This window comes from Schistocerca cancellata, chromosome 12 (assembly GCF_023864275.1).
Source record: "Schistocerca cancellata isolate TAMUIC-IGC-003103 chromosome 12, iqSchCanc2.1, whole genome shotgun sequence".
NCBI classification, from domain to species: Eukaryota; Metazoa; Arthropoda; class Insecta; order Orthoptera; family Acrididae; genus Schistocerca; species Schistocerca cancellata.
The window spans coordinates 163,816,092-163,888,180 of NC_064637.1; the positions used below are offsets into that span (position 1 = coordinate 163,816,092).

General features: G+C 46.6%; 1 protein-coding gene across 2 annotated transcripts; it reads left to right on the plus strand.

Moving 5' to 3' along the window:
- Window positions 1–8,808: 8,808 nt before the first annotated feature.
- Window positions 8,809–45,693, plus strand: LOC126109780 (uncharacterized). 2 transcript variants are annotated; one of them, XM_049914837.1, is made up of 3 exons: window positions 8,809–8,940; window positions 43,135–43,896; window positions 44,443–45,693. In XM_049914837.1, the coding sequence occupies exons 1-3, from the start codon at window positions 8,926–8,928 to the stop codon at window positions 44,995–44,997; spliced, it is 1,332 nt and encodes a 443-aa protein (XP_049770794.1). In that variant the 5' UTR covers window positions 8,809–8,925; the 3' UTR covers window positions 44,998–45,693. The 2 variants fall into 2 exon arrangements, with proteins under 2 accessions (XP_049770794.1, XP_049770793.1); XM_049914836.1 differs by having other exon boundaries at window positions 43,135–43,710; window positions 43,897–45,693.
- Window positions 45,694–72,089: the final 26,396 nt, after the last annotated feature.

Sequence of the window (72,089 nt, forward strand, 5' to 3'; positions counted from 1 at the left end):
TGACGTTACATTTCAGATGTGTTACGACCCGTGGCTCTACCCTTCATTCGATCCCTGCGAAACACTACACTTCAGCAGGATAATGCACGACCGATGTTCGACTGCTGCCCTGATCACCACATTCTCCAGATCTCTCACCACTTGAAAACGTCTGGTCAATGGTGGCCAAGCAACTGGCTCGTCACAATACGCCAGTCACCACTCTTGATGAACTGTGGTATCGTGTTGAAGCTGCATGGGCAGCTGTACCTGTTTGACACAATGCCCAGGCGTATCAAGGCCGTTATTACGGCCAGAGGTGGTTGTTCTGGGTACTGATGTCTCAGGATCTATGCACCCAAATTACGTGAAAATGTAATCACATGTCAGTTCTAGTATAATATATTTGTCCAATGAATACCCTTTTATCATCTGCATTTCTGCTGGTTGTAGCAATTTTAATGGCCAGTAGTGTAGTTAACAAAAAGAGTGGTAACGCTTGTGTCCAGTAACTCAGTCAACGTCGAGAGGGTAGAAAATTTCACTGACTAGGCATAAAACACAAAGAGAGTACTATACGGTTCAGTTTCGGGTCCACACCTGTTACATATGTACGCAAAGGGCCTTCCACGTAACATTCAACAAGCATAATAATTGGTACCTTTTTCAGACAGTAGTAGTGTTATAATAAATCCAATTAGAGGGGAAGTAACGGAAGAGATGGTAAATGATATTCGTTGAAAATGGACTCTTCCTAAATTAAAAAAAAACACACTTTACAACAAATAGTCATACCAACAATCCATGTAGCACATGAGCAGGAGTCAGTAAATAGCGCAGCACGCTCCAAATCTTTGAGTGTACTAAATGATGATAACTTGAATTGGAAGAAACGTGTTACTGAGCATCTCAGTTAAGTTCAGCTACTTGTGCTCTTCGTGTACTTGCTGATCTTTGAAACAAAGTATCAACCTCCTGACATATTTTGCATATTTCCACTCAGTAATGTCGTACGGATTTTTTTTTTTTTAACTTATCACTTAGAAAGAAAGTACTGACTGCATACAGGCGAGCAGCAGGAATAATATGTGGTGTTCACACACAGACGTCATGTAGGTGGCGTCTTCAAGGAGCTAGAATTGTAATTTCAACGTCACAATACATATATGTGCTCATGAAATTTCGTCATAAATAATCCATAACAACACTAAAGAGAAAAATGACCTTTATTATCCATTTTATTTAAGAAATAAATTCGACAAACAGCCCTGCAAATTGAGAAGTTATTTTATTTTCGCTATCAGTTTGGGAACTCATTATGCCATCTTCAGGACCCATATCCCCCACACAAAAATAATCTATATTGCCCTACTGGGGGCCATATGTTTCAAGATGTCGGGAATTCTCAAGAGCTGCAAGTAGTCAAGTCTTCGAAGGAAGCAGCTGAGAATTGACGACATCCAGAAACATACGGCCCCCATATGCCAGAATCGATTATATTGTATGGGGCCTGAAGATGGCACAATGAATTACCGAAACTTGCGGCGAACCTAAAATAAAATACGTTTCCAATTTATATGGCTGTTCGGCGAATTGCTTTCTTAAATACTTGACCAGCCGCTGTCCCACGTCCACAATGGATCAACAGAGACTTTATTATCCATTGTCAGAACGGTCAGTGGCCCATAAAGCCATTCAACATCCAGCAACAAATATTTTTGATCATTTGCCAATAACATAAAATGTCTGACAGCTAGCGAAGCAAGTGATAAATCTAATTTAGCATGATTTCTCTTGGCTTCTACTCTATTGTAAGTAAGTAAGCAGTAAAAAATGTAAAAATAAAAAAAAATAAGTGTAGTTGCATGAGTGGGGCTAAAAATAATTATGCGTTCACTGGTGTTAGCACTAATGACGTATACATATTCCGTAAACTGACTCGTTCCAAATCATTTCGATAAAAGAATTATTCAAATTATTTATTGAACATGTAACTAACTACGATGAGCTACATCTACCTACAATATCCTCCTAATAAACCAAAGTCGACCAGTCGATCTTCCTGCAACCGCACTTACGTGCTCGTTCCATTTCAAGTCGCTTTTCAACATTACGCCTAGATATTTTAATCGTCGTGACAGTGTGTACCTGCACGCCACTAATACTGTTTTCAAACATGTCAGGATTGTTTTTCCCTCTCACCTTCATTACCTTTGCCCACATTTAGAGTAAACCGCAATTCATCACAGCAAAGAGAAATTCTCTCTCAGTCAACGACTACACCTTCCCTTACGCTAAAACTTTTGTCAGCAAACACTCGCAGTCTGCTACTAAGCTTAAGTGTCAGACATTTGACTCTCTACACACGCGCGATATGCTGTTCAATCTCAGCCAGTATCGTGAAGTTCTGCTATGAAAAGTGAACTGCTATATTTAATAACAGTGGCAATTTATCTCCGTATGTCGACTGATGCTCGTAAAATAAGAAAAAAACACAAGTTAAAATTCATTAAACTGGTTTTGGAATGCTTTCCTTGGGAAATGCTTGCTGTATTACGAAATAAATTACATTTTTCATCGAGGCCAAGTGTGTATTTCCGAAAACGTATTCAAGTCGTCAATTTATTACTCTTGCACTTCAGCTACTGCTATTTACATCATGACGATGTGCCTACAAAAGCGTTATCAACAGCAGTGCAGCTGGTTTCCACAACTCTAGTACATTGAATGAATTGGAGATGGATTACATGAAATCGCAACGGTCGCTGATATACTGTAGCCCTAGAAAAAAAAAGTTTTAAAAACGCACATTAGCACCGTAACTCAATATTACTGGAGTCTTTTTACACGTTTAACAAAGCGTCACGCTACTTCATGAATTAAGATCACCCATTATCGATGCCGCAAAAGAGAGTGACTGAACATTACCTGAATACAAACACGGATAACTGCAACCAGTCACTTGTGAAGATATTTTTTTATTGCCAATAATCTAGTTTTCCAGCCGTTTTAGGTTAGTTTTCACTCATTAGGCGTGCAGAAGTTATACTCAGCATCAAGCTACAAAGATAGATGTCTTAAGTCCTGAATGCCGCATCTACCGACGAGTCTAAAAAGTATCGAAAACTAGTTAGTAGGAAATAAATATTCTCGTAGCTGACTCGTCACAGTTGTGTCTATTTACGAGCAGATTTAATCTCAATTCGGTATTTCATGCAGCCTATACCTAAACTAAAACCGTCATGGTGTCCCATAGGGAAAAGTTGCCAAGGTCTGTATCTCAACAAGAGGTACCTACTTCCATGTATCACGCATACCACAGATCAGATCGACTTCTAAGCCTATTTATGTGCAAAGCTATCATCCGTCTTTATATCTCTTTATGACGACTTTGAATTATATTAGTTAAAAGCGTCTCTACTCTGTTACATTTGGCCTAATACAAAAATCCGATTGGAGGTCTGCTCCAGCGGCTCGGTATTATTTGACCCCTACAAAACAGGTCCGAAAATCGCAACAACAAATGTGGTATGCTGTTGTGATCTCACTGGCCACGTTACAACCCCCCCCCCTCCCCCCATAGGGAAATGTGATCACTATGTTAGCCTTCAGAAAAACTGCATACAGTTCTTACATGTTACATTTTCACACAAAAATATTTGGTGTACACCTTACAATATTTAGATTCAAAATGTGTAAGCGGTATAACGATGGCTTAGTGCACATTCGATTTTATTTAGAATGGCCATTGTACCCTACCCGTATACCTGATTGGTAAAGTGTATGGCCCTCTAAGTCCGCCGCCGACTGCCCGTAACCGACAATACCTGCCCTTACACCGATACTGAAGTCTCACCTACATCACTGCTCTAGGATTTGTGTGTATTGTGTTGTTTACTATGCCATCCGCTTGAATTTTGCCTCATCTGTAAATAAAACGCAGGCTGTGAACTGCAGATCTTCAACGGCCCTTATCTTAACAAATAAGCCATTTGTTTTCCACACACATCATTAGAGGCACGTTTCCTCTAGTTTTGATCAATATTACGAGCTGTAGCAATATGCAAAACTTTTTCTAAACAGCCTGTATATGCATGTACGTGTGTACCAGCTGAAAAATGCTCCTATTGAGCATTAAAAAAAAACGAATACACTCCCCCTTATTTAACAGACTCTGACTGAAAACTGTGGTACTTGCTGCCTCATTCTACCTTCCTCAGCGACTTTAAAAAAATTTCCAAAAACTTTTGGTATGCGAACATATTCTTGCTTTTTTCAACATGCAACTCACCTCAAACTGCCACAAGCTCCCCTCACTGTAACTCATTCACATTCACCAGTCCCTCGCAGTAAGTCGCTGACACCTATGCACTCCCAGTCGGCCTTTCTCACTCATTCAGTCCAACATATTATCCTTATCTCTCTCTCTGTTACTGTCTCCTGTGTCACAGCCACAGTGCCCTTCGTTCTCTCCTACTACCACAGTCTCCTGTCACTGCCACTGTCTCCCTCTTGCTCTCTCCTACTGCTACTCTCCATTCCTTCATTCGCTCCTTCGCACTGCTGCTGCTCTCTCTCTCTCTCTCTCTCTCTCTCTCTCTCTCTCTCTCTCTTCCTCGTTCTCATTTGGTCTGTCTCTCCGTATCACAGCCTCTTAACCACTTCAACTTCCTCTTTATCTCCCCCTCCCCCTTGGCACTGTCTCCTTCACTCTTTCCCTAGCACTGTTCTGTCACTACGTTCCACTACCACTGTGTCCCCGTGTTTCTCTCACTCTGCTATTGTCTCCTTCGGTCTTTCTATAACACAACGACTGCCTACTATCTTCCAGTATTTATTACTTTTCCCTCTCTTTACCATTGCCACTGTCTGTTCCTCTCTCACCATAAAAAGGGCGCGAATGTCCTCGCATCTCAGAATTTTTGGGGTAATTTTTTAAGGTAGAATGAGGCAGCTGGTACCCTATTTTTCAGACAGAGTCTTTGAAACAGAAGCATATTCGCCTTTTTGTTACCCAATAGGAGCACTTTTCGGCTGGTTCCCTACTTTTCCCTGCTGTAGCAGGACATGTTATTCACATGAAAGGAACTTAACGGGTCAGAAAAATTTTGACAGTTTATTTATATGAAACTGAAATAAAGCAAAATTAATTTTCAACCTCAGACCGGATGTAACGTGCAAAAAATTTTTGCATGTGTTTCAGTACTACAACATGCGATTCCCAGATGATGACGGAGGCACTTAACTGCATATTTCTTATAAATTACGTTTCCGCCTCACACCTGATTTTAGCTATATAAGTAGCATAACTTTGAACCTCAATATCCCGGGAACGGATAGAGATATAAATAAGATTTTCAAGGTTCTGAGAGCTCTGGATCTTAGGAATACACCGCAAAGATAACAGAAATTTGCTGTGGATACCAATTTCGAAATCCGCGGTTGGATTTTCGTACCCAAAATGTAAGTTTTTTGGGGTGTTTCTCGATAACGGATGACGATTTTTCAAAGTTGGGAAATACATGGAGAATATATCTTTAAAAATTGATCAATTTGCAGCTGTTATTTATTACTTGCATTCCGCCTATACCGTTTTCACGTACAGAAGTAAGGTAACTTCGAAACTGTGCGTTTTGGAAATGAACAAAGGTATCAAGGAAATTTTCAGAATTGTTCGAGATCGGAATCTTAGGACATTTATGGTAAAAGTTTCAGCCATTTTCTGTACATAGCCTCTTGGAATCCTCAGCTGGGTTTTCGTCCGTTGGTGACGGCGAAAATACAATAAAAAACGCATTATTTGGATTTTCCGAGGAACCGCCCGAAAAGTAATGGTGCCCCCGTAGGTCGGATCAGGTCCACCGCAGACCACATTAAATGCAAAGACAACCAACCGATTAGCTCCATTTACCTAAGCAGGGGGGGGGGGGGGGGGGTAATATTTATACCTTCAGGCTGTACTTTAGGATAGTGACATAAAGGCGACCCTTCTGTTGGGTATACAAATGGATCCTAGCTCAAGAGCTATCCGGAACACTTGAACCTACATTTTTATTTTCAATAGAATACGAATTATGAGCACCGGAAAATACCGTTTCCACGTGCAGCGTTCAGGAACATGAGGTACTCATATGTCGAATGCATACCACTGTATGTATGTATACTACCTTTCTAAGGTGACAGGGGTAAAATACAGGGAGCGACAGGCTGTGTACGATTTGTACAGAGACCAGATGGCAGTTGTGAGAGTCAGGGGACACGAAAGGGAAGCACGGTTGTAGCCTCTCCCCGATGTTATTCAATCTGTACACTGGACAAGCAGTAAAGGATATCAAAGAAAAATTTGGAGTAAGAATTAAAATCTAGTGAGAAAAATGAAAAACCTTGAGGTTTGCCGATGAAATTGTAGTTCTGTCAGAGAGAATAAAGGACTAGGAAGAACAGTTGAACGGAATTGACAGTTTCTTGAAAGGTGGATATCATATGAACATCAACGAAAGCAAAACGAGGATAATGGAATGTATTCGAAATAAATCAGGTGATGCTGAGAGAATTAGGTTAGGAAATGAGACACTTGAAGTAGTAGATGAGTTTTGCTATTTGAGCAACAAAATAACTGAGGATGGCCGAGTAGAGATGATATAAAATATAGATTGGCAATGGCAAGGAAAGCGTTTCTGAAGAAGAGAAATTTGTTCAAATGGCTCTGAGCACTATGGGATTTAACATCTGAGGTCATCAGTCCCCTAGAACTTAGAACTACTTAAACCTAACTAACCTAAGGACATCACACACATCCATGCCCGAGGCAGGATTCGAACCTGCGGCCGTAGCGGTCGCGCGGTTCCAAGTGATGCGCCTAGAACCGCTCGGCCACGCCGGCCGGCCAAGAAATTTCTTAACATCGAGTATAGCTTTAAGTGTCAGGAAGACTTTTCTGAAAGTATTTGTATGAAGTATAGCCAGGTATGAATGTGAAACATGGACGATAAACAGTTTAGACAAGAAGAGAATAGAAGCTTTCGAAATGTGGTGCTGCAGAAGAATGCTGAAGATTAGATGGGTAGATAACGTAACTAATGAGGAGGTACTGAATGGAATTGGGGAGAAAATAAATTTGTTGTACAACATGTTCAAAAGAAGGGATAGATTGGTAAGACACGTTGTAAGGCGTCAAGATATCACCAATTTAGTACTAGAAGGAAGAGTGGAGGGTAAAAATCGTAGAGGAAGATTAAGAGATGAATACGCTAAGGAGATTCAGAAGGATGTAGGTTGCAATTGTTACTCGAAGATGATGAGGCTTGCAATGGATGGAGCAGCATAGAGAATTGCACCAAACCTGTCTCTGGACTGAAGACCACCACAACAACAACATGTAAACTAACAAGGGAACCTCCCCATCGCAACCCCCTCAGATTTAGTTATAAGTTGGCACAGTGGATGGGCCTTGAAAAACTGAACGCAGATCAATCGAGAAAACAGGAAGAAGTTGTGTGGAAGTATGAAAAAAATAAGCAAAATACACAAACTGAGTAGTTCATGGGCAAGATAAGAAATATCAAGGAGGATGTGAGGTCAGGAGCGCCGTGGTCCCGCGGTTAGCGTGAGCAGCTACGGAACGAGAGGTCCTTGGTTCAAGTCTTTCCTCGAGTGAAAAGATTACTTTCTTTATTTTTGCAAAGCTGTGATCTGTCCGTTCGTTAATTGACGTCTCTGTTCACTGTAATAAGTTTAGTGTCTGTGTTTGGCGACCGCACCGCAAAACCGTGCAATTAGTAGACGAAAGGACGTGCCTCTCCAATGGGAGCCGAAAACATTTGATCGCAAAGTCATAGGTGAACCGATTCCTCCACAGGAAAACACGTGTGATATATTCTATACGACACTGGTGACGGCATGTGCGTCACATGACAGGAATATGTTATCGACCCACCTAACTTGTACACTTGGCGAATGGGTAAAAAGATTCTTCTGAGGCATCAAGGGATTACGAATTTAGTATTGGAGGGCAGCGTGGAGGGTAAAAATCGTAGAGGGAGACCAAGAGACGAATACCCTAAACAGATTCAGAAGTATGTAGGTTGCAGTAGGTACTGGGAGATGAAGAAGCTTGCACAGGATAGAGTAGCATGGAGAGCTGCATCAAACCAGTCTCAGGACTGAAGACAACAACAACAACATCTTGCCCGATTTAGGTTTTCTTGAGGATGTGATAATCACTCCCAAAAAAGTGATGAAAACAAAAGAATTTGTCACATAAACTGAAAATAAGAAAGTAAACTTTTCACTCGAGGGAAGACTTGAGCCAAGGACCTCTAGATCCGCAGCTGCTCACGCTAACCATGGGACTACGACGCTCCTGAGCTCACACTATCCTATCTTGCGCATGGACTACTCAGTTTGCATATTTTGCTTATTTTTTTCATAGTTCCACAGAACTTCTTCCTGTTTTCTCGATTGATCTGTGTTCAGTTTTTCAAGGCCTATCCACTGTGCCAACTTATAACTAAATCTGAGGGGGGTGCGATGGGGAGGTTCCCTTGCAAGACGGTCCATATGACTTGTTGAATAAGATCAATAGGATACGAAACTAACTAAGACGAAGACGCGATCCGCAGACAGATCTCTCGCCCTGGCGACCTATTGTTGCGGTCTGCGCCGTACAGGTGTTGTGCCGCAACAGGACAACAATGGGCGTAAACACTGCGGGCCTCTGCGAGCGCGCGGTGACGGGCGCGGGGTGCGATCGCGGGACGTCCACCTGCCCTCCCCCCCACCCTTCCCCTCCAGCTGCGGGGCCGCTCGCTCGCGGCGCCACTCGCCAGTGAAAGTGATCCGCGGCGGCGGCGCTGCGCTGTGGCGGGGCCCTCGCCGGTATAAAAGCGCCGCGGCCCTCTGGGACAGCAACACTCGCCAACCACACACACAGCTCAAGGGTCGGAGATGGCGAGGTTGCAGGTGAGTCACGTCACGCAGTCACGCTCGCGTCTAACTAACTCCACGCCGCGTCTACTCGCACTAACATCACGACACTCACTCACTCACTCACTCATCTGTCTCAACACGACGCAGCACGAATGAGTTCTGCAAGTCACAGTAACATCTTAGCATCTTTCGCAGTAATTTCTGCTACAGTTGGCAAAAGTACGAGGAGGGTTGCTTCCATAGTCCACTTATCTTACTAGTCATTTCCCTCCGAAACGGATAAGTTTCGAAAGGAGCTTCAAAATTTCGACACGGGCTCTTTTGGTCAGCGTCGGGGCGTCACAGAATGCTCAACAATCTGCAGTGTTGAGACGCCGAGACAGTAAATTCGTACGGCGTGACTGGCTGGAAAAAGATTTTCTTCTTTTGACGGTCGAACTGTGAGAACAGAACGCCTATATCTGTTCAGCGCAAGTGAGTTTAAGGAGCATGTGTATACAATGATGCCATGTCTGTGTCGTATAGCAACGAGGCAGAGTGTCAATCCGACACACAGCCTACCCCTCTCCGGGAGAACCGAACTGACGCCAGACTTAACGTCCCTGTCAGACGAATGGATAACATTCAACAGTGAATCCCCTGCCATAGCTCCACGAGCCACTGCGGAGAGGTTTGGAGTTTCAGCCAAGATTTGCCGCAAACTCTGAGGACCGAGAACTTGACGCCATCACCTCTCTTCCCCTTGGCGGCCAAATACTAGCTATTTATATAGGTTGTCTGTTCTTTTCGACGTGTCTGCAAAAACAGATACCACATATATAATTAATTAAGGCGATGACAGCCAATGATCTCTTCAGTGCAGGGAATCGGCTATCGAGGCCAATGATCAGTGCGCTACGTGAGTAGTGTGTGGTGTAAGCTGAGAATTCGTGGCTGGCGGCAGGCGTGCTGGAGTCGTCCGTGCAGCTGTAGTGACCACCGTGTCCGGATGGCGCAATGGTCACTGTATCTTCCTAATAACCAGCAGACCTGGGTTCGAAGTCTGGTCCGGCACAAATTTTCAGCTTGCCCCTTTGTGGCCAAATATTAACAATGGCTATTTCTTAGACCAGGATTTGAACTGGTGTACCTCCGAGTCGAAAACGGACGTGCGTCACCTACCTCGCGTGCAGAGACGCCTTAAAGACATTCCGATGGCCTCACTCGCAAAAATCCTAAAATACCCGCTCCAGAACAAGTCAAGCGACGTACCACTTGCTCCAATATTCATCCCGCGTACTGACCAAGATAGTGAAATTAGAGAAATTCTGACCGATACAGAACGATAGCGACAGTCTTCCGTCTCGCGTAACACCGGCAAATGGAAGAAGAACGGGCGGTAGGGGGAATGGTTGTGGTTCATTATGTACCCTCCACCACATACCTTAGGGTGGTCCGCGGAGTGCAGATACTGAGAAATCAATGGAAACTTGAAGTGAACACTTTTAGTCCTGTATTGTAAGAGTGCTTCATTTTCAACGTTTCAGTTAAATGTTTAGGGACCTTTACTGCAATACCGACGCAATGAAAATGCACATACGAGGTACGTACCTGAAATGCACAAGACGGTGTACACAATCAGTACGTCTTTAGCGTAAATAGGCACAAGAAAACAGGCCTACCGCGTTGGGCAGGCACAGTTAAATGAAACTTAATCACTCAGAGGTATGCGACACAAACTGTTCCTCCTGTTTATCGTAGTAATTTCTGCATTAGAGTTCAACGTAGTCTCCAGGAGGTGTGCCATTGCAACACCTTGACATGGCGTTAGAGGTCCCTCATTAATCGAATTAAGCTCTGAAGCTAAAAACAGATTTCGTCTTGGGCTGTCGGTCACCGTAGCTTTTATGTTTCGGATACTTTGTTAGTGATACGCCGTCATCAGGTAAATTGTTACATTTTTCGTCCAAGTCCGACGCGTTTCGCAACTGCAACTTCATTTTCAACAAGTAAACTACATTTTGGACGTTACATGTAACTCAGTCCATCGTCTTCACTTGGTCGCAAAATAATGTTCGTGAAAAATTTGTGCATCTCCACTTACATTGTATATTATTCAACAAATCTATGAGTGAAACGCATTTGTCGTTTCGAGTAATAACACGCAACTCTGCCGCGTCAAGAACACGTCTTTTTTCATATTGTTCTGTTTCCATTCAGATTTATCAGAAAGGATCGGTACCGATGTCATATTGTTCGCTGACGATGCTCAAATCAACAAGGAGTATCATTGTTGAACGATCGTAACAATATGCTGAAACACTTGGGAAAAATGTCCAGTTTGTGTAATAACTGCCAGTTCTTTTTAAATTTCGGTACTTTAAGGGCTGTCGTATAAAGCAGTTTGAAATATCCCATTAAAAGATATGCGGCTGACATGGCTTAAATATCCGCAGCTAATACAAAGAAGCGGTATGGAATGGGACGAACACGAAACATCAACAATTGAGTGGAAGACTGAGATATACTGCGTGGGTTCTGACAAAATGCAGTGCATCTCTGAAATAACTTCGTTAGTTTGACCACTTCTAGAGTACTCTTCCGGTGTTTGCAGTCCATATTAAGTAGGCGTTAGGGCAGACACCTAACGACTTCTGTGGTGCGCTGGCACAGCCCTAACGCGTCGGAAGAGCCACATGAAATTGTAACAGGGATTGTCGTGGAAATTAAAACGGAATCTTAGCGGAAAAATACCTTTGCTCCTCCGAAAATACGATGGAGTAAATTTCGAGAATTGGTTTTCTACGAAAGTTGTGCGACAGTTTATGCTGTCCCTGTCACATCCGTCGCCTAGGGATAACGGGAATAAGACGAGACACAACAGCTCGCGTATAGAGGCATACAAGCAACCAGTGTTCCGTAGTCTGACACGCAGAATGGAATACGGCAGTGAATCAGTACTACTGGCATAAATATCGTCCCGCTGCGCGCTGTGCAGTGCCCTGTCGAGATTTAGTTAGATGTACAAATATGAATTAGACAGCTACCACCTTAACTGACACACTTGTGCCAAGGTCTTGTCTCATTTCACATCAGTACAGCCTACTTTATCACGACGACTAATACTCGCACGTGCGCCCGTACTTGCAACACCGTGCTGCGTTGAAGTGTTTGTCAAACAGGGCACGTTTCGTGACTCTGTTGCGTTCATTACGCAAAACACTTGACATCGCGAATTTAGGCAGGGTGCCTATATTTTCTGCTGCATTATACAAATGTCTTTGAGGAGTTTGGTTACACGGGAATATCTGCCGCTTCTAGTGAACAAATACTAATATTACGTCAAATGCACTTGCCTCTCCCATTGCGCTTTCTTCCACACAGGTGTATAGGCTGCAAAGGTAGCAGTACAGATCTCATACCCGACGTACCAAATTATTTTTATCCAATGGTAAGAAGAAATTTTTACAAAAAAGATCTGTCGTAACGGATACGGCTGAACTGGAGAAGTAACACCGGAGTTCTCAAATGTTTTTCTGTCGGGATATATTATGTACGCGATAGGAAAAACAGAGCATAAAGTTAAATGCTCACTTCTGACTGTCATCGGTTTCTCAAGTTTTTGCTTTAGTCATCACGAGCGCGCGCGCGCGCACGCGCACACACACACACACACACACACACACACACACACACACACACACGTATGCACTCCTGATGTGACACAATCTATACCTTCTTTTAGTCATGTTGTCTCGCAAAACTTTTCCATCCCAATTCAGTACCTCTTTGTTAGTTGCTCAAGCTGCCAAGGAAATCTTCAGCATTCTTTTCTAACGCCACATACCAAACTCTTTCACCACACATATCCATTATAGGAGCGTAATAATTACTAGAGCAATACTTCAAATGTGATTACAATGAGAGGCGAAAATCGCCTGAAGCCTTACACGGCGACCATCGTATACTGCATGGCATGGTGGAGGGTAGCCTGTACTACAACGTGTCGTTTCCTTTCCTGTTCCATCGCAGATAGAGCGAGCGAAAAACTACTATCTATACGCGTCGATAGGAGCCCTAACTTTTCCTACCTTATCTTCGCGGTCCTTACGCGAAATGAACGTTGGCTGCAATAGGATCGCTCTTCGGTCAGCTTGAAATGCGTGTTCTCTAAATTTTCTCAGTAGTGTTTCTCCAAAACAATGTCTCCTTCGTTCCACACATTCCCATTAGAGTCTCCGAAACTTCTCCGTAACACTTGGGTATTGACCGAAACTACCAATAACAAATACAGCAGCCCGCCGATGAACTGCGTCGATGTCTTCTTTTAATCCAACCTGGTGCGGATACCAGACACTCGAACAGTACTCAAGAACGGGTCCTATTAGTGTCCTGCAAGCGGCCTCCTTTCCAGGTGGGCCACATTTTCCCCAACTTTCTCCAAACAAACCGCAGTCGATCATTCACCTTCGCTACCACAATCCACACATGCTCCTTCCATTTCACACAGGGTTGCAACTTTATGCCCCGGTATTTGAAAGACAGGAAGGTCCTAATGCTGTATCCGAACATTACGGCTTTTCTCTCGCGCACATGCATTAACTTACGTTTCTCTATATTTAGAGCTAGCTGCTACTAATAACACAAATAAGAAGTATTGTCTAAGCCGTCACGTATCGCGTCGAGCTCGGGAATTTCGGCAGGTTGCCTTTACTTTCTGGTGCATTATTGAAATTTCACTGAAGTGCTACGTGGTGGCAGTTGGGTTACCTTCCCGTACACCACAGCATTATCAGCAAAGAACCCCTGGCTGATGCCCACCCTGCCTGCCTGCCAGATCATTTGTGTATGCAGACAACAACAGCGGTCCTGCCACACTTCGCTGGGGCACTCCTGACGACACCCTTCTCTCTGACGAACACTCGCCCAGGGCAACGTGCTGGGTTCTGTTACTTAAAACGTGTTCGAGCCACTCACACGACTGGGAGCCTATTCCACATGCTCATACCTTCGTTAAAAGTCTGCAGTGGAGTACCGTGTCAAATGCTTTTCGTAAAGCTACAAAAATGGCATCTGCCTGTCTTCGTTCATCTGTAAGTCGCAGGACATCACGTGAGAAATAGGCAAGCTGGAACCACCCCCTACGCTGTGACTAAGCCATGTCTCCGCAATATCCTTTCTTCCAGGAGTGCTAGTTCTGCAAGGTTCGCAGAAGAGCTTCTGTGAAGTTTGGAAGGTAGGAGACGAGATACTGGCAGAACTGAAGCTGTGAGGACGGGCCTTGAGTCTTGCTTGGGTAGCTCAGTTGGTAGAGCACTTGCCCGCGAAAGGCCAAGGTCCCGAGTTCGAGTCTCGGTCCGGCACACAGTTTTAATCTCCCAGGAAGTTTCATAGGCAATCTGAGTTTCACACGAGAGACACTTTCCAAACCAGTGCTGATTTGTGGACATAAGCTTTTCGGGCCCTGGGAAATTTATTATATTCGAACTCAGAATATACCGGAGATTTTGCAAATTATACTAAATGTAATTTCAAGGTTTTGTTTTAATTTTGGGATCACACACACACGGAACCTGACGTGCTATTGGGCAGCTACGATAAGCTACCGATGAAGTTCTGCAGCGAGGCGTTTGTTTACGTTCAACAGAAAGGTGAAAGCCATAGGTTCGTTGATTGGTTGATTTGGGGGAGGGGGACCAAACAGCGAGGTCATCGGTCCCATCGGATTAGGAAAGGATGGAGGAAAGAACTCGGCCGTGCTCTTTAAAAGGAACCATCCCTGAATTTGCCTCAAGAGATTTAGGGAAATCACGCAAAATCTAAATCACAATGGCCGGACGCGGGTTTGAACCGTTGTCCTCCCGCATGCGAGTCCAGTGTGCTAACCACTGCGCCACCTCGCTCGGTGAGAGCGACAGAACGCGACAACAGACGCGGGGTAATCCGTAGCGCAACGCTGACTTCCGTGTTGGCAGTTACGACGAGCAGGGTACAGTAGTTACAGTGAGTATACTTCGCTAAGCGGACGTCAGCTGCAGGCGCGACAGTTACGCAACGGAAGTGGAGCGGCGATAAAGCGGGGGGGGGGGGGGGGGGGGGGGAGAGCGGACCGACCGACGGGCGCGATTGCCGAACAACACCGAGCCGTCCAGGTGCGCGGCGTCTCCAGCGCACCCTGGGACGTCCAGCAGCCCTGGACATTCCCCTGGAGTGGGAGGAGGGTCATCAATTTACGACGGCAGAGAGATGCGGCGGCGTGTACGGGGACCGGTCGACCTCGCGTGCTGCGCCGAGGCCGGCGCACAGGACACGTGTGGTGTGCCAGGAAGCGGACGACACATGCGGGTCCCCCCCTGGCGTCGTTTCCGCGTAGGAGAAAACCTGGCGGCGACGTGGCGGCCCAGTCGCTGCGCGCGCGAAAGCCCGGGGCCACAGTGGTGCAGGCCGTTCTTTGTAAACAAAATACGTGGATACAGAAGATCCTAATACATATGCGACTCGACTGAAGTCTTCGTAGCAGACAGTGGTCAGCAAATAGCTCTGACTAGGAACACTACCTCAGGGCTCTGTGTTAGGGCCGCTGTTGTTGACGGTGTGCGCACAGGGGGGAGGGGGGGGGGTACTGTACTGTAGGACTGTGAGGATATTGTGACGTAAGTTCTATACGGAGCCGTTACTTCACTTAAATTTTTGCTGCGAGATGAGGAGATACTTGCAGATGATCAGCGCCGGGTACAGCGATTTGTAGCTCACCCTGAACACAAACTCAACGCAGTGCCCGTGAATAGGCGAAAATATCCGATGTCGTTAGCCTGTGCGATCTGCGACCAGTCACTGGAATCGGTGACACACACCTTGAAGGCTGTGCCAGCGGGCGCTTCGTACCGTAACACACATTGAATTTTTGTCCACCCGGCTGAATAGACAAGCGCGTTATCTCCTCGGGACAAGCACGTAAGGAGACTATTCGTATTTTCTGCCCTGAAAGACGGCTCTTGAAGTTTTCTAAGCAGTTTCCCACGAGAAATGCGTCATCCTCCTTGGCGTGTCAGACAATTAACAATGTTCAACGTTTCTGTTACCGAAGTACGGGTCTTCCAAGCCTTTTTGTGTAATCTTTCTTCTGGGCAAAATGCACTTTCCAAGTGTCCTTGCAATGAAGCATAGTCTTCTATTTCCTGGACTAAGAACTAAGCTTACGTGTTCGTTTGAATTATATATCAATATACTGTTGCTCCGAAACAGTTGTGGGGAATTTTTAAATAACTTCATATCCACTACTGATTGTACATTTATTGCAATATCCACTGTCGCCATTTCCACCTGCTGATCATTTTCAGCCGCTGAAAACAGCATTAGTCACCATTAATGAAAAGTATAAAAATGTTAGCTTTTACGGTTGATAGCAACCTCTGTCAGGTACTCCATAGTTATGGGACGGATGGGATAAAAACCCACGAAACTAAAATCGTGCTCACCACCCACATCGGTTAGTTGGTTGGTTGGTTGGTTGTTTGTGGGGGAGGGGACCAAACAACGTTGTCAGCGGTCCCGACGGATTAGGGAAGGACGGGGAAGGGTGTCGGCCGTGCCCTTTCAAAGGAACCATCCCGGAATTTGCCTGAAGAGATTTATGAAAATCACGGAAAACCTAAATCAGGACGGGTGGACGCGGGTTTGAACCGCCGTCCTCCAGAATGCGAGTCCAGTGTGCCGACAACTGCGCCACCGCCCACGTCAGTAGCGAACACCGCACTCGTCGGTGTTAGTACGTCATCTTCGAGGGACGTCACGCTTTGGCTTTTAGTGAAACGCAGAACATTCCATGTTATTGTTCCAACGGACAGTTGCTAGTCTTCGCAACTGAGAAATTTTGGTCTGTGAGACACGTGTAGCGGTTTGGCTACGGACACGGTTGCAGACGAATCGGCTTCTCGTATTTCGTTGCTAATACCTCAACATTGCAGAAGCACGTTTATCCGTTCCTCATAGGACGAGAGGTGCAGTCATAAAAACAACATTCCCACAAGACTGAATTCTTTGCTTTCGATTGGAAAAGGGGTCACCAACAAAGAAAAGTTTCAAGACTAGTATGCGGCTGTCTGTCTCTGGAATGTGACGCGTCCGAACTACAAAAATTAAAAAACGGCCACACTCGAACTCTTGGCCAGTGTATGGTAAAGGCTCAGAATACGCTGTAGTACCTTCGTCATAATGGCCGCAACAGTCATAAATTTGTCGAATGGAGGCACTATTTCTTCCACTATCAATGTGGCTTATTTGGCGTTTTCAATTCGCCTCGAGGTTGCAAATGCACGCAGCGCACACCAAAAGTAGAGTGTGTCCACTGGAATGGGTTGCGTGCATTTGTATACTCGGAACTGATTAAAAACGGCAGTAAAGCGACATTTAACAGCTGTCCACTGCACTGGATAACTGGACCACAGGGTTAATATTTACTAAGACCTCTCCTTGCTCTCAGTTTACAGTTGCAACTAGTTTTGGCTCATACAGCTGTTCTGAAGCGTTTACCTACTACGTCAAGCAGCACGCCGTATCGAATGTGGAACTCGTTCTTTACTGTGCGCTTGTTGACATCGTAGACTTCAAACCGGCTATACGAGACCAAACTTGTTGCGTGTATGGCGTCAGCGAGTCGAGTCCTCCATAAATACACGTTCGGCTAACGCACGCAGGCTCTGGTTACTACATCCACTCCGGCCCGTCGCGTATCGATTTTACCCAAACTCGGACGAGTTAAGACCGGCATTGGAACAAAGTCCGAGAAACTCATTGGGTAAATCAGCACTGGTGTAATGTGAGCAGGAAGTCTTACTGAAACTTTACTAAAGTATAGGCAATGCATCGGCTCACCTATTCAGATGCCATTGTTCGACGTCAGTAGTATAATTGGCTGCTGCAATCTGTGCACGGTGGAGAGGTTGGTCCTGAAACTACCTCGCAATATCATGAAAGTATAGCATAGTTACTATCATCAAAAACCTCTTGTAATACGTTCATAGACGTATTGGCTGTGTATCTCACAACAGCGTGTCTTTTCCCTACCTGTCAGTGCGATCGAAAAACACTGCAGTATACTGTTCACATAGCTGTCAGTAGTTATGGTTTTATGGAAAAAGATCGGTCCGACATTTCGTCTTGCAGCAACTGCACGCCACACTGCTGTTTCCACACCATGCAGACACTGCTGTAGTAAGTGTTGCGGATTTCCTACGACCTGTCGTACCCGGATGAATGCAGGCGCGCTCCAGCAGAGGGGGAAAAAAAAACAGACTTCAATGTCAGTCCCGGCATCGTGCACAGAGTACAATAGCCAGCTGCAGTACTGACGTCAGGCGACGGTGTCTGAACTGGTCAGACGGTGCAGTGCCGCTTACTTCTTAAGGCTGCAGTTTCAATTTGTGGACAGCTATGTGCGCAGATGTTACTGACAACTGTCTCAGGTGGTAAATGAGCCAACGATTTTTTTGAGACTGCTTTCCAAGGCCGATCCTAACTCTTCGAATAAAACGAAATCGCCACCTCTCGCAGTCTGAGGAACGGGCCTCTCCGCGAGACACCGGACACATCGCTTGCATCTTCCGTTACAGGATGTCCAATGAAACACCTTTCAGCCGTCTCGTTTCCAAATTTATTTTGTTTCGCTACCAGTTTCGGCGATTTACTACACCATCTTCAGGCTCCTGACCGATGTGTAGAAAGATTCCACCTCGGTTTCGGTCGAAACAGGGGCCAGCAGTACTGGTATTAGTAGATTTCTGCTTCGCTATAGCGGTCACTTCAACCATGATCTGGTTTGGAAAGTAGACGGCTGGAAAGCGTTTCATTGGATATCGTGTGTAGAACAACCGAGTCCCGCGACCGTCTCTGAGAAGGTGGACATACAGAGATCTTGAGTTATAGTCTGAGTGGAAATCCGTTGCCGTCGAGCTACACGGTGAGGCTTACATAGGGAAATTAGGAAAGTTGGTCTGTAATTACTGAGAATATTTGTTGTGGAGAAAGGCAGCGGTCTGCCTAAAACACTTGAAAAATGGGTTAAAATGAACACTGATTGCAATAAAATACTTGTTTACAATGGTCAACAGTTTTGGTCAGAACTGGTGGAGCAGTTGACGTTCGTTACCATCACGGTATATATGTTCTGAGGATGTCACATTCTGACCGAAACTGGTGACCACCATAAATGAATACTGTATTTTATTGCGGTCAGTGGTGTTTTTAATCCATTTTCCAAGTGTGTTTGTGTGTAGTCAAGTGCCGGTGGAGGTGCCGTGCAAGGCGTCTGCAGAAGGAGCGGCAGTGTGTAGGGCGGAAAGCGAACGCGACAGGTGGGTAGAGCGACCTACTTGTGGGAGGCGGCGCGGCGGAACAGCACGGGACGGGACGGTCCACGTGCGCAGGCGTGACGTTCCAGCCGCCGCAACTGGAGCGACGGGCCTGGAGGCGCGAGCGCGCGACCGCCTGTTAGGCAACAGTGAAAGGCCTGCGGGAGGCGACAAAAAGGACCCCCCCCCCCTGCTGGTCAGAGGCGGCCTTGTACGGACGGCCGAGGCCGCGGCTCCACTGGGCGGATGCTCCGTGGCGCAAGAGGACGGCCGCACAAAAACACTGGACTGCTGGAGAACTGGAGCCGAGCCGAGCCGAGCTCAGCTGCGGCGGGTGAAGGGTCGCTCACCACTCGCTCTCCGTGACAGGCGTTTCCTTCCTCGAGTCTAAGTGGCGAGACTGTTAGTAGCTAAGCGTGTGTATGGAGGAGTAGGAGGAGGAGGAGGAGGAGGAGGAGATTACTGTTTAACGTCCCGTCGACAACGAGGTCATTAGAGACGGAGCACAAGCTCGGGCGAGGGAAGGATGGGGAAGGAAATCGGCCGTGCCCTTTCTAAGGAACCATCCCGGCATTTGCCTGAAGCGATTTAGGGAAATCACGGGAAACGTAAATCAGGATGGCCGGACGCGGGATTGAACCGTCGTCCTCCCGAATGCGAGTCCAGTGTGCTAACCACGGCGCCACGTCGCTCGGTAAACGTGTGTATGGACAGCACCGTTTATGCAAGTGGCTTAACAGAATGCCTTAGAGGACCCGTTCCAGCAAGTTAGACAGCGATCTGTGAAATCGCTTCAGCATTACTGATCACTCGTCACCGGACAAGTATCCTGTTTTGTAAAAGACACTACAAGTCCGTCTTCGTTACGCCGTCTTTTTCTATTTTTGCGGTCGTCTCCTCCTTGCAGTTCGGCAACATAGCTTGTTGTGGGAATCATACGTCCATGAAGATTAAGCAGAAATGGAGGGCTGTTTTCTTTCTACTTTTCAGTCTCTACTTACAGGAGTGTAGTGCAATGTTTATGATCCTGCCCGTTATACAGCTTCGGTTATCATTCAAATTAGAGGCGAACTGGAAGTGGAGCAGAATAAGTCAGATTTGCATATGAAAAGAAAACTGAAAAGTCGAATGTGTCGTATAGCAAAACAGAGCAACAGAAACACTCGTCATCGCTGTGAGTGGAAAAGGCGATCAGGCCTTCGAGAGGAAGATATTATTTAGAAAATTCAAAGCATCTGGCTAGGAATACGGAAGTGGTCGACTTACCAAGTAGAAACAAGCACGTTGTCATCTTTCGTCTCTAGCCAGAGGGCAAACACCTAAAATGTTCAAATGTGTGTGAAATCTTATGGGACTTAACTGCTAAGGTCATCAGTCCCTAAGCTTACACACTACTCAACCTAAATTATCCTAAGGACAAACACACACACCCATGCCCAAGGGAGGACTCAACCCTCCGCCGGGACCAGCCGCACAGTCCATGACTGCAGCGCCTAAGACCGCTCGGCTAATCCCGCGCGGCGAAACACCACAGAACTGGTTTTACTGCTGCACATTCTCCTTCTCTTACGTGAGAGAAGCACGTTACACATTAAGTCCTACGTTTTTCAATAGGAAATTGAGTGTGGAAATAAAATCTTTTGGATCTGCAAGCGCGAGTTCTCGAAGAAGCACTTTTGATGCTCCAAACAAAACTCTTCGTTAACTTCATTTTTGAAAGTATTTTCTCCTTCTCATGTTTTTAATCTCTTCTTCCACATCTCGCAGGATAAGTTCTGACGCAAGACTTATTGTCTGATTCGTCCTCGCCCTGCAGATGATCGGCAACTGACCGCCAGTTAAACCACTTGTGAACGCACGCACCCCGCTATCACGTTTAGTGACCCTACTAAATGATTCGCCCCTCGGCTAAATTCCCGGTGCATACTGAAGTAGCCTTGAGAGTGGCGCTGACGGCTGGCCGGATACCGTGTGTGCAGCCGTCAGATGAGTGGAACAGGTTGAACAGCAGTCAGAGACTTTGCTGATGAAGCTGTTGTGTGCTAGAGAGACGACTGAGTATAGGGAGATTCAGTGTCACGTGGACAGAATGTGTGACTGGTGCGGTGAATGACAGGCTGTTACAGAATACTTGTCTGACCAATTCTTCAGTACTTGGGGTCCACACCAGGTCGGATTAAAGGCAAACATAGAAGCAGTTTTGAGGCGTGATGATGGATTTCCACCGGTCGGTCTAATGAGTAGGAGAATGTGCTTCGATGGGAATCCTCGGAGGTAAGACGTAGTTGTCTCTGCGACAATCTATTCCCGTACTTTAAAGAAGCAGCACTTGCGACAGACTCCCGAACGACTGCACCTCCACCGACGTTCATCTCGCTTAATCATCATAGGAATAAGATAATGGAGGTTAGGGCTCGTGGAGAAGCATAAAGGAAGTAATTTTTTCCTTCTCTCCATTTGTAAGTGGAAGAGGAAAGAGAATAACTATTAATGGCACAAAGTACTCTCCGCCAAGCACTGAACGACGGGCTGAGGAGAGCATATCTAGATGAAAATTACTTCAGGCTAATTTCTAGAGGTATGCCGCCACTCAAAGCGTACACCAACCTCACCTGCCTGAACTATTCCCTGGGTCACAGTACGGTCCAAGTGAAGCTTTAATCTTCCTGCAGATACGATCAGCGAGAGTACGCTACTGACTGTTCTACGCAACTCTCGCGTCACCGCCGTTGAACGTTGTTAAGTGCCGCCCGGAGGAAAGGCTGCTGCTCCACTCTCTGCCGCGTATTGCGTGGCGACGTAATAGCACACAGTGTCGGCAGCCGGACCTTCGGCGTTTCTTTTACGGTAGCGGCGCGGTGAACGGGAGGGATGTGGAGGAGTCACAAAAACTCTTTGCCCTCCACTGTGCGTCGCGCTGGTAATTTCAGGCGCAGCGCCCGCAGGCGGTCGTAAAACGATCCCCTTTCACGGATCTGGGTCACGCCGCGCGAAACCGTCCGCTCAGGACACTGCGTTGCGGAATCGCCTCGCCGTCCACATTCTGCCCTCCGCTCCCAGCTGTTTTTTGGTGATATTCGTAACCGCTCCAGGCACTGGGTCAGCCGAACCGGCGAACTCGCGACATTTCTCCGGGGACGCAGACAAACTGGTTGTCTCCAGCGCGGCGGTGCGACTGGTTCTGGAAACTGAGTGGACACGACAACCTCGGCAAACCGAGTGTCGCAATCGCCCGGCGGGTCTTGTCCCACAATTATTTGAACTCTGAATGGTCACCCAGATTCGGTCGTGCGTGAAGCAGGCGGCAGGCCTCAATTCACTCGTAGGATAAACAGAAAATGCAGTCTACGAACGAGATTGTTTAAAAAAATAAAATAAAAACCTCGTCCCGGGTCTCTTTGTAGAATGTTGCTCCAGCGGGTGGGACCCACACGACAACAGGGGATATTGAGCCTATGCAGAGAAAGGCAGACCGAATGGTCACAGATTTCGATTAAAATAATATTGGGTGTTAGACCGCGCCGTTATAAAACCAGCTAAATTGCCAACGTTTCGAAAGACCTTGCAGCGATCCTCTTCAGGGTAGTCAACCGCCCTGAATAGCACTGCTGCAAAGTCGGTCGAAATGTCGGAAATGTAGTTGCTTTAGTGTTTTATAATGACGCGGTCTGATTACATTATTTTACTTACAATGACCCTGGCAGCGGAAGTACACAAACTTAGATCATAGCTTTGTCTGACCCACGAGCGACCTTCGTGGAAATACAGAAAAGGAAAAAACCTGATAGAGCAGACGCTTGAGGATAGAAGTAAACTATCCCTGGAAAGCATACTTAGAAAGCTTCAAAAACCAGTGAGGAATCTAGCAATTACTACAACCCTGAACGAATCGATCCCAAAGGGAGCACGAAGAAATGAACATACTAATACAGCAAACACGAAGGCATGTAAGACAGTCATTCTTCCGACGTTGCATATCAAAATGGAGGCGAAAGAAGCCCTAGTTAGCGATACAATGGAAGTATCCTCTGTCGCGCATTTGCAGTGGTTCGCAGAGTATGCATTATGTAAAAATAGGTAATACTCTGCCTATGGCTTGATACATTTCTTTACGTCGCAACGAGTCGCATTACATTATTAATTCGCACGTTTCCACTGCTCATTCTCGTATCATTTCGGACTGTTGTCCATCATCTGGTACGTTGATGTGCCTGAGTGGGACAGAAAACACTCGGATACGCCACAAAAGGTAATAATGCCCATCGTGACTTAGCCTACTGTCTCGGTGTGTTTGCCATTGCTGCTCTTGTCTATAGTGGGGTAGCTTAAACTGGTTATGCACATGTGACATACCGACACTGCAGTACTATTTTACACCACTGCCTGTAAATGTCGGCAGTAGAAGTGCGACGCACCACCGCCTGGCGTTTTGTTGACACAGAATTGTCTATACTCAGTTCGCTAGTTTCATAAGCGCATACCGCGTAGCTCAAACTTAGTATACAATTTGGTCTCATGTGGCTACAGCGTCAATATCTATGTTTCTGTTTGAAGTTGTGTGTGTTTCCAACTAAAAATACGTATTTTTAACCATAACACATGATAAAATTGAAAAGGGACTTCGGTTTTTCTTTGTTTCGTCATCTGTTAAACACGTGTACTGCATTCAATTATATCTCAAGTCAAGATTTTGTGCACCGCATTAAAACTGGTGTTGGCAATTGCTTTTCCGGTCTTTCATAGCTGCGTCATTAAGGCCACTGAAACGGTTCGGCGACAGGGAACACAATGGTTTATGATTGCGTCCGGCGGTCGTTTCTCCCCGTTGTCAGCACTGACGGGTATCCGGGGCAGAGCTTGAGAAATGTGGGCGAGCCCAAGTCTGCGTATCTTCTCGCAGATCGGCAAGAGCGGGTGATCTTATGTGGAGACACGCCCGCCTCGTGTGGTGACAGTGCACCTACCCACATGCGGCCGTCATTACGAAACAAAAGCGTCGCCGTCACGCGCCTTGACATTAACAACGTTGCTACCAGGGCGACGCAATCGCCCATAGCTCGCCAGTCTCAGTACCATTACAAGGGAGGCAGATTTCAAGCGAGGAGAAGTTGCTCGGAGTAGCCGAAAGCTCGTACTGGGAGCATACGGAATATGTTCTAAAAACGTGTGACCGGTTGGAAGACCTCCCCGCGACGTGGCCTGAACGGCGGGTGTTGATCAGAGGCAAATGTGTCCTATCACAGCGAAGTGACAGGACCGGTCCTATTCCTCAGATACACAGGGTAGATAGCTATTTGCCGCTGTTTTGTTGATGATGCAGTTGTCTACGAGACAGTGATTGGTTGTAGGGGGTTTAGGATTATTTGGACAGAACGTCTTTCTTTCATTTAATCGGCTTTTGATTGCTACACAACTATCTCATCAAGCATCTCGAATATTGAACGGAAAAACAAAGTGCACACGCGGATCAAGACGAGAGTTGTGGAACCAGTTTCAAGTATAATTCGTAACAGAAGGTTTAAATATGAGGTTGGACGGCAGTATGTGGAGCAAGCATATACGCAACGTTAAACAACGGGGAACTGGGTGGTATAAGTCACGTAGGATTGAAACAGTAGTCAGGATGAAGATTAAAAAAATCCACGCAAACGAGAGGCAAAATTAAGATCTTAAAAGCGGAAACACGCAGGAAGACCGAGACATTAGAGAGCCACTGTGAGGAAATAAAAACGAGATTGCACCTGTACGGAAGAGAAATAATCGGATAGTATTAGGTTACAAGGTTATATGATGGGTCGCGTCATATAAATATTTAGGGAAAATACTAAACGGTACCCACATGTAAAATCCGTATTAGGGAAGGCGAATGGAATACATATATTTGTTGGGAGGATTCTAGTAAAGTTTAGTGCATTTTACCAGGAAGCCGTATAGTGCGAGCTACTGTAGAGTCTTGCTGCAGTGCTTGGAGTCCGTATCAAGTAGGCGTGGCAGCAGATGTCGAATGAGTTAAGGGATGCGCTCCTAGCGACGTAACAGGACGGTATAGTCCATACCAAAAGAGTAGCTCAGAACCTCTGGTAAATGGTAACCTCAGGAGGAAAGGCCGCGATGCCCTCGCATAAACACGTTGGGTAAATTTGAAAAAACGGTATGCGAACATGGCTGTGATTCAGTTCTGCGACCACCACTGTATATCTCGCGTAGGGCTCCTAAGAATAATGTGTAAGCGTTTACACAGCCGCTGTCCCCTCACTGTATAGGTGAACAGAATAACAGAATAAACCCTAGCATTCGTAGTGTCTGTCATACTTTATTTTACTCAAACGGATAAACTGTTCCAGTTTTATGGCCATCATCAAACTTACATGTTAAATGCAGGTGAAGAACAACTGAGCTAGCTAGCTAGCTAGCTACCTAATACTTGTAATCAGTTCAGTGAGGGACTAATCGATCCGTGTGTGTCTGTCTTCATGATGTAACCAGCTTGTTTGTTCTCCATTTACATTTCATTCGTTTATGTTCATGGTTGAGAAATTTTGAAAATACTTTCATTTGTAATTTTCTGTTCTAGATCTGATTATGGCTGTAATGCGAAGCCACTTATCTTTTAGAATGAAATCGTGACATAATTTTCTAATTCTGAAGTTTATTTACCTACCATGGTCACGCCTCCCCCCCCCCAAAAAAAAAACGTCAAAACGACCCAGTTGCACGACTTTAATGGAACAGAAAATTGTAGTGTCTTTTGCCACGTACTGGCCAATGTCCTGTGGAGTGTGTATGTGGACGTACGAGGGCTGTTCGGTAAGTAAGTACTGACAGGTCGCGAAATGGAAGCGACAGGGCAGTATCTGTAGTATGCCTGTCGATCGTGTCGCGTCGCTCTCTTCAGTTCCGAGGGCACAGTGAGGGCATCGAATGCCTATAACAATAATGTCTCCCACCAAGTATGCGTGTCCATGCGAGGTTCCGCCCGTTTTCATGCAACCCCACATAACGTGCCTGTCATGCATTTCCTTCCTCACGACAATTCTCGGCCGCACACTTCAGGGGCAATGGGGACGGTCCTGCAGCGTCTTCGATGAGATCTGTTTCGGTACCCACCATACACTGCCTCTGACGTTCATCTCTGCTCACATGAACCGCTCGCTATGAAGACAGCATTTTGGTACAGACAACGAACTGTCGACCAGTACAAAGAAACGGCGGAAAGCATAGCCGGCTGGCTTCTACGATGAGGGTATTGGAAAGTCGGTACAACGCAACGACAAATGTCTAGTTCGGAGCGGCGACTCCGTACAGTAAGTGTAGTAAACTGCTGCAAATAAAAAATTTTTGATTTTGACTGTAGTTTCCGTTTCGCGACCGATCGGATCTTACTCTCTGACTAGCCGTCGTAGAACGGTGGGCGCGTGCTGAACAAATCACTCATTATCGTGAAGGGTCGAAAAGAATCAAATTGATCAGCGTTACCATTTGTGCCATTTGCATTCAGATCGTTTAGGTACGCCTTCTGATCCATGGTGAGTACGCGTTTAAAACCAACACGTCATGCTCCAAGATGGGATTCGCAGACTGCAATGGCAGACTTGCTACACAGCAGTCGTTGGGCGCATGTAGTGCGGGTCGGCGGACTTTTAGGGGCCCGAAGATCGCGCGCAGATACTTGCGAGCACGGGGCAGGCAGTAGTGTACAGCACAGCGAGCTAGGAGTACAAGGCGCCACATTGAGGGCGCAGAAGGGAACAGACAAGAGGTTGCGCAAGCCGAGGTGCCGCCCGATCCCTTATCGCGGCGGCCGCCCCTCTGACCCTCCGAGTGCGGAGCGAGAGGAAGTGGAGCACAGGAAGAGGGCGTGAAGGGGCGGCGCCGAGCCTCTCACCGGCGCAGCCGTTACCACGGCCCTCCAGGCCACGAGTTGAGTAACACCCCACTGACTGGCCACGACAGAGTTCCGGTACTTATACTTTGTTCAGACAGCGTCACGAGTTTTAGGGTCACAACAGTTCCGCTTTAGACGCGTAGCCACCGCTGGGCGTCTGACCGCATGAATCTTCACCCTGTCCACTGCCGTGTGGATTATGTGTGCAGCTGTTGGCAAGCCTGTCCACTCACAGACATTTCACAGCCGCGACATCATCTTGCGACCTCTTCCACGTCTGCCTTCTGTTTTCCCTTCAGTAAGCTAGACACTGAATTTCGCTTTAGATGAAACAAATAAGTTAACAAATCGCGATTAATTTTTAAACACTATAGAACTTCCTCATGCGCCACTCGTACTGTCCATGGAACCATGAGGCGACTACTGTTGTTCCTCTATTTCAAATGCCTTTACATTATTCGTTGTTTTAACGTCCAACGTTCCCTGCCGTACAGCACCACAGCGCAAACGTAGAATTTTATGAACAGATCTGTGCGATTTAGGTTGCAGTTTACATTATTGAGAACTTGTTGAAATTTCATGAGAGTATCCCGAGCATAATGTACTCGACATCTCCGATCTTCAGAAAGCGATTTGGCAAGGTATTTAAACTTCTTTACTCGTTCGGGTAGCAGATTGTTAAAGCGCAACGTGGCGTTGTTGAATGTAACAAAGGTAACATGTCTCAACAATGATGTAGAACTGACGCCAAGCTCCTGAAGATGAGCTCCGAGAGTTCGAAACGCATCGTGCATTGAAATAAAAAAATCGTGATTAGTGACTCAAGGCATGTTTTCTCATAATTTTTACAGAAGTAACACAGTCACGTCGACAACACTGTCTACAATGGATAAAACTATCTTTCAGCGCCTATTGTTATTACGATCTATTTTGTTGACACCTCTTTCAGTGTCTGCTAGAGCTTCCTCAAAAATCAGTTCCGAGTAAATGTTGAATAGCGAGGGAAAGAAAATGCAGCTTTGCCGGAGTCACCTACGTATCTGATTCTTGCCGTGCACAAGACAGGCCAAACCTTTGGCGCTCAAACCAGTGTCTGGCGAACCAAGAAACGCCAGCTTCGATTGGAACACGTATTCTCAGCGTTTACGAGAACTTTGAATACCAAATTCGAGAAGACAGACCTCTTGTTTCACCCAGCTGACCGGCTAGCGTGGCAGCACTCGAAACTAGGTCGGCAAGAGTTGGTCTCGGATACGCACAAATTTTTCATTTTCTCCTTAATTTTATCGCCATTCGTGTACTGCCAAAATCAGAATACTAGTGACATCTGCGGTGGTTTTCAAGAACGCTTTTCACGATAGAGAGGTGGAAAATGCACTGAATATGTATCCCTGACTTTGCCTGCTCTGCCATCCCACAGTGTCGGCCTATCACCTGTCACGTTTAACACGTTTTGTTTCTCGAAGTGAATGCTGATACGCGTCGTCAGAGGCAGAATGTAAAGTAAGTTTCGCCCGACCTCACTGCTGTGCAGAGTACCCGCGCGCGTGTAAACACGGCGCTGACCTTACGCAACGAGCCGATAGGGGGAGCGCAGAGCGGTAGCCGCCTGTGCACTCAGCCAGTACGCGACGCTAGCGGGCTTTCCTCGTCGCGATTAGCTTCCGGCACTCCGCGTCGCCGCTACGCCTTTCACAACCTCCAACTCCAACGCATGCTCCGAGCACTGACCCGCTGTGGCATGCCCCTCAGTCAAATGGTGGAAGCAATCCAAAACTACATACACACTCCCAGAGACGCTATCAGAGCAGCTACTACCGCATTACGTCAGTCTCCATTTGCGAATAGACGAGTTTTGCTGTTCGGGCAGTACAATAAGAGAAGAAGGGGTGATAAAAAACTTAGGCTGGCAATTTCACAGAAATGTTTCCCGAAAGAGAGAAATGTGTTGACACCGATTGTCGATTCTGGACGTATTCGTTGTGTAGTTCCATATGGAAGTGAAACATATACAATGAACAGTAAAGACAAGAAGAGAATAGCAGCTTTATGAATGCAGTGATACAAGACAACGCAGAAGATTAGACACGTAGATCGAGTAATTAATGGAATTGAATAACAAAGGATATTTATAGCACTACCTGACTAAGTGAAAGTATCGATTGATGTGACTCATCCAGGAAACGTAGGTTACAATGGGTATAAAATTGAGCATTTACACTCAGATGACGAGATATGCACGTGATAGAGTTGCATGGATAATTGTACGAGGCAGCCTTCGTGCTGATGACTGCAATTACTGTGGGGAAAAGACGCGGAAGTGGGCCGCACCGGGGCGCTCATACAGCTGCTAGTTACGCTGTCGTACGGCGTGCTGGCCGGAGTGCTGCGACAAAAAGCCCCGCGACCTTTAGCACACAGTGCAAGGACTTCCCCGGGGCTGGTATTTGCAGCTAACGGTAGCCGCAGTCCTATTGTCCTCCGTCGGCTTAGATAACCTTGCTCTCTGGGTACAAGAGTTCCTTTCTTTACCCGGCGTCGAAGTCTCTCGGTTTCCCCCGCGTCGCAGCGGTAAAACATTTTGCCGGCACCTCGTAAGGGTCAAATAATGACAACACTACTTTCGATCATATGATTTAGAAAATTTACGCCTCTCGAGTTTGCTTCTACGTAGCAAGAACAGACTATACTGTCGCGGAATTTCCTTCCCTCAGGCGAACGAAATAAATAAATAAGTTGTGTCTCAACGTGAGTGCAGTAGTTGCTAACGTCTCGTTCAGCCAACTGTTTGTAAGGTTCGTATGCACAGTGGATCTTCTAACAATGTGCTATTTCAGTTGCTCGGTGTACTATATGGTCGATTGATTTGGACAGCCGTATGGGAGTCCGTGAGAGAAGTTATGTAACTGTCAACTCAGTAGCATCATGTAAAGATGAATGTCATAAATAAACACAGCTGAGTGGAATACAGCAAACATACACAAATATTATTAACACATTACCGCCAACCACAGGAAGATATGTGGCTTTGACGCTCGTCTTGCAGTTACGAAAACTGACACATTTATCCCGCGGATCGCTCCCGTATGCTGTCGTCAATCGTCAAACACACGCGTAAAGGCTGGACTGCGTGGAAGGGCTCGTGTGGGGGGGGGGGGGGGGGGGCAGCACCGTTTTCCAGCCTGGAGCGCGACAGTGACGTAGCGAGATCCCGGGAGAAAACTGCGGCGCTGTGGGCGTGCGCGCGCGGCGTGCAGCGAGCAGATCAGAGCAGGGCTTAATACAGAGGGCGTGGCCGCCGCCCACTGCAGCTTTCCCTGCCGGCTGCAGGGCTGGTTTGGCAGCCAGTTTAGTTGCCCAGCTGCACGTAGGTGGCGGCGGAAACCGCTGCCGGGGGAAAGCGGACGCACCTCTCTCTCTCTCTCTCTCTCTCTCTCTCTCTCTCTCTGACATACGGCGCAGATTACGGAACACGTCCTGCGCTCGTTACAGACACTTTATGGAGCATTGAGCCACTCCTAAAGAGGAATCGGTACGGTGTCCGAAAGCACTAGTCAAGTCAAACAGAGCTTGATCTATTCGTTGCAAAGATCCAGATGGCAGCAGTAAACGGAGCTTGGGTTGACGTAGTGTTTCTTGACATCTTAGAGCGCCTTCCATAAACATTTTATCTTCCTTTGTGCCGGAGTCATTACAGTCGCAAAACACGGTACATAACTTACACTGATGAGCCAGAACATTATGACCACTGCCGGCCGGGGTGGCAATGCGGTTCTGGGCGCTACAGTCTGAAACCGCGCGACCGCTACGGCCGCAGGTTCGAATCCTGCCTGGGGCATGGATGTGTGTGATGTCCTTAGGTTGGTTAGGTTTAAGTAGTTCTAAGTTCTAGGGGACTGATGACCTCATAAGTTAAGTCCCATAGTGCTCAGAGCCATTTGTGCCATTATGACCACTGCTGACCACTGTCCACCGCGACGTTGAATACCGCCTGGTGGCACTGCGGTCACGTGACGTGTTAAAACAAAACACGGATGGAGATTACCCTAACGAAGATATGGGCTGCAAGCGGGAAAATCTAGTGAGATAAGCGACTCTGACAAAGGCCAGATCACTATTATGCAGAGCCTCTGAACGAAGACGTCGGAAACGGCGAAGGTGGTCGAATGTTCACCAGCTACTGTCGTGAGCACCTACAGAAAGAGGTAGGACAGTGAAACTACCAGTAGGTGCTAAATGGCAGGACGTCCTCGACTCTTCACAGAACGTGGGGTTCGGCGCCTTGGCTGCTCTGTAAAGTGGGATAGAAGGTGATCTGCGGCATCTCTGCCGGAAAGAGCCCAATGCTGGCACACGGACCAGTGTTCCGGACCACAGCGTGCATCGCTCAACACGGAGCTCCGCCGTAGACCACAGACACTTGTTCACATGTTGACCCGACGGCATCGTCAATTACGACTGCAGAGGGCGCGGGACCATCGGGATTCTACCGTCCATCAATGGAAACGTGTCGGCTCTTCGAGTGAATCACATTTTTGCTACACCAGGTCGTTGGTCGTCCCCACAAACGCCGTCATCGAGGTGAACGGCGGCTCGAAACGTGCAGCCCGCCACGGACGCAGGCTGGTGTGAGCAGTATAATACTATGGGAGAGGTTCTCCTGCGTTTGCATGGGATCTGTGTAGTAAGCTGACAGCTGCGAACCACCTACATCCTTTCGTGTTCGATGTCTGATGATGATGTTTGGTTTGTGGGGTGCTCAACTGCGTGGTCATCAGCGCCCGTACAATTACCCAATCTTTTGCTCAGTCCAATTTCGCCACTTTCCTGGATGATGATGAAATGATGAGGACAACACAAACACCCAGTCATCTCGAGGCAGGTGAAAATCCCTGACCCCGCCGGGAATCGAACCCGGGACCCCGTGCTCGGGAAGCGAGAACGCTATCGCGAGACCACGAGCGGCGGACTTTCGTGTTCGATGTCTTTCCCGACGGCGATGTCATCTTTCGGCAGTGTAATTGTCCGTGTCTCGGAGCCAGAACCATGCTACAGTGATTGTGATGAACTCGCGTTGATGTCTCGGCGACAAAATTAGCATGATGTGAATCCTATGGAATCCATCTGGGTCGCTATGGATGCCATCACCGCGCACTCAAATCAACGGCCCTGTATTTCCGCGAGTTACATGCCATGTGCGTAGATATCTGATGCCACACACCTCCACAAAGCTATCAACAAACTTTCGGACTCTGATAGGCAGAATTAGTGATGTATTTGCTTCCGAAGACGGACAAACAAGCTATTAAGCAGGTGGTCATAGTGTTTTCGCCCATCAGTATATATTACTCCAATGGTTCAAAAGGCTCTGAGCACTATGGGACTCAACTTCTGAGGTCATTAGTCCCCTTGAACTTAGAACTAGTTAAACCTAACTAGCCTAAGCACACACATCCATGCCCGAGGCGCGATTCGAACCTGCGACCGTAGCGGTGGCGCGGTTCCAGACTGCAGCGCCTAGAACCGCACGGCCACTTCGGCCGGGCTATATATTACTACTCGACCCCTCTATCACTGGACTTGGCCTCTCAAGCCCGTTATCGGAAAGACGCTATGATATTACAGTGAACAAGTACAGTGCTGACCGAGGAAAACACATCCCACTGTGGAATATTTCGAGACACCTGCGTGAATACTATTAAAACGAGATTGGTTCCCCGCATAGTAGGTTGCCAGCTAGATATGTAGATGCATGTAAGACCGCCCGTTATAAGGGTAAATCTACAGCTGGGTGCGCACTTACACTTTTTGAGAATGAAGGTTATATGTGCCTGAAATGAATACCTCAGGTAAAGTACAGAACAACACACAAAGAAAGGTGTTTCCATTAGAACTGTACTGGTTGCACTAAAATAATGACGCATTTAAACAGTTTCGAATACTAAACAGTCATCATCAGAACTGAAAAAAGAGAAATATTAAATGTAATGACAAGGTATTTTGTAACAAATCGGATGGGTATATTTTCACATCTATGTCTTTTTTTAAAATTATTTATTTAACAACATTTGCACTTTAAACCCTTTTCTTAGTTGTGATCTTGACTGTTTAGCAGCCGAAATCGTCAACTTTGGTGTTACACCTGTATTTAGTCCGATCAAGACAGTTTTAATGAGAAGTTGTTTGAATAAGTTAGATCGCGTGATCTAAGTGAGAATTTCAAGTTTCATGAATACACAAAGGCCTGTAGTAACAGAAAATTGGACGCATGAAAGCCACCAAAAGTTGTAGTACGATGTCGGAAGCTTGAAACTGGAAACAGTACGGGATGTTATCTTGCGGGGGACTTGAGAATGTGGATTCCAGTATGTAAATGTACGAATAGGTTTCGACATAAGATAGGCTTTGGTTACTGGAGACCTCAGACCCGTCCCAGCTCGGGCTGACCAAAAGGAGCGGCGCGGCAGTAAGGAGCGAGAGTGCGGGAACCGAGTCGGAGGCGGCCGGCTCGTTAATTACCTAGTGCGAGTCGGCAGATGTCGCGTCAGGGAAAGCGGCTCGGCGCGGCTCGCCTCTGTGTGTGGGGCGCCCGGACCCCAGCCCCCGAGGTGTGTCGCCCTCGCAGAACAACCGGTCCGCCAGGGCGCCCCGCCAGCTTTCGCCCGGCCAGGAAGCGGGACCAGGATGCGGCGCGCCGTGCTTCCTGCGGTGCGCCGCGGCGGGATGCGAACTCGTTCCGTCCTGCCGGGCACCTCTTCAGGAAGCCGCACTTTCACTCTGCAGCCGCCGGTTTGCGGACCGCGGGCAGATCGTGTCGGGAGTCCACCACTGTCCCCTCCCTCCCCTGTCGGGTGAGAAGTAGCTGCAGAGTTCGCAAAGTGAACGCTCTTTTGGCATGGCTGCTGAAAATACCATTGCTTTCGGAGGGGCAGGGATATTCCTCTCCGTAAAAACGAGTAGTAAACCTGACCACGTTCAGCAGCTATCGAATTGTATCGCTGCTGCTTACTTGGAGTGGTATCCTGCCTCTAATTTGTTTTACTTTTTACTCTTTCCATTTTCCACAGCTAGGAGTGGTGTGGGATGTTCGAGATCCGGCCCAATGGAGAGTTGCTCTTCTGTTCAGCCAAGTATCACACGTAAATTTTAATTTTAATAATTAACAGCCTCAGTTGCACTGTTTGCCTAGAATTTACCTAGGTTTCAGTCGGGATAACCCAAGTTTCTTCAGAGTTGAGTTCCAGTACAGGACTCGTGGCTGCCGCATCGCGGTAGCGAAGTGGGGCCGAGGCAGTTCCAGATAACTTTTGTAGTCTGACGATAATTTATGAATTTTTAGTTTTAGCTTGACGATGTCCCCTATGGAAAGACGGTAGTTACTGTTATTCTGAATAACGTTGGGTTATCCCGACTGAAACCTAGGTAAATTCTAGGCAAACCGTGCAACTGAGGCTGTTGATTATTAAAATTAATATTTACACAGTATCAGACGAGCTGACAGCGGCGTAGATGGGGGATCCCAAGTGCGAATAAATATTAGGCTGTTACCGGTTGCGGTATACCGCTTACAACCACTGGAAAACTCCCGAAGAATTCGTGAATTGGAACCGTATCAATTTATTCCTGGGAAAACGTCCTTCGATAAAAATGTTCACTCAGCCAAAAATTAAAATGAATGTGTGTGTGTGTGTGTGTTTTTATTGAACGGAGTGAAGCGTAGCCCGCCTAACAATAATGTTTATTTTACTGAAATGCTCATGCTACATCGATAATGTATATACCTGTTTCCGCTGACTAGTTACTATCGGTAACCCACAAACAATTCTTGGCCGTTGGCTCCAACGCAACAAGCTGTAAGTCAACATCTCATAAGACTCAATCTTTTTCGAGTCATCAGCGCTCTCACTTGTCTGATGCGGCCGATGACGGCTCTTCTGTGAGCCCATCTCTACATCGCACAGTAGCACTTGCAGCCTACGCCGTTATTTATTTGTTGGATGTATTGCAATGCCTCCCGCTGCAGATCTTACCCTCTACAGCTCTCCAGGGAGATGTAGAGACCCTTACTGGAGAACCATAATTGTCTACAAAAGATACACAGCATGTTTACAAAACAACTGTCCCGCGCTCTCACAGGAAATAAGTACTCGTTGAGATGCGGTACGCTGCAGTTATATCAGTAACAAAGTCCTCACGCGCAACATTTGTTGGCAGCAGTAGGATCGTTCTGCAGGCTGCTTCAAATGCCGGTTCTCTAAATTTTCTGTTTTGTTCCTCGAAAATGGAGTCGCATTCCCTCTGAGGATCGCAATTTGAGTCCCCGAAGCAAAGCCCGCTAACACTTGTGTTTTGTTCGAACTTGCCGGTAACAAATCTAGCAGCCCACCTCTGAATTGCTTCGATGTCTTCCTTTATTCCGACCCGGTACAGGTCCCAAACACACGAACGGTCCCTCTAGTTTTCTTTTTCAGCCTCCTTTACAAATGAACCACACTTTCCCAAACTCTTCCAATAAACCGAAGTCGAACATTCGCCGTTCCTACCACACACCTCACATTATCGTTCCATTTAATATCGCTTCGCAACGTTAAACTCCGATATTTAATCAACGTGACTGTGTCAAAGAGGACACTACTAATGCTGTAAGCGGACATTACGGTATTGTTTTTCCTACTCAGACGCTATATTCATAGCTACCTGCCATACACCACAGCAACTACAAAGTTTGTTTAGCTTATCTTGTATCATCCTACACTCACTCAACTTCGACACCTGCCTGTACACCACAGCATCATCTGTAAAGACTGCTGCTGCTGCCCACTTGTCCACCACGTCATTCAGTACATAGAAGATAACAGTGGTCCTGTCATGCATCCCTGAGACACTGCTGACGATACCCTTCGCCCGCTACTGAGTCTGGAGACGCAGGAGAACGTCGCTGTGGGCTGCACTTTCCTCGTCTTCCGGAGCACCGATGTAATAGCCGACCTTTACACGTGGCGTGTCGGGTAGGAGAGGTGGGAGCGAATCTGACCGGACGGCCGCTTTCTCCGCCGTAAATCGTGGCCGCCGTTTCCGTCCGTCTGTCCGTCATGCAGACGGCCGGGTCGGTGCCGGCTTTCCCGCGCGTTGCATTCCGGAGCAAACGCGCTGCCGGCGATTTGCGTGAGTGATGCGCGAGAGCGGGTCGCAGCAACGTGAGGCGCCTCGCGGATGCTGCTGGCGGCGGCGGCGGCGGCGGCGCCTCTGAAGTCCGACGTGACGCGCGCAGCGCCGGGGGGCGCGCCACTCGCCAAGGACCGCAAGGGCGCGGGACACCTGCCAAGTGCGCACGGCAGCCATCTCCCGACGCAGAGTCCGTCCCATCCTAATGTTGCGGTCCTCACGTGACACTGCAGCGCTACACAGCAGGTGTCGCGGGTTCGATTCTCGCACGGGACGTGGCTGCGGCAATTGTGTGTGCTGCCACTGAGTGTACTCACCAGGGTTAGTAGCCTCAAACATGTTTTGATTAAGGCCCCTGGGAGAACCAACCGTGATAGAACAGTTCCACCTGGCATGAGGTTCAAATGGTTCAAATCGCTCTGAGCACTATGGGACTTAACATCTGTCGTCATCAGTCCCCTAGAACTTACAACTACTTAAACCTAACTAACCTAAGGACATCACACACATCCATGCCCGAGGCAGGATTCGAACCTGCGAGCGCAGCCGTCACGCGGTTCCAGACTCAAGCGCCTAGAACCGCTCGCCACACCGGCCGGCCTGGCATGAGGGAGAAGCTTGTAATTACCTCAGTACCAAAAAAAGCAGGACCTGTGTGGCGTGAGCACTGCCAAAATATGGCTTTCGCAAGTCGGAAATTTCAAATACTAACTCGATATTTCTACAGATTGAGGGAACGACAAATAGAAGCCCAACTGGGGGAACATATGTTTGTCTCCTGCACAAAAGTAACAGCACGCAAACGAACCCCCACTTCTACCATTTGTAGATTTGGAGAAAAGTTTGACAATATCCACCGCACTATAGTGCTTGAAGTTTTGAAGGCAGCAAGTGTAAAATACAGTGAGGTTAGTAACAACTTGAACAGAAACTAAAGTCCAATTCTGTGTCGAAGGATATGCCAGGTAAGCTGTGGTTGGGAATGGACTTAGACCTGGACAGAGCCTACCCCGCACGTTATTGAATCTGCACATCCAGCAAGCGGTAATCAAACCAAAGACAGATTTGCAAATTCAGGAGCAAGAAACAAGAATTTTGAATTTTGCCGAACACGCTGAAAGTCTGTCGTAGTGAACAAAGGAGTTAGAGGAGTAGTTGAATGGAATGGATTGTGTGTTGAAAAGAGCTAATGAGATGAATATCAAGAGAGGTACAATAAGATTAATGGAGTGTAACTGAATTTTAAACCAGGCGACGACGGGCAATCAGATTAAGAAATGAGATGCAAAAGGTGGACAAGTAGGTTCGCTATGTGGGCAGCAAAAGAACTGACGAGAGCAGAAGTAAGGAAGACGCAATGTATACCGACAGTAGCAAGTAATGCGACCATGTAAAGGGGAAAAATAATATATGTTAGGAAGTCTTTTGTGAAAGTATTTCTTTGGAGTGCAACGTTATATGCACGTGAAACGGGGACGGTAGGCTGCAGACAAGAAACTAGTGCTCGTTTTGGTAATGAGATGCTGTAGAACAATGCTGAAGGTTACATGCGTATATTGAGTGAGTAGTGAAAGGTTTATTAACGTTACTGCGGAAGTTACATGTTTATGAAACAATATAACAAAAAAGGAGTAGGTTGTAGGCCTTAACGAACACCACTAAGGAAGCGAGGTCACTCAGGTCCGCGTCCCCAGCACGTTAAACCCTAAAGGGAAAACAAGCGAGGCTGTCACAAAAGGAATGCGGCGATGGGATGTGGTGGATGGCGGCGCCCACAGCCATACAGAGCAGCCAGCGAGTGACCCCTGCCGTAAGTCGCCCTGCGCGACGCCTCACTTTCTCCTGCGGACAATCTCACACACACACACACACACACACACACACACACACTCGCGGCTGAAGCTCCTAGACCAGACCGGTCGGCAGCTCTCCGCTCGCCTGGCCGGCTAGACTGGCCACACCTCTTGCATCACACACACACACACACACACACACACACACACAGAAGCGCGCGCCTTCCGGAGCGTGTCTCAGCCGCTGCATTTCCATCCAACACAGCTTTACGAAAATTGCATGTCGCAAACCGATTTTCGCCGACAACGTCACATGTTAAGGTCTGAACGATTTTACTGACCCGTGCTGATGCTGGTTTCCCATGATGTTACTTCTTTTTACTCTCGTACTTTGCTAAGCAGTGGTTCTGTTTCAGATTTAGTCATCACGCTGTCTGATTCTCTTGAGTTAAACAAACGACGTTGATAAGGTCAATGTTTCTTCTACTACTTCCCAGGACAACCGACATTATTAAAATTAAATAGGAACCTGACAACCTAAGCACATTTCAAAGTTTATGTGTCACAGGAAATGTGACAGCTAGAACCCCATTTCCAGGATCAATACTACAGTGTTTACATGACCAAACACAAGCGATAACAGAGAATCTGTTTAAGAAATCCAGATTCGGGAATCCCATGTAAGCGTAGTGGTAAACAGGCGATTCGCACGCGACATCAACACTGCCTACCCTAAAGATACTGGACCATTGAAGTCTGCCTAGCACTTCACAATCACTTTCTACATCTATAATGTCCGCTCCTCAGCTGTTGCCGCTCATCCCATCGTCAACTGCACGGTTTTACATTTCTGCTCGTTTAAACTAAGTTCCCAGCCTTTGAAACCACGTTGCAAACTCTCCTAACTTCGACTTGATTTTTATACAGTTTTGTCTGGAAAATACATCACTACAGACAAATGTATCATCTGGGAAACGCTTGACGTTCCTGATAAGGTAACGAATATAGGAACCGATCGCTTGAAACGCTAATTACAATACTAATAGAAAATCATATTTCCCTCATTTCTGTGCCCATATTTTCCGTAGTTGCTTTATAATTATTGAAGGCATTTTAAACTCGTCTGTGCAGTTACAAGAATGTAGTTGCAAAGATAATATTATACCAGCGACAGCCGCTAATAACACTTTTGACTTTTGGTGCCAGTTTCGAATGTCACCAGTCATCATCAGGAACATGTAGTTTTTTAATGACAGTATCCGCGTGGATACATATATGGTGGTGCAGCCATTCACGACGGTGTTCACACAGGCATCGTAATGAAAAACCTTGTGCATCGAGGTGATTAATAATATTGAAAACTGGTAGCAATAATAGAGAGATGGTACAACACGATTCTCGATAAATATCGTGAGGCAGCAGCTACTGAAAATATTTCGAAAATGTTGATGCGTCCGTGCCTCCCCACCCACGCTGTAATTGGCTTCATTCCGTTATCGGCCGCAGAGTGAACGAGCACCGAACGGAATTAACGACCGCGCCGGACTGCGGAGTTAAGGACCGCTCCGGCGGGGACGCTAATGGCCACTTAGCCGCTGACGTACCGTCGCCGGCCCCCTGCGCTTTGCATCTCGGACACCTCGCTCCATCTTTATGCAAATCCTAACTGGAACCGCGCGTAATCGAAAAGAATAGCCCGCGCCCAAGTTCGTTAACGCCATTAGTCCTCGCAAACGTTGGCCGTCACGCGTGCTTTACAAGCCGTTACACTCACTCATATTCCTCTCGCGTCGTAGGCGGGGCCAATTGCTGCGGCACGCGATCGGTTTTGGCGGCCCGGAGGCAGCCCGGAATTTGATGCGTGAATCAAAGAGCTTCCTCCGTAGGGCGGAAGCTCACTACATCGACTAGGGAGCTTTCCGGAGACTGAGAGAAGCGAATACCGCTTGGCAGTTCTTGAGAAGCAGAAGACTGGGTAACACGGACCAGGCGGATGCCCAGTTCCTCGACCGCCGGGACACGTTCCACGCCGTTTGCAGATTTTTTGGGTTTGCAACAGAATTGTCATTTTCTGTGTACAGTATTTAGTTAGCTTCCCTGGTTGTCTTCACTACACGCCTTACGAATGTAACTCAGTTGCAAACTTAAGAACTTGCAAACAATCAGTTTCGCTTTCTTCCTGTGGTCTTGAGTCCAAGAAATGGTTCTGTGCGACTCTCCACGGTACTCTAGCCTGTGGAAGCCTCTTCGTCCTCAATATCCGTCTACAATTTCTAACTCCCCCACCCCCCCCCCCACATTTCTCTCTCTTACAAAACTTACTCCTTTTTGCTGTCTCAGGCTGTGTCCTAAGAACCGATTAGGGAACTGATGACCCTGTAGTTTGATCCCTTTCTATCCAAACCAACCAACCGATTGCTTCTTTCAGTCGGGTTTCTCCGTAAAGCTCTTTATTCCCAGTTCCATCCAGTACCTCCTAATTAGTCACTCGATCTACTTTTTGTCTGGGAACTAAACTTCCTATCGTTCTACACCATCGTCTAGTGAACGAAATACAAACTTACGGACGACTTTCGTGTCTGAGCTAAGCCTGGACAGGTGTCCACCAGCCAAACAATTGTTACTGTTTACGTTTTGTGTGAGGTTCAACATGAGAGGTGGCGCTCATAACTCCATACCCTGAATCGCCGGCTGCTGAGGAGACGCGCCCTCTGTGCTCTGTTCCGCATCTACACTCCGCAGGCCGCCTTACACTGTGTGGTGGAGGGTACTTCTGACACTGCTATTAGCGAACGATCCGTGGAAAGAACGAGTGTCGGTGAGACTACGCGTGATCTACTGCTCTGATTTTCTCGTCTAAGGTGGTGGGGGACGGCGGTGGGAGAGAGTGACACCTTGTTCGACTCTTCGTGGGAGGTACTCATTCGGAATTCGAGTGGTGAACCTCTCCGTGATGCACCCCCCCCCCCCCCCTCCCGTGTAGCGCCTGCCATTGGAGATTGCTGAGCATGTGCGGAACGCTCTCGTGCTTGCTGAACGAAGCGCTTTTGTCCTGCAGGGTGAAACGGTCACTCACCGCAACGGCGCAAGGACGAACATAAGCATCATAGACGTACAGCTTAGCACAGGCAATCCCACGGGAAAGCAAACTCAGCTCTGTAAGGCCATACGAAGATGTACCAGCCTGCACAACGGGCCGCCTGGCGCCAAAGCATCTCACTATCAGATACTCCGTAGACGTTGGCAGGATCTGGAATCTTGCCCAGTCGAACAATACTTGCCGCCACTTGCCGAGCCAAACTGCCCACCACTCGCGAAGTGACTGGAACGCCGCAGACCATCTGGTCAATGTTGAGGACGCTCCCCCCTGCCAGGTAGTCGCCTCACACTGGCGCCACGTTCATCAGTTGCTCTTGGCAAGGTACCCCTCGATATCACCCGGTGGATGAATCAGCGGACAGTTATAGTTACGGCGGGATGTTCGGCGAATGTCTCAGTGCGAAACAGCAGATAAGCTTCATCCACACGCATCTTAACGTTGTAACATCCTCGACCGTGTCGACGTTTAAAAGCTGCACTTGCAATTATAGTCGTAGCACATCTATAGACCGTTCGTTTGTCTCTTTATAAAAATGTACAGATTTACTCCGAAATTGAAGAAATTTTGCACACTTTACTTTCGAGACAAGAGGAAGATCACTGTCTACATAAGGTTTCGTAATCTGACTTGAAATGTGTACTTAATATATTAAGGGTGAGCAGTTACCAAACATGTCGAAAAGTACTTGACCAATTTAGGCCTACTTCAAAGTTCCTGGCCGATTTACTTCAAATTTCTACAATTAGATGACACAATGAAAAAATAAATGGAAAATTAAATGGCCATAAAACAAAATATATTGTGATAAACTGTGATTCCTATTGCAAGACTAAGTTACAGGGCCAATATCTGTCTTGGAGATAGTACACCCAGACGTCACTACATAGTGCGAAAACTCCAGAGTTTCACAGAAACATGATTGATAACTGGTGTTTATTGATCAGTTGCCGTTGTTACGCTAGCAGCGGTAACAGGCTGGCCGTTAAAAAACCTACTGCTGAACGCAATAAAAACTACCATCAGCACGGGATATGCCGCAGGTGAAGACGTATTCGTTCGTCAAGTTCCGTTGACACCCAGTCATTGAAATAATCCCTTCGACAAGAGACTGCAGTTTCCCATGCGCCTTGCATTCGCTATCAACAAGGCACAGGGCTAACAACTTTGTGCGGCAGATATAAACATGCCAGGCAGTTAGTATGTTGTATGTACGACTTCTGGTAACATGTGCGTCTGTCATCCAGTAGTCACGGGCAACGTTTCCAGCCAAACTTACCTCGTATGAACTTTCTAAGTACTGAAATAAGCCAAATTTCATTCGCAGTTCAGCTCGTAAGTTCATGTACTAAGAATATGGGTGGAAAAGCAGTCTCTGCCCACCGAAAGACAAGGCCACGTGCAACCGTAACTCGTACTAGCTGACGGTAATGTTAGACGTCAGGACATCAGACGCCGCACTACTGCGTTCCACAGGCAGCTAGTGAACAATACAGGAGAAAATACTGAAGCAGTGACAGCAGTTCAGTGTGCCTCGATCCTAGATATGGCACTTCACGTTAACATTCGTCGTCAACAGATGGTGACATGTCTATGGCAGCTTTCTTATCTCTCTTTCTCTCTCTCTCTCTCTCTCTCTCTCTCTCTCTCTCTCTCTCTGTGTCTCTGTCTCTGTCTCTCTCTCTCTCTCTCTCTTTCTGTACCCTTTTCTGAGACATGCTGCTGTGTGCTACGAACAAATGTCACACGTGAGTTAAGATGCCACTTGTTGCTGTGTATGGTTCTTTTGTGCCTCACTAACGTGTTAGCAACATATTCATGTCGGTATTAGTTCTTATAACCTTTCGCGACTTCCCTGTCCTTTTCTGTTTCCTTCCTAATTCCCGAAAACAGCGCGGTAGCCTTGCTGCCTCGCGTCGCTGCTCTTCTTTAACTGACGTGCCGCCCTGGCTGTTGCAGGTGCTATACGTCCTCGCGGTGTCACTAGCGGTGCTGGTGGCAGCCGCAGAGGAGAAGAAGGCGGCGTCGTCGGCGTCGTCGGAGGAGCGGAAGGACGCCAAGGCGCAGCCGGTGAAGCGCGGCCTCCTGGGGCTGGGCTACGGCCTCGGCGGCTACGGCTCGCAGGTGGCCGACGCCCTCGTCCTGGGCGGACAGTCGCTGCCCGCCTTTGGGGGCGGCCTCGGCGGTGGCTTCGGGGGCGGCGCCATCGGCGGCGGTCTGATCGGAGGCGGCTACGGCGGCGGCTACGGAGGCGGCTACGGCGGCGGCGGCGGCGGCGGCGGCGGCTACGCCCGCTACGGCGAGCACGTCAAGACCGTGGTCAAGGTGCCGGTGCCCGTCGACCGGCCGTACCCGGTCCACGTGAAAGTCCCCGTGCCGCAGCCCTACCCGGTGGAGAAGCGCGTCGAAGTGCCCGTGCCGCACCCGGTGCCCGTGCACGTCAAGGTGCCCTACCCGGTGGAGAAGCGCGTCGAGGTCCGAGTGCCCTACCCGGTGCAGGTTCCCGTCGACAGGCCCTACCCCGTCCACGTCAAAGTCGCAGTGCCGCAGCCCTACCCCGTCGAGGTCAAGGTCCCCGTCCCCCAGCCGTACCCCGTGGAGAAGCGCGTAGAGGTGCCAGTTCCAGTTGAAGTCAAGGTTCCCGTACACGTTCCGGTCGACAGACCTTACCCTGTCCACGTGAAAGTCCCCGTACCTCAGCCCTACCCCGTCCACGTCAAGGTCCCAGTGCCGCAGCCGTACCCAGTGGAGAAGAGAGTCGAAGTCCCGGTGCCGCAGCCCTACCCTGTAGAAGTCAAGGTGCCCGTCGACCGTCCTTACCCAGTTCACGTTCCGGTGGAGAAGCGTGTCGAGGTGCCCGTTCCCGTTCACATCAAGGTCCCTGTCCCACAGCCCTACCCAGTCGAAGTCAAGGTACCTGTAGACAGACCCTACCCAGTTCACGTCAAGGTACCAGTACCTCAGCCCTACCCCGTCGAGAAGCCGGTACCCGTCCCAGTACCTCAACCCTACCCTGTCCACGTCAAAGTACCGGTTCCTCAGCCGTACCCGGTGGAGAAGCGTGTCGAAGTACCTGTCGACAGGCCGTACCCCGTCCACGTGAAGGTTCCCGTGCCTCAGCCGTACCCTGTCGAAGTGAAGGTGCCGGTACCGCAGCCCTACCCAGTGGAGAAGCGCGTGGAGGTTCCCGTACCGCACCCCGTCCCCGTGCAAGTCCCCGTCGACAGGCCGGTCCCCGTGCCTCAGCCCTACCCGGTCCACGTCAAGGTTCCGGTCGACAGGCCCTACCCGGTGCCTCAGCCCTACCCAGTTCACGTCAAGGTTCCCGTCGACAGGCCCTACCCGGTGCCCGTGAAGGTGCCCGTCCCACAACCGTACCCGGTGGAGAAGCGCGTCGAAGTTCCGGTTAAGGTGCCGGTGCCTCAGCCGTACCCAGTGGAGGTCAAAGTACCTGTCGACAGGCCTTATCCCGTAGAAGTCAAGGTGCCGTACCCAGTGGAGAAGCGCGTTGAGGTCCCAGTTCAAGTGCCGGTCCCACAGCCGTACCCAGTCGAAAAGAGGGTCGAAGTTCCGGTGAAGGTGCCCGTGCCTCAGCCGTACCCAGTCGAAGTGAAGGTCCCCGTGCAGGTGCCCGTGCCCCAGCCCTACCCCGTCCACGTCAAAGTCCCCGTGGACCGTCCCGTCGCCGTGCCCCACCCCTACCCCGTGAAGGTGCCCGTCGACCGCCCCTACCCCGTCAAAGTGCCCTTCCCCGTGCCAGTACACCAGCCTCACCCTAGCTACGGATACGGATACGGGGTGAACGCCGGCTGGAAGAAGTAAACATCGGCAGCTAGGCGCAGCTAACCGGGGCAGATATCTGGACATAAACAGTGCGACACTGGAGCGCCACCTTCGCACGGAGGGACGTCCGAAGACCACCGGGGACAAAGGCGGACACGCCGACCGGAAGAGCTGCCACTCCGCTGTCTGCAGTCCTGGAAGACGACGGTAGAACGCAGCGTTCGCCTAGAAAAGAAGCACGGAAGAGCTCCACAGCCAGAGACACACCACGCTCTGGCTGACGCTTCTAGTGTTCCCCACCACACCCTCGAGCGTTGCTGTCTGACATGGAAGCCCCTGGACAACACAGGTTCTTCCGAGTCTTCCAGGAGGCGGCAGAGCGGTGCCGGCCGCTCGGGACCCCGTCCCTTCCCGTCCTCCAGTGTGGACGGGCGCAGCTTCAGCGTCGCGCAGTGGTCTTCTTCGCCCTGAAGACTGCGGCGCTCCGGCGCGCCGAAACGTTGTACAGCACATCTCATCCCTCACGTCCTCCTCGTCGCCGACGACACCCCTCATGGATGCGCCTTCTTCTCCTTTTTTTACTTCTGTTTTCGGTTTATTTGTAAGTATGTATAGCCATTGCATCGTAACAGCCATCACTTCCATATGTGTGTGTTTTATACGTGTCTTTCGCGTCATGTCTCATTTTTCCTTTTTTATACTGAAATATAGTAAAGTCATTTTTGTAAAAGTAAACTCTGGTGTTAAATTCATTCTACCAATTGCTACACTCCCTAACATTCCTTTATGATCCTGTCCAAGAGCATAGAAGTGCATAGCACATGTATTCAACAGAGTACGCAGAATCATTTGCTGTTTATCAAATACCTCTTAAAAAATATGGTACTGTGATAAAGCTGGAGCTGATGTTGTTACCATGCACAGTTAATCCAACATAAATGTCAGGGGAGCTAAGCATTGTGGTATGCCACCACCACCACCCCCACCACCACCACCACCATCACCACAATCATAAACTTCAACGAAGGTACCATGAAACCATAAATTCTCTTTGTGTCATACTCATCTGCCATCTTGGCGAAGCATTTTGCTGTGGGTATAGGTATGAAATTTTGCATGGGCCATAGGTCAGTTCAAGGTTATAGCGGCAGAAAATCTAAATATTAAATCCATTTCTACTTTGTCTTGCTTCTTGCTAGACCTACTACTGCAAACATCAATACCACAGCTTGGTCTCACGGAAAACTATTGTCGGAACAAAAACGCCTTAGTTCAAAAACAATCAAGATATGGTGGCCTTCACTTTGCGAGCCCCTCATTGCTATTCGCTTGGGCTACAGTGGATCATCAACATATAAAAAGGAGTCTGATGTGGAAACCTTAGGTGCTCTAACCTGTGTATGCTTAAACACACTGCGGAATTCGAAATACAAATTGTGCTTTGCGAGTCATGAGTCTCCAGCAGTAACATTAACATTGGGAAAAAAAAAGAGGATCTCGTGAATATAACTTCCAACACGTATTGGGCGCTCTAATGACAATGATCATATATTTCATAAACTCAGGTTTTTTTTACGATACTTAAAATGTCAGAGAAAAGCTAGCAGGAACCGCGCTCGTAAAACAGAACGCCATTTCCTAATCAGCACCGAAATCGGTAGGCTATGCTGGACTCTACAAGCATCTCGTAAATTGTAATACCTGAGCGTCAGATATCAACTATACCCTGATGCATAAAGAGACGAACTGCGCCGGTCAAAAGTGCAACAGCTGTGTCAACCTTACACTATTATGAACATACACGACTAGAAATATACAGAGAATAGAATGGGAATACAACAGATAATAATGTTTGGCATAAGCTTAAGATTCCTGGCCATCTGAAAGCTGTAGGTACTTGAAAATGGTTACAACAGTAATAACTAGATGTTCATTAGCTATCTGACTTATATGTCCTGTCAGCTAAGCACATCCATTCTGCAGCATCAAAAAGGACAGTAGCTAACTGAAGAGCGAAACTGCCGTCTTAGGTTTATCCCAAATTTTTCCTCTGAATATTAACTGCTGCAGGATTTGTAGCATAGTACTGGTTGACATCATAATGCACATATTCAGTGGAGCTACTGGAAAATTGGAAAATGGTTCCATATTTTGGACAATCGACAGTTCGTAATGTCCCTCCTCTCTGCCTTTTTTTTTTTGGGGGGGGGGGGGGGGGACTGCAAACTGTGGGCTTTATGTCTTAAGCTAATTTTTACTGCTGGACGAAGACAGGGTATGCAGTGGACCAGATTCTTACTTGATTTCGTAACTGCTCTTGCACTGTCTTGGCGTAGTACGACGAGCCTGCAGCTTGCACCTCATTCCCTGCGTTTAGCTGTGAAAGAGTGAGCAACAAACTGTCCCGACGACCCGCCCTCACAGCCTTACTTCCGCCAGTACCTCATCTACCGCCATCCAGACTTCAGAGAAGTTCCCCTGTATGCCTTGCGGGAGTAGGACTCCTGGAAGAACAGATACTGCGGAGAAGAGACTCGGCCACAACCTGAGGGAATGTCTCCAGAACAAAGCTTTCACAATGCGCAAGAGTGTAAGCTGGTCTGAAATTTCGTGGTAGGTCACATTCCTGTTTTCCTATTACGGATTTTTATTTTCTGAGCTACCATGTGGTACAGGAAAGTTTTCCACAATTGCGTTTCTGCTAGGTGAGCTCTTTGTCAGTCATGAGATCTAGACATTGCCCTACGTCTACCACCACAGTAGCTCCTGAGTGTTTGATTTGTATTTATTTTAATCCTTTTTACGGTGAACAAATGTCGACCGTGTTGATTAGCGGATGTGCTTCCCGTATTGCACAAATACAAACAGAACAACCTGATAATAATTTACGAGGGTTGCCCAGAAAGTAATGCACCGCATTTTCCTTCTCAGGCGAAAACAATTCTAGGAATGCGAAACGTTACGCATGTATTATATGAAGTCTGCTGAGTGAGCGCGCCAAGTTTCCGTCACTTCCGACAGACAGCGTAGCTGCAGGACATTTTCAAAACGGCGTTTGTAGGTGATGTACGTTACAAGCAATGTGCCGTCATTGAATTTCTCGCTGCAGGGGAATAAACTGTGGGGAATATTCAGAAACGCTTGTGCAAAGTCTCTGGAGGGTCTGCTGTCGACAGCAGTTCACTTGTCGCTGGGCACGGAGGGTGAGGTCATCAGAAGGCGGTTCTTTCATTTGGTGCCACTAAAAGATGTCACTCGTGGAAGACATTTTGAGGATGATGAGGAGGTGATTCACGCAGTAAATCGCTGGCTCCGCCACCAAGACAAGGATTGCTACCGACAGGGAATACACGCCCTTGTTTCGCGCTGGAGGAAGGCCTTAGAGCAGGATGGAGATCTAGTGGAAAATGGGGTGTGTAGATAGAACACCAATGTTCCGTGTGTGTAAGCCTCACTATGTTAAATAAAGAATTGTTGAAGAAAAAAATACGGTGCATTACTTTCTGGGCAACCCTCTCAGAAACGGTAAAACGTGGCCTCTGAAGCTCAGGTAGTTCACGCGGTTTAGATGTAAGAGCTGTCTGGAAACGGATTTCTGAGGGACGCAGTAGTGCGACGTCTGGTCTCTTGGCGCCTAACATTACCGTCAGCCGGTATGAGTTACTGTCACACGTGGCTCTGTCTTTTTGAGGTCAGAGAGTGCTTTTCCAGCCCTGCGTGCAGTACACGCACTTTACGACCTGAACTGCGAATCAAGGTGTAAAAAGTTCATCTGATGTAAGTTTGGCTGGAAAAGTTGTCCGTGTCTACTGGATGACAGGGACACATGGCACCAGAAGTCGTACAAACAACACATCCGTTCCTTATTAAGGAAGGACGTTCATCAAATTGACTGACAATGTCAATTCTTAAATTTATTTTTACTTTATTAGTACAACTCATGCATAATAAGTTGTCAAAGTTTCAATGATGTAATCGCACACTAAGTGCCTGCAAAATAATTAAGTTTGTGACGCGACCTTCCCGTCACACTTTTTGAAGCAACACTTCAATACTAACCCGATGAACGACGATTTCACGACTTAAACTTGTACGGGATACATCTAGAAGCTGCAATGTCAATCTTCGGTATTACAGATCATATAAGATTCTGTTTCGTATCTTAGAAACAATAACAAACCAGCCGATTTGTTTGTGAAGAGGTAATTCTTGTTTTGCCTTGTGCTACCGGCGGAGGTTTACGCTTATGTTCGCTTCTTTCATCACACAAGAATGCCACTGAGACAAAGAGTTATAGGAAGTGCAATATGAGCTACATATTTCCACATGCTGTCAACAGATGAAGATCCCATTCATCATTTGTGCCACACTAGCTGAGCTTCATATCGATAGGATCGGAGGGATGACAGTCCAAACAGTCGAAGATAGGGTTCCAAATTATATCGTGGATACTGTCGGACTCAGTTACAGGTTTCTGGCATATCCTGAACTACTAAAAAAATATACATGAAGATAGTAACTGTTCTCGAAAGAATAGATGCCATTGATGATCGTGCAGCTTCTCTCACGGCAGTCGCGCTATTCATCTGTCTCCTCGGTGGCTCAGATGGATAAATCGTCTGCCATGTAAGCAGGAGATCCCAGGTTCGAGTCCCGGTCGGGGCACACATTTTCCGCTGTTCCCATCGAGGTATATCAACACCACCTCTCGGCAGCTGCGGGTTTCAATTAATTATCATTTATACTGCTGCATCAAACCAGTCTCAGGACTGAAGACCACAACAACAACTAAAAACGTAACTCCACGGCAAAACTCAGGATCCAGAGCAGTGTGAATTCACTCTTATGGAAAGGATGTCCTAAAACGACAGTTTTTAATTTACTGCAGTTTTCACACTTGCAACCGATTGCAGTTCTTGTATTTAATGGTGAGAACCTAGAGAAGATGAAGGCATTAGCGATAACTGGCTTTGAGATGGGAAATTTCACTCAAGACGTCTTGAGCAAAATCGATTAACAGCGCTTCTCTGCAGCTTAAAAGTCAGTTAAACATATGGTAAGGGAAAGACGGCGAAAAACCAGAAGAGAAGCCCTGAAAGGAAGGAGGACCGTGACTACACGTCTGGGGCCTTCTGATGAGACGGCATAAGGGGAAACGTTAAGTTGAATTTTTAATTGCATTTCCTCAAAACTATGTTTTTTTTTAATTTATGTACTTCTTTCTCAGGATCTATGAAGGCTAGAATTATGAAATTTTCAATACTTAATTCTATAAACCCAATAAATGTCGTCTCGAGAGTACGTTTTGAAATTCTGAGTGTCATCTGAAATATGGGGCAAAGTGCTTGGAAGTTTGCATGAATTTTGTATTATACATACAGAATTACAATTAAAAATTGTTAAAATTCTCCTATTCGATATATTGAAAAAAAGCTCATGCGAGGAGTTTACTCCACGTAAAGAGACTAATGAGAGAAAATTTTGTGCCGGCCGAAGTGGCCGTGCGGTTAAAGGCGCTGCAGTCTGGAACCGCAAGACCGCTACGGTCGCAGGTTCGAATCCTGCCTCGGGCATGGATGTTTGTGATGTCCTTAGGTTAGTTAGGTTTAACTAGTTCTAAGTTCTAGGGGACTAATGACCTCAGCAGTTGAGTCCCATAGTGCTCAGAGCCATTTTATTTAGAAAATTTTGTAGACATCTCTTGAACAGTTTCTGAGAAGAAGGTACGCATATGTTTTTGAAGAGAAAATTATTAAAGTCCATATAAGAGTTAAATACATGTAATTCAAGGAATTTAACAGTAAATGCGTTAATTTCACTTAAAGCATGGTACAAAATTTCATTGCTGTATCTTCAAAATAGTGAATTTGGTACATCTTTTAAACTGTGTTCATTTTTCATGAACATCCTCCCTCAGCTGATGTACATCCGTCTGAGGACTGTGGTGTAAACTTCCAAAACGCGTTGTGGGGACTAGAATCAAGGTGACTGGCTATAGTAGTTTCTTGAAACATTCTGACAGATTAAAATTGCATGCTGGACCGAGACTCGAACTCGGGGTCTTTTCCTTTCGTGGGCAAGTCCTCTACCGACTGAGCTACCCAAGCACGACCCAAGAACCCTCCTCAGAGCTTTACTTCTTCCATTGCCTCGTCTCCTACCCACCGGAATGTCCTTTCATTCAGAAGCGCTTGTCCTGTAAGTCTCGTAGGAGAGCTTCTGCAAAGTTTGGAAGGTAAGAGACGAGGTACCGGCGGAAGTGAAACAGCGAGGACGGGTCGTGAGTCGTGACGCGGCGGCTCAGTCGGTAAAAGCATTTGCCCGCGAAAGGCAAAGGTCCCGGGTTCGAGTCTCGGTCCAGCACACAGTTTTAATCTGCCAGGAAGTTTCATATCAGCGCACACACCGCTGCAGAGCGAAAATTTCTTTCTGATAGTAATTTCTTGTTTTTACAGGGAACCACGGCGGTCGCGGACAAGACTTAAGTAAAGTGTTCGCACTTAAAAACAGTAGGCTTTCTCAGCCGGTGCTACACTTCACCAAAGTGAAAAAGCGTAGACACTACGGGCTTCTTGTCTTTGTACGTCTTCATTACGCTTCGTACGTGAATACACACTACTATAGTAGTAGACCGTGTTGCCTAAAACCTGTTTAGACCGTCGTGGAAAGTGTTGTACTCGTAGTAAGTGAGAAGCAGACATTTCGTTCAGGTTATCCAGTGAAAGATTTTGCCCGTAGCGTGACACATTCTCCGCTGCAGTGGTACAATGACCGTCCCCCTCCAGGTGAGAAGCCTAACGATTGTGAAGGAGCAGTCACCACGAAACCTGACCCTCACATTCGATAGCCACGCCTAGGCAGGTTTGGCGCAAAAAATGTAGTATATATGAATGGTTTTCTAGCTTGCAACGTCCACCGACGTTTTTTCTAAGCCAAATGTGCATCACATGTCGCACGTACGCAACACTGGTTCACCAGCGGCAACAATACCTTCCTGAGCTGGACTTCCGCCAGGAGAGCAGATCATGGGGATTTCGAACCCTTGAAGCCAGGAAAGTTTGTAGCTAAGCTGTCTTGGATTGAAATGGAGACAAAGCATACAACCTTAAACTAAACTCTGTGTGTGTGTGTGTGTGTGTGTGTGTGTGTGTGTGTGTGTGTGTGTGTAAGAGAGAGAGAGAGAGAGAGAGAGAGAGAGAGAGAGAGAGAGAGCCCATGCGTCTGAAAGTCTGCAACAGTTTAAACCGGGAAACAGTCTAAAGAGCTAGTAAGGGTTTTGCAGAGGAGGTTGTGTTAAGAAATAATTGTTAAGAAAAAAGTTCTATACTTTCACTGTTTCCGAGTTAATTAGCACTGAAGTTAGCCAGTCAGTCCATTGTGGAACCAATTTCAAGCAGCCCGCCAGAAACGCTATCGCCATACGTGTCCTTGATTTGGTTTTCTAAAACTGAAGAAGTCTGTGATACGAAAATTATACGCGGGATAGAAGTAAGGATCGAACCCGAGCCAAAGACTGAACAGCCTCGTGCGCTATCATCTACACTATAAGAACCAGCAGACACTAATTGTGTCTGTCGCGCCGACTGAATTGGCTAATTCAATGATAATTAATTAGTAATAGGCGCAACGTATGGAATTTCTTCGTAACGACTGTTTCTTAGCACAACCTACGCTGCAACACCCTTTCAATAATTTCAGACCGTTTCTCTTATACGAATTACTATATGGAGAAACATACTGTTGTGGTAACAGAGCCCTACCACCTTTAAGGATAGAGTTTGGTTGTGAAGGGGCGACAAAGATCTTAACAGTTTTAGAACACGATAGCGAGCTAGTGACAGCAGTTATGACACTTAATCCTACCATGGTTAACATTTATTTTGCATATATTTGAAAAATAATAGGTCAAAAACTTTTTTCCATTGTGATAAATAATGCACTTTTACTGTCAAGAAAATGTTAAGCTGACTGATTTTGAAAATAGGTGAAGTGGGATACATGTATCCCAGAACTAGATCCACGTTTTCTTGTAAACCTAGGATTTTCAGAATTAATTTTTCATTTTAGAATGATTTCATCAGCATGGAAAATATGGAAAAAAAGTAGAGCAGTATCAAAGCATTTATCCTCCAGACAATGAAAGACATGAAATATCGCACACAAGTTCTCAACATAACGCTTGATGAGGGCTTTGACGTATCATAAACCAACGTTTTCTACTTCCTATCAAGTTCTCTGGGCCTTGTGTGTGCCACTATACACAAAATATGTCCAAACCAGCAGAATTGCTGAGGTGTGTAGTCATGTTTCAAATGTCTATGATGTATAAGAAAACACAGTTATTTCAGACATTCTTGGAATGGAGAAGATGGTGATTAGACCTGATTTTCACGAAACTAGGCACAGTGCCACATATAAATACACGCCGCCTCATTTGCTCGCTCACAGCCTTCTATACATCCGCCTCATGATTCGTAGCATTTTTCTCCAAATTCGGAAAGAGTCTCGCAACATGCTAGCACTAGACACACAGGAGATATAGACGCCCCAACGCTCAAAACTGCGTATTACTTTAGTGTGACGTATGTATCCCAAGGACCACGAAAGAGTTAACCCCTATGAATGGGATGGGGGTCGGAATAGACAGAGGGGCAACTAAAGCACAATTCCAGAAGTCTTGGAGCAACTGCCACGAAATTTTGTACATTTTAATATAAGTTTGAGATAAATAAGTGACAGGAACGCAAAATAAACAGTTAGTGGCGAATAAATGAACAGGAACAAGCCACATTAAATTATTGTTTAAAATTATCATACAACAAAATCGAAATTTGTGACTGCGGAATTTCCCACACAGTTACAAACACTGCTTCAATTTTATTTAAATAAATATGGATGATGATACACACAATGTAGAACATGGTCATCTGGCGGAAAACGAGATGAAAAGTTCGGATTATGGAGTCGCAATTTAGAACCTATTGAAAATTCTTGTACAATAAATAATACGAAAGCAAATGGATCAGCAAGCTAAGGGAGACAGTGTGTTAAGCGTAGAACCAACGGTGTAGGGAAATGGCTGAATCTGAAGTATTTGGCTCGGTTTAATTTAATCCTTCAGCATTAAGGGAGGAAGCTTGGTTTCACAAGGAACCTCTTCAGGGCGTGGTCAAGAATGTCTAATGATATTTACGGCATTCGACGCCCCCAGATATTCTCTGCAACGTAACCACAATACTCGCTGCTAATAGCAACAGGGGCGGGACTGTAGGTATCCAATGGTGAGCACAGCCTTACGCAGGATAGTTGAGCTGGTCAGTCGACGAGTAACCCACGACAGTACCACACAGAAAGTAGTACGGATAAAATCAGAGCAATGGCAACGACAAACAAAGCAAATACTGCAATAGAAATTCTTCCAATCCATATGTGTCATACAGCAAACCAGTGCTTAACAGTATTGGTTAAAAACAGTCTTGGTTGCAATTTTAGTTTTTTATTTTTCAGCGACGTGTTTCGCCTTATTTAGGCATCTTCAGGTTATCTACATAGAAAACAGAGAACTAGTACATCTATTTAAGAATCGCGATCGCGTTGTGCAGACTTGGATAACCTATAAGCATGCATAAACAGATCGCCTATTGAAAGAGCAAATACCTTAGTTTGGTATTTCCTAGAAGAATCCTTTAGTCAGTGTAGCCAATATACACTCCTGGAAATTGAAATAAGAACACCGTGAATTCATTGTCCCAGGAAGGGGAAACTTTATTGACACATTCCTGGGGTCAGATACATCACATGATCACACTGACAGAACCACAGCCACATAGACACAGGCAACAGAGCATGCACAATGTCGGCACTAGTACAGTGTATATCCACCTTTCGCAGCAATGCAGGCTGCTATTCTCCCATGGAGACGATCGCAGAGATGCTGGATGTAGTCCTGTGGAACGGCTTGCCATGCCATTTCCACCTGGCGCCTCAGTTGGACCAGCGTTCGTGCTGGACGTGCAGACCGCGTGAGACGACGCTTCATCCAGTCCCAAACATGCTCAATGGGGGACAGATCCGGAGATCTTGCTGGCCAGGGTAGTTGACTTACAACTTCTAGAGCACGTTGGGTGGCACGGGATACATGCGGACGCGCATTGTCCTGTTGGAAGAGCAAGTTCCCTTGCCGGTCTAGGAATGGTAGAACGATTGGTTCGATGACGGTTTGGATGTACCGTGCACTATTCAGTGTCCCCTCGACGATCACCAGTGGTGTACGGCCAGTGTAGGAGATCGCTCCCCACACCATGATGCCGGGTGTTGGCCCTGTGTGCCTCGGTCGTATGCAGTCCTGATTGTGGCGCTCACCTGCACGGCGCCAAACACGCATACGACCATCATTGGCACCAAGGCAGAAGCGACTCTCATCGCTGAAGACGACACGTCTCCATTCGTCCCTCCATTCACGCCTGTCGCGACACCACTGGAGGCGTGCTGCACGATGTTGGGGCGTGAGCGGAAGACGGCCTAACGGTGTGCGGGACCGTAGCCCAGCTTCATGGAGACGGTTGCGAATGGTCCTCGCCGATACCCCAGGAGCAACAGTGTCCCTAATTTGCTGGGAAGTGGCGGTGCGGTCCCCTACGGCACTGCGTAGGATCCTACGGTCTTGGCGTGCATCCGTGCGTCGCTGCGGTCCGGTCCCAGGTCGACGGGCACGTGCACCTTCCGCCGACCACTGGCGACAACATCGATGTATTGTGGAGACCTCACGCCCCACGTGTTGAGCAATTCGGCGGTACGTCCACCCGGCCTCCTGCATGCCCACTATACGCCCTGGCTCAAAGTCCGCAACTGCACATACGGTTCACGTCCGCGCTGTCGCGGCATGCTACCAGTGTTAAAGACTGCGATGGAGCTCCGTATGCCACGGCAAACTGGCTGACACTGACGGCGGCGGTGCACAAATGCTGCGCAGCTAGCGCCATTCGACGGCCAACACCGCGGTTCCTGGTGTGTCCGCTGTGCCGTGCGTGTGATCATTGCTTGTACAGCCCTCTCGCAGTGTCCGGAGCAAGTATGGTGGGTCTGACACACCGGTGTCAATGTGTTCTTTTTTCCATTTCCAGGAGTGTATGTACGATAACAGTTGCCGAAGTTAACACTTCGTCAGCAAGGAACGCGAGAAATTTCGCAGAATGCGAAAGAAGTGGCAGATGAAATATTAGCGTTTCTGCCAGATGAGTCAATGGAACGTAGGGTGTCGTATACGCTCGACTGTGTGTACAATGTACATGAGGCCTACAATGACGACGATACGTGCTTCCCAAACGAAACTGACACTGCAACAGGTATGTAGTTCACCATCCTTGTCGGACAGGAAGCAACAAATCTTGTCTCCATTGAAACGTAGTAAAGGACAGTCGTTGTCCAAGGAGTGGGTACTAAACACAGTTACGTACATGGAAGTGTATCGGCAGCATAGTAAAAAAACAATGTGAACAAATTTCTAACACGCGCGCAGCAATATGACCGTGCAGTGAATAACAAAAACTACGGACATAGAAGGAACGACAAGACGTACTTCTTACAAAAACAGGTGTCTGTGCTTTTCAAGGATTCTCGATACATTCCACAGGGTGTGCACGACAGTCACCTCCCACGCGACACACATCAAATACCGTGAGCCATAGATCAGAGTGATATCAAGGGAAGCAGTGGATGATTGCGTAACTTCAAACTGTTCTACAGAACTGGAAGACGCAAGATAAAGGAATTGCAAACAAAGCGTCAGCTGTACAATGCGCGGAGAACGGCTTGAACATTCGTAGATGAGAGGGAAAAAGAATTATCCCATCCTTCAGTAAGGAATTTGTTTTCATCTCCGACCAATAGGCATTTGAATAGGAAAAGCGTATGAAACGAACCCTGGAAATTAGGGGTACCGAAGAGAGTTGTATCAGGATCAGCTTACATCAATTAATGGACTCATTCGTATACAGAATGTTGATCTAGATGGTACATTGCCTGAAAAGTTATTTATTGTGCTGCGAGAAGTCGGAGGTGCTCTGTCCCCTACGATTCTTCCTCGTGTTCGTGATCTTGCCAGTACAGCAGGGTATATTTACGTCATAGCAATCAAGAGTGGAAAATAGGCGTGAGAGAGCTACAACTGTAGCATCAGCACTGCTTTTGTTCAATAGCTGGTCAAAATAACTTGCTTTTCGTCTGCGTATAAAAATCGTACTCCTTTAGAGCAAACAATGCCTCCTGGTGTGTGACGTTGAAATTCATACCACCAGCTACCACTGGACAAATTCAGCTTCTGGATGTTTGTTTTTTCCGTGCTTGTAAAGCATGTTATCGCACTATCTGCAGCTACGCCTTACAGGATAGCCAGTTTCACGCTAAGTTCCATGGCAGATTGTTCCGTTTGGTTTCATGCCGTTACGTTCCTTCGGCTCTCACCACCGTGATTAAGTAGGCATTCCTGCAAGGTTTGTAGCTCCCAAGGAGTTCGCCTCCGACGTGGATGGTGCGAACCGTTGCGATCACTGGGACGGACCATTTTTCATTCGGTGTTCATGGTGCGAGGTAACGGTTTGTTTGGAAGATATCTTGAATGCTGACGATGTCCTTTTTCTGAAGTGTAATAAATACATTCTACACACTGTTGGCCTCTGTAGCTCCCGGACATTCATTTTGTGTCCCCCCTATTGATGCACATGGTGAGCGATTAGCAGCTGTTATTTGTCCTTTCATAACTTTTAACACATTATTTTCAGATGAGCCTTACTAAAAATTGTGTGTGTGTGTGTGTGTGTGTGTGTGTGTGTGTGTGTGTGTGTGTGTGTGTTTCGTAGCCACCTCGTCGTTAATCCGTGTAGGAACACGGCTTATACAGCGAAGTCTGACGCTGCCTTCAGATAGGCATCGTTTATAGATTCCTTCTGTTGTTCCTACTTTTAAACTATAACTAAAGTGACACAACATAAGCGGTAACTATGTCTCCATTTCTTCAATTACGTGGGCCGTCTCTAAATTTTTCTTTTTTACTAAAACATTCAATGACAAACATTTTTGGTACAATTCTGGAAACATTTTCCCATGCTGAGATTCATTAAGCGAAAAAAAAAAGGCACACGTTCTTGTAGTGACGAAAATCGCCGGCAAACCATTCTTTCTTTGACACGAAGGGAAAAGACGTCGTTATACGACAGACTAGGTGATTATGGCAGCGCGACTTCAGTTCTGTGTCTTTTCCGTCAAATAATAAAATCTTTTAAGTGCTTTGAGACAGCCGGCATTGTCGCGACGTTTTCGGCTGTTTTACCTGATTTCATCGACGGCTTGTGGCAAACAAATTACTTTATAGCGTTCATCGATCCTCCAAAATCAATGGTCGCCACACGTTCAACTTAAGCAAACGAACAAGGAATATTATGTTCGAGGTGCTTCGCGAACGAATCACTTTTGTTGGCTTTGGTTCGCTTTTGGAACACCCTAGCAGTTAATAGCTGCTCAGTTTCCGACTCCTACGAATACATCGAAGTTTGGTCTCCTCTCACGGTGCTGTATACGGGTTTTTCATTTCCTCGGTCGTATGTTTCGATCATTTCCTTTCATCACAAGACAAGAGAATGTTTTTGAGCATCGGTTAAATTGTGCAGACTCGAAGGGGAAGAGATACTTAAGACAGTTAACTGCTGATGCAATATCGATGCACTGCAGTCTCCATAATGCCCTGAGGATGCCTATGATCTCTCAGTAAGTGATGTGTTACTCCTGTGCAATCACGTTGTGGACAGCATCGAAGTTCGGAAAAATAAACAATTTTGGTTGATATGAGTCATTGCTGACGGAGTACGACCGTAACGGAATTCTGCAGACCAATATTGAAAACACTATTTCCTAAAAGGTTTCTGTTTACCAAAGTCGAAGTAACCGATTCGAGGCAGTGTTTCTGAGTTAGGCTTTTACTAAATTCGTAAAGAAAGTCGTGCAAGGAAAAGCTTCGAGTGAAATAAGCGTTCTTCCGGAACGCTGTTTCTTTAAACGATCAGTGCAAGCAGGGCGGGCTGTAAGTCAGTTGTCACTGTCAATAGTTAGACTTTGTTTTGACGAGAGTCATGGGAGTGAGTAGTGAACTTAAATAAAGCGGATGACTCCAGCAGTTTGAGGCTACGTGTTTGCTGTTATCCGACAAACAAGGAATAGGAAGGAAGTTAACCACAAAAACAAAATGTATTTGTTTTACATACACGGTGTGAACATGACCGTAATTACAGTGATGCTCATGATTTGTTTGTGGAACATTTTCCAAACATCGAACATTCATCTCGGCAACGTATTCTCAAATTAAATTTTAGATTTAAGATACAGGGCTGGTAGCGTAGCGTCTTCGTTCAGGCAGGCCAATGTAATCTTAATGTTGTCATTGTTGCGCATGTTTTGTGTAGTCACCGACTAAACCTGATCGAAAGCGCCCAACAAGTAAGCAATACCAAGAACAAGCTGAAATTGAGGTCACATCTGCCTACTTTGTTTGAAGGCCTAAATGAAGCTGATGAGGGGAAGCGTACGGAATTCTGCAAGTTGTAAACAATCGGACAAGAAGCCAAGATTTACAAAGCGTACTTTGGAGTGACGACGCGGTTTGTGAGGTGAAAGGCACAGCGGGCAGAGAGAACTTTGCCCTCTGGGACTGTACGAATCCCCATGCGGCGAGTACGAGCGTATGGGCAGCGGTATCCACTGGCCGGCTAATCAGGCTTTATCTCTTTGGCCAATTTTTAAATTACCAGCAGGTGAAGGAACAGTCGATTCGGCAACAAGACGGAGTACGTCCGCATTATGGAGCTGTTGTAAGAGACTTTGTGAATGAAAACTCTGGTGAATGGCTTGGTAGATGGGCTGCTATTGAAGGCCTCCCCACGTATCACACCTTGGATCTTACAGTTTCGAGTATACTTAAGAACGAGGTTTATTCCATCAAGACTCGCGATGTTGAGCTTACGAAGGAACTAATCCACTCAGAATTTGAAAGCCTACAGTTCTGGAAGTTTTGCGACAAAGTTTGCAATTCTGTGTTGAAAAGATGCAATGTTTGCTTAGAACAGCACGGAAACCACTCTGAGCATCTTTTGCAGATGCAGTGGGCTCTAAATGAATTTCTGTGTTGATAATAAATTTAATTTGTATTTTGATGTATTTATTGTGCCAAACGCATTTTTGGCAACTGACTTGTGGCCCACCCTGTACTGTCCATTTCGTTCACCTGCTCTCTGACAGAATTACAATGTCTTCCGCAAACCTTGAAGTTCGTATTTCTCCTCCCTGAATTTTAATTCCTACTCCAAATTTTTCTTTTGTTTCCTCTACTGCTTGCTCAGTGTATAGATTGAGTAAAATCGTGGATAGGCTAAAACCTGTCTCATTCTCTTCTCAACCACTGCCTCCCATTTATGCCCCTCGACTCTTGTAACTGCCATCTGGTTACTGTACAAACTGTAAATAGGCTTTCGCTCCCTGTATTTTACTCCTGCGACCTTCAGAATTTCAAAGATAGCAGGCCGGGGTGGCCGAGCGGTTGTAGGCGCTTCAGTCTGGAACCGCGCGACCGCTGCGGTCGCAGGTTCGAATCCTGTATCGGGCATGGATGTGTGTGATGTCCTTAGGTTAGTTAGGTTTAAGTAGTTCTAAGTTCTACGGGACTGGTGACCTCAGAAGTTAAGTCCCATAGTGCTCAGAGCCATTTAAACCATATTGAATTTCAAAGATATTACTCCAGTCAACATAGTCAAAAGCTTTCTTTAAGTCTAGAAATGCTCTAAACGTATGTGTGCCTTTCCTTAACCTATCTTCTATGAGAAGTCGTAGGGTCAGTGATTCCTCACGCAAAATCCATACTGATCTTTCCCAAGGTCGGCTTCTACTAGTTTTTCCATTCTTCTGTGAAGAATTCACGTTAATATTTTGGAACTGTCACTTGGAAGGAACACATAGAAATGTTGTGAGGAAGACTAACCAAAGGCTGCGTTTTATTGGCAAGACATTTAGAAAATGTAACAGACCTACTAAGGAGACTGTCTACACTACGGTTGCCCGTCCGCTTTTAGAATACTGCTGCGCGGTGTGGGATCCTTACCAGATAGAACTGACGGAGTACATCGAAAAAGTTCAAATAAAGGCAGCGCGTTTTGTATTATCGCGAAATATGGGAGACAGTGTCACTAAAATGATACAGGATTTGGGCTGGAAATTATTAAAAGAAAGGCGTTTTTCGCTGCGACGGAATCTTCTCACGAAATTCCAATCACCAACTTTCTTCTCCGAATGCGAAAATATTTTGTTGACACCGACCTACATAGGGAGGAACGATCACCACGATAAAATAAGGGAAATCAGAGCTCTACATCTACATCTACATTTATACTCCGCAAGCCACCCAACCGTGTGTGGCGGAGGGCACTTTACGTGTTACTGTCATTACCTCCCTTTCCTGTTCCAGTCGCGTATCGTTCGCGGAAAGAACGACTGTCCGAAAGCCTCCGTGCGCGCTCTAATCTCTCTAATTTTACATTCGTGATCTCCACGGGAGGTATAAGTAGGTGGAAGCAATATATTCGATACCTCATCCAGAAACGCACCCTCTCGAAACCTGGCGAGCAAGCTACACCGCGATGCAGAGCGCCTCTCTTGCAGATTCTGCCACTTGAGTTTGTTAAACATCTCCGTAACGCTATCACGGTTACCAAATAACCCTGTGACGAAACGCGCCGCTCTTCTTTGGATCTTCTCTATCTCCTCCGTCAACCCGATCTGGTACGGATCCCACACTGATGAGCAATACTCAAGTATAGGTCGAACGAGTGCTTTGTAAGCCACCTCCTTTGTTGATGGACTACATTTTCTAAGGACTCTCCCAATGAATCTCAGCCTGGTACCCGCGTTACCGTACGGCTCGTACGGAGAGATACAGGTGTTCATTCTTTCCGCGTGCTATACGAGATTGGAATAATAGAGAATTGTGAAGGTGGTTGAATGAACCCTCTGCCAGGCACTTAAATGTGATTTGCAGAGTATCGATGTAGCTGTATTAAATCGATAGTTCGGTAATTTTGACGCCTGTCAGCATGTGCTTTCTTTGGAATTGGAATTCTTCCGTTCTTCTGAAAGTCTGAGTGCATTGCGCCTCTCGCATAAATGTTGCATACCAGACGATACGCATTCCAAATGTTTGAAAAAGCGTAAATGCCGATATTGTCGTTCACCGTTAGAAATGAATAAAGCTTTTTAGAGCAGCCAGTGTGGAGTAATGACCTCTTTCAGAGCGCAGTGTCTCTGTTTGGTCAGTGACGTGTGCTCTGTCTGCTACAGCAACGGCCTCAGCTTGCACGCAGCACGCTTCACTTGGGTGGCAGCAGGTGTAGTAAGTACAGCACACCGCGCTCTCGCCGCTACGCTACACCGCGCTGCACCAGCTGTCCAACACCGACTCAAAGGAAGGCCTCGCCGCTTGCTGGTGACGTCGCGTCAGCTAGGCACGGCGAACGCCAGGTCTGTCGCAGGCAGAAACGCCTGGGCGTGCTTATCACTATAAATCTCTTATTTTTGGACAAAATGTTTGGTATTGTGTTTAAAGCTACAAATGAAGATCATAGTTCTGTATTACTGAATCCTGTCCAAACAAACGTAGATCAATATGAGAAGATGCTTTGCCCCATTGCAAGCTTCGGAAATTTTACACTCAAGTAACTATATTTACTTGATCCATTTTGCTATCGAAAGTTAGCCGAACCCCGTTACAATGAACTCGTTTCTTTTAATTATTTATTTATTTTCGTTTTACGTCGTCACTGGAAATGTGAACTAATTTACATGTGTAAATGTCCAACTGTTGTCAGTCATTAGATTGCAGTCGTTTTCAACGAAAGGAATTCTAAACAGGAAACAAAATAGCTTCATACATCGAAAATACTGCTGAGCTTAAACTTTTTTGAACATGCACATTAGAAAAGATAAATATTCCCCTCTTGCAACTGAAAGGAGAAACTATATAAGATAAAAAAATTTTATTTGATAAAACAAATATCTCTCTTTTGCTTCTTCTTCTGTCCCCCACCCCCACCCCCTCCCTCAACGTGTACAATCGCAAGATATTTCATTAACATTCAGTGCTCCTCACCCCATAGTCAACCAAGATACCTAAAGAAGAGCACCAATATGTTCACAGTTTCTTGTAAAAGCAACCCAGTACAAACGTAACTTCCTGAGATTTACAAATAAGGTAAAGAAGCACGAATTCTGTTGCTGCTGGACCATGAAGTTGTTTTTGTATGTCAATCCTTAAAACAGGTGAAAATTTAAGTTCAGGCGTACACTATTTGTTCGGAAGTGTAATGAATTGCACAATTAATTGACTGCAGAAATCTCTCAGAACAATGTGTGTTGGTCAACTACGGCCAATAGTTTCACGTTTTCCTGTGTCAGGGAGGGAGACACCACCATTATGAGTACGCCTGCAACAGACGTGGCGTTCGCCGTGCCTAGCTGACGTGACGCCACCAACAAGCGCCGAGGCCTTCCTCTGAGTCGGTGCTGACCTGACGCGCCCTATGCACACTGAGGCCTCCCGCGACGCAATGCGCTGACGCAGATACGCGCGGGCGGCGCTGGATTCCCGCTGGAACACCAAACACGATCGCGGACTGCGTCCAGGAACGCAAGCACGGTGGCCCATCCGCAGGTACCGTCTGGCCGTGCGCACACACACTCCACAGGGGCGGTCCAGGCTTCTTTCTGCCACTACCCCCCCCCCCCCCTCACACACCTCAACCACGGCAAGTTTACGCTCCTCCTCGTACGTACGTGACCATGGGCTCACGGGAGCCGCATTCAAGTTTACTGACCGCTAGATGGCGCTGTCAAAGTGCGACTTTACTATTCATGCGTAATTTGTCATTTCCTCTTGTTCACGGAGTAAACCAGGGTGATTCTCGATTTTGAAACCAATATTCAGAAGTTTTTTTTTCACTAAAATAACAAATTACGAAACTGACTTTACATCTCTACTGTACGCCATCAACAATGTATTACGTATTTTTTTAAGTAAAAAACGTGCACCCAGAGTACACTACAAGACATCGACGAAGGCCTTCACAGAGTTGGATGGTTAGTTCGTTGATTTGCGGGAGGGGGCCAAACAGCAAGGTCACCGATCCCATCAGATTAGGCAAGGATGGCGAAGGAAGTTGGCCGCGGCCTTTCAAAGGAACCATCCCGGCATTTGCCTGAAGCGATTTAGGGAAGTAATCTAAATCACGATGACCGGACACGGGCTTGAACCATCGTCCTCACCAATGCGAGTCCAGTGTGCTAACTAAGGCGCCACCTCGCCATTCTCGCAGTCTCGCGGAGTGCGAGAGCAGTTGATGCGAGCTCTGAGTGCCAAAGTTTTCATCCTATGACAAACTTTCAAAAACTGCTCTCAAACTGCTGATATTGTCTAATGCAGTGCATATGGATATTTAAAAAAAAGGATTTTTAACAAAACTGCGGAATTTAAAAATAAAAGTCAATTTTTTTCGACAAAGAAGTCATTATAAAAACGTGAACTCAAAATCCAGATTAAAATATACTGCCGAAAGAAAGATCGCAACATCAAGAAATAATGTTGAGTAGCGAAATTTTGGGAATACATCTGTGTAGGCAAAAATTTAAGTCATTAACACAGTAAGACATAGGTTAATGTAATCTCGAGGTAGCCGCGCTGTCTCAGGCGTCTTGTCACGGTTCGTGCGGCTCCCCCCGTCCGAGGTTCGAGTCCTCCCTCGGGCATGGTTGTGTGTGTTCTCCTTAGCGTATGTTAGTTCAAGTTAGATTAAGTAGTGCGTAACACTAGGGACCGATGACCGCACTAGTCTGGTTCCATAGTCCTTCCCATAAATTTCCAAATTTTAATCTCTAGATACGTCATTGCAAACATGAAATGCTAGTACATAAAAAACTGTTGTAACCGCAAGAATGTTGCATGCAAGCAAGCAGATGTGCATGAATTGTGTTGTACAGGTGCAGGATGTCAGTTTTCAGGATGGAGTTCCCTGCCTGATGCACTTCGTCAGTCAAAAAAATGCTGAAACTGGAGTTGTTGTCCGATGATGTCCCATATATGGTCGACTGGAGACAGATCTGGTGATCGAGCAGTTGAAAGCAACATGTCGAAACTCTGTAGAGCATCTTGAGTGATAACAGATGTCATGGGTGATCGTAATATTGTTGGAAAACACCCCTTGGAATACTGTTCATCAATGGCAACACAGTAAGCCGAATCACCAGACTCACGAACACATTTGTTGTTAGGATAACCGCCAGAGAGCTCCTGCACACCCCAGACCATAGCTCCAGGGGTAGCTTCAGTGTGTCCGACGCACACACATGTTGATTACAGGCCGTCAGCTCGCCTCCTCCTAACCAACACACGGCCATCACTGCACCACGGCGGAACCAGCTTTCATCACAAAACACAGCAGACCTACGTTAAGACCACTGCAGACCACCAGCCCCCCCGCTTGTCAAATTAAACCTATAAAAATGTAAACGCTTGTATACCGGCTGTCAGGGAAAGTATTTGACATTTCGAGAGACGGAAGCATGATCAATCCCGCAAACATGGACTCTAAAACGCACGCCGTATGTGCTATGAGCAGTTCTTCAGTAGATGGGATGTGTCCCACAGAGGCGGATACGAACAAGCGCCCTTAGGTATTAAGCTATGCATCTTAGAGCCCCTACTAATTATTGTCATGTTTTGGTCCATACTGCCACCTCTCAAAATACGGAGTCTTGTTAGCTCTCTGTATATGAATTACGTTATTTTTGTTGTTCTTAAATTCTAGTATCATTACACTTTCAATACTGTTGTAAAACTGATCCACAGATGAATAAAAAATATGCGTGATTTTATCAGAGATGAATTTCGTGAAGGCCGATTAAAATCGTTTCTTTCCCCCTTCAAAAATGAAGCTGTGGGCACGATTATTGAAGAGCATAGACATGTGTCTTAGCGCTAGACAGTAGCATCTTTAGACGCATCGAAGACTCCATTACATCCGATTGCGCATCAACATTTAGCTGCGAAAACAAAACTGGATTTGGAACAACCGCAAGTGAGGAACAAGATAACTGAATTACAAATCCGCTTCAGTTGTAGATAATGCATGTTTTTATTTCGCGACTAGTTCCGGAGGTTTTATAGTTCCATCATCAGGCGCCAACCACTGCGAACGCGAGAGAATAGTACAAAACAGTGCAGCTGTTGTTACAAACGTGCGTAAACCACGATTATGTGGGTAGTGCTATTAATCCTTGTTTGTTACAACGTTCGCGCCATTTTGTACTATCGCCTCGCGTTGTTATTCGCAGTATGTGGCACCTGATGATGGAACTGTAAAACCTTGAGATCTAGTCATGCAATAAAACTTGCATTAGCTACAACTGAAGCGTATTTCTGAATCAGTTGAAGCTGCGAAAAATATATCGGTTTCTGATGGATTCAACACAATTGGACAAGAATACAAAAATATCGTCGTGTAAACTGGTGTAAGAAAATGCCCAAAGAGTTCAAGGGAGCAAATGCAAACTTCGTAACAGGAGACAAAACTTTACACATCCGTGCGAGCCTGAATGTAAGCGCAGCAATCAACTGTTTGGGTGTTGCAAGATGAGCCGAAACCGACGAAAATGGTTCTTTCGCGAAGCACTCCGAGGAAATGGTCACTTGTTTGTTTCCTTACGCTGGACAAGTACTAGAATGTTCAGTGCTACACAACATTAGTCTCTCAGAAGTCATGGGGTACATAAGGACAAACAACCGATGACAGCGCATCGTTATATAACGATGACCATGATTATTACTATTATTATTATATGTGGTTAGGAAAATGAACAGTAAGGTCACAGGAGCACTGATGACCTTGCCGTTTAGCGCTTTAACCCACTAATCATTATCGTCGCCGTAGTCGTGACAATGTGAGCTGTCACACGGCCAGTCAAACAATTGATTATTCGACGGAGAAAACGTCGAATTAACGTATCACTGTCCACGCTGAGCTCTTTTATCGTGTAACGACTTCTTCCTGTGCCCTAATGTCGATCAATAGTTCAGAAGCAGCCATTTTCATCGTCTCAAGAAATTATTGAACCCTTCCAAAACCATATTTTTGACGTTGCAACGCCAGACAATTTGGACGAAGGAAGGGAGAAAGCAGACTAGCAAACGCAAAGTAGGGCACTTCGTGCGAAAACACCGGCCGCAATTTGAGGAAGAAATTTCTGGGAATGTACTTTTGGTTCAAATGGCTCTGAGCACTATGGGACTTAACTACTGAGGTCATCAGTCCCCTAGAACTTAGAACTACTTAAACCTAACTAACCTAAGGACATCACACACATCCAAGCCCGAGGCAGGATTCGAACCTGCGACCGTAGCGGTCACGCGGTTCCAGACTGAAGCGCCTAGAACCGCACGGCCACACCGGCCGGCTAAGAGACAATAGAACGGTTTCTTCAAAAAATATGTTTTTCTTTCAATGTCTTTGCAACAGAACTTCACGCTGTGGCGTTAGAGAATGTGTGTCAATGTGCCACTGCTTAATCCTGGCTGCTCCAACGCAACACACCAGGCGCTCTGACTGCTCCGTCCATAAGCTCGTGTGTGTTCTCTCTCTCTCTCTCTCTCTCTCTCTCTCTCTCTCAGCACACATACGCACGCTGGACGATTTACGCTGATTGGCGGGTCGGCAGAAACCGCCATGTCTTTCTCACGGCTGCGAGACGTGTGGTTTCGGGCGTGAGGTACGGGCTCTACGCCACGAGTGTGTGAGATATACGTCGTGAGAAAGGGCGCACGTCGTCAGATACAGGAGAAGCAGTTTCTTTAGCGGCACGAACAGACCCGAAGCTTCAGAGCCGCACTATCTGAGAGTCGACTTGTTGACGTCACTCATGGACACGTAACTCCACCCTTCAACTCTACCGCCTTCCTCTGAACCGCAATGCTTTCGTTACTTACCGTCTGCGAATCGGTTTCTCAAAAATGGTTCAAATGGCTCTGAGCACTATGGGACTTAACTTCTGAGGTCATCAGTCCCCTAGAACTTAGAAGTACTTAAACCTAACTAACCTAAGGACATCACGCACATCCATGCCCGAGTAGGATTCGAACCTGCGACCGTAGAGGTCGCGCGGTTCTAGACTGTAGCGCCTAGAACCGCTCGGCCACCCCGGCCGGCAATCGGCTTCTCCGTCACTCCACTCTCCTCAGTAACACCACTCGGGACATTTCTACCCTCCTGTTTGTGCCGTATACTTCTATTTAGGACGTATGTAGACGAATAAATGAAATTCTTTCCAAAAATCACCATTGTTTTTCTACACACACCTCGTATATATTAAATAGTACTTGTACCCTCTCTTCTTTTTACTTTCTTCTTATTGCCAGTTTTTTGGGCTCAAGTTTTTCTGGCCACTTTCTACAACTTACATCCGTCAGATATTTGGAATGTCTTTAAGTGTTTGTTAGTTTCAATCATTTACTCCTGATTACAGAACAAAAAGCCTCTATTGTTTTTTGCACAGTTAAAAATCATAGATAAGTATGTAAGAGTCATAGTTTGTAAAATTATGCATCTATACCTGAAATTCTACCTCATAAGCCACATTACGGTGTCTGGAAGAGGGTACTTCATGTACCAAAATCATACGACACCTCTTCAATTTGCCTCTACCCCGCTTTCCGAGCTATACCTCTTTCGCGAGATTATGTGTAATATGATGACTGACAGTGCGTACAATAATAGAACTGAATCTTTTCAAATGTGATGCTACAGAAGAATAATGAAAATCACATAGGTAAATTAGTTAATTAACGGAGAGCTGCATCTGGTAGAAAAGGGAAATACGAGGTGCATTCAAGTTCTAAGGTCTCAGATTTTTTTTCTAATTAACTACTCACACGAAATCGATGAAACTGGCGTTACTTCTCGACGTAATCGCCCTGCAGACGTACACATTTTTCACAACGCTGACGCCATGATTCCATGACAGCGGCGAAGACTTCTTTAGGAGTCTGTTTTGACCACTGGAAAATCGCTGAGGCAATAGCAGCACGGCTGGTGAATGTGCGGCCACGGAGAGTGTCTTTCATTGTTGGAAAAAGCCAAAAGTCACTAGGAACCAGGTCAGGTGAGTAGGGAGCATGAGGAATCACTTCAAAGTTGTTATCACGAAGAAACTGTTGCGTAACGTTAGCTCGATGTGCGGGTGCGTTGTCTTGGTGAAACAGCACACGCGCAGCCCTTCCCGGACGTTTTTGTTGCAGTGCAGGAAGGAATTTGTTCTTCAAAACATTTTCGTAGAATGCACCTGTTACCGTAGTGCCCTTTGGAACGCAATGGGTAAGGATTACGCCCTCGCTGTCCCAGAACATGGACACCATCATTTTTTCAGCACTGGCGCTTACCCGGAATTTTTTTGGTGGCGGTGAATCTGTGTGCTTCCATTGAGCTGACTGGCGCTTTGTTTCTGGATTGAAAAATGGCATCCACGTCTCATCCATTGTCACAACCGACGAAAAGAAAGTCCCATTCATGCTGTCGTTGCGCGTCAACATTGCTTGGCAACATGCCACATGGGCAGCCATGTGGTCGTCCGTCAGCATTCGTGGCACCCACCTGGATGACACTTTTCGCATTTTCAGGTCGTCATGCAGGATTGTGTGCACAGAACCCACAGAAATGCCAACTCTGGAGGCGATCTGTTCAACAGTCATTCGGCGATCCACCAAAACAATTCTCTCCACTTTCTCGATCATGTCGTCAGACCGGCTTGTGTGAGTCCGAGGTTGTTTCGGTTTGTTGTCACACGATGTTCTGCCTTCATTAAACTGTCGCACCCACGAATGCACTTTCGACACATCCATAACTCCATCACCACATGTCTCCTTCAACTGTCGATGAATTTCAATTGGTTTCACACCGCGAAAAATCAGAAAAAGAATTATTGCACGCTGTTCAAGTAAGAAAAACGTCGCCATTTTAAGTATTTAAAACAGTTCTCATTCTCGCCGCTGGCGGTAAACTTCCATCTGCCGTACGGTGCTGCCATCTCTGGGACGTATTGACAATGAACGCGGCCTCATTTTAAAACAATGTGCATGTTTCTATCTCTTTCTAGTCCGGAGAAAAAATCGGAGGCCTTAGAACTTGAATGCATCTCGTACGTTACAACTAGACTAAAAAAGGGATCGGTTGTTATGATACACCTTGAAATATCAAGGATTAATCATTTTGGTAATGGCGGAAAGCACAGACAGTAAAACTTGTAGAGGGAGACCAAGATCTCACTAGCGTGAACAGGTCCACACGAGTGCGTAGCAATGCAGAAATGGAGAGGCTTGCACAGGGCAGAGTAGCGTGAAAACTGCATCAAACCAGACTTCGGACGGAAGACCACAACAGCAGCAGCCTCGAAAACATAAAAAATTAACTGTTTTCGTCAGACACGCTGACACACAGGAGTTAAGTTACGCAGTCAGATAGACGGGGTGATTTCGCCAGTTCCCTCCATTTCACACGCTATTCGTTGTTATACGCAGCTGATGGTTGTGCTCCAATAGATATTACATACGCTTATGCCAGGTCAAGTTTTTAGGACCATCGGCGATGCGTTTTTAAAGCCATCTGTGCTTTGAAAAACGACTGCCCTTCCAGGTTTTACTTAATTTTGGGGACACAAAAAAAAGTCACATCAGACCATGTATGGCGAGTATGGAGGCTGGGAATAGTTACAGCACTGTTTCTTGAAAAATGCATGACACAGAGATGTGATATATTCGTTTCTTATTACTACCGGTTTCGGTCAGAACCTTAGTATGAAAGAATGAAGAATATTGCTCACAAAAAATGGTTCAATTGGCTTTGAGCACTATGGGACTTAACATCTATGGTCATCAGTCCAATTGCTCACATGTCACATAAACTGACACATGGGATCCTATTTATTCATATATTCTTTACAGTTGTGCACAACTGACAAAGCGAAAATTCATAAAGGTGAAGTTAAGCTGAGGCCCTTTCAGTAGCAGCTAGGTTGCTATTCAATGACGGCTTATGAGCGAAACCGGTAGCAATAACAAATGAATGCTATACAGATCTGTGTCATGCATTTTTAAAATCATATTGCTGCTGTCGAAAGCCACATAAAGAAGTAGTATTATTTTGGCCAGAAATTCACGAACAAGCAACGACGTGTGGGAAGGGTTATTATCGTGCTGCAAATACCGCGAGTTGTTTCGCCACAAATCCAGGCGCTTTTTTTTTTTTTTTTCTCGAACTGCTTCAAGGAAACGGCGTTGAACTTGTAACTAGGACTCCTTACTGGTCGTTCGATATTGTGGCGAGAACTCATGGTCCACTATGCCGTTCAAATCTAAGAACACATCCTCCACATTGGAATGCACTTGTCTATGTTTTTTTCGGTCTTGCTGGTCCACAAATAATTCTACTGGGACGACAGAGCCTCAGTTTCGACGTCAGATCCCTAATTCCGAGTTTCATCCTCCGTTATGATACGCTCCAGTTGTTCCGTATCGTTGTTGACTTCATATAGCGAAGCGTGAGAAGCTTGCATTCGCCGTTCATCATCATTTTTTCACCTTTCCCGCGACCTCATCGGTCGATGATGTGCTGGGACGTCCAGAGCGCCCGTCATCTTCGCAGTCTCCACTGCCTTCTTCGATACACTTATACCACTCGTAAATCCAAGTTTTTCTTCCCACAGCAGACCACCAAAATAAATATATGACATTTCTAAAACAGTGCTGCTCTTTACAATGTTCTTCTCTGGTCCGTTTTTATTGATAACAAATAATAGCCGATACTAGCAAAACACGCGTAACCTCGTTGACAGCTGACAACAGACTAAATATCTGTTACGGACAACATTGTGCAGGTATTTTGTAGTCATGTTTAGCAACACAACAACGAAAATATCGCGGAAACTAGACTAATACAATGCGTGAAATTAAGAAAGTGCAGTTACTTTTGAACACACCTTGTACACAGACGCAGTGACAAAGC

Coding starts and splice junctions, on each gene's coding strand:
- LOC126109780 (XM_049914836.1), top strand. Junction 43,711..43,896: donor CCTACCCCGTCCACGTCAAA/GTCGCAGTGCCG, acceptor GTCCACGTCAAG/GTCCCAGTGCCGCAGCCGTA.